The 72,089-nt window shown below is 20.2% G+C and overlaps 3 protein-coding genes across 3 annotated transcripts; all 3 read left to right on the forward strand.

Moving 5' to 3' along the window:
- Positions 1 to 20,145: 20,145 nt before the first annotated feature.
- HO173_003496 (uncharacterized protein) lies at positions 20,146 to 20,749 on the forward strand (the record flags this gene model as incomplete). Its single annotated transcript, XM_037305421.1, has 2 exons — positions 20,146 to 20,439; positions 20,492 to 20,749. The coding sequence occupies 2 exons, from the start codon at positions 20,146 to 20,148 to the stop codon at positions 20,747 to 20,749; spliced, it is 552 nt and encodes a 183-aa protein (XP_037167829.1).
- Positions 20,750 to 27,181: 6,432 nt separating this feature from the next.
- On the forward strand, positions 27,182 to 27,759 carry HO173_003497 (uncharacterized protein; the record flags this gene model as incomplete). Its single annotated transcript, XM_037305422.1, has 2 exons — positions 27,182 to 27,439; positions 27,487 to 27,759. The coding sequence occupies 2 exons, from the start codon at positions 27,182 to 27,184 to the stop codon at positions 27,757 to 27,759; spliced, it is 531 nt and encodes a 176-aa protein (XP_037167830.1).
- A 10-nt stretch (positions 27,760 to 27,769) lies between these two features.
- On the forward strand, positions 27,770 to 28,711 carry HO173_003498 (uncharacterized protein; the record flags this gene model as incomplete). Its single annotated transcript, XM_037305423.1, has 1 exon — positions 27,770 to 28,711. One exon carries the CDS (start codon positions 27,770 to 27,772, stop codon positions 28,709 to 28,711), a length of 942 nt encoding a protein of 313 aa, XP_037167831.1.
- Positions 28,712 to 72,089: the final 43,378 nt, after the last annotated feature.

Genomic DNA, 72,089 nt, shown 5'->3' on the forward strand with positions numbered 1-72,089 from the left:
GAAAACGTAAAAAGACGGATATACGAAGATCTAGAAGCTTTTAACGATTAAGAGATTAGTAAATTTCTATTAATTTAGTAGATTATTAATCGAAAACCCCTCTAGTATTAACTTTCTTTAACTTATTATTACTAATAATCTAAACGAGTATAAGTTTATCTCTATTTAGAAGTTAATAGATAATTTAATAATAATCTCTTAATTCTAGAAGTAACTTAATCTTAAAGCTCTTATTACTTATCTTTAATCGAAATAATTCTAAGACGATATCGACGAAAATTCTATAATACTATCTTATCTAATTTATAGAGTAAATAATATAAGCTTAATTATAAATAATAATAATAATTTATAAGAGATATATAAGTATTAAGAGCGAGTATATATATTCGAATAGCGAATATTCTTATAGCGCGTAATTAAAGGTTTATTAATCTCGCTTCTCTATATTAATAATAAGTATTAATATTAATTCTAGCTTTAATCGAGACGTTAGATATCGAAGCTAGTGTCTTTAAAACTTCGCGAGACTTATTAATATACTTATATTCTTAATCTTAATAGCCCTCTAAGATATTTAAGCGTTTAATTTTTTCTTCTATTAAGCTAAAGTAAATCTTAAAGTTTTTAATCTCTTTTAATCTTTATAATACTCTACCTTAACTTAATTCTATCGAAATTTTACTTTCTCTTTATTCTATTATTACTCGGCCTTTAATTTTATTATCTAATTTACTTAATATCTATAAAGAAAATAAGATAAATTTTCGACTTATTAATATTAGCTCGAATAAGAATAACTCTTAATTATAAATTTATCGCTATTTTTTATAAAAGAAGTCTATTAATAATTTAATAGATAACGTTATTATACTTAAAACTTATAAGAGTAATAACGCGCTCTTATTATAGAAGGGAAAGCGTTTAATAATAAAAGATACTATATTAATAAAGCTCTTAATTAAATAAGATTATACTTTTCGATTAATTAACTCTTATAATATTAAAATTAATAAAATTATAAGTTAAAGAAAGATATAGAATAATATAAAGATTAACGATAGAGATCTAATATTAGAGTATATATTCGAGTATTATTAATTATCTATTCTTTATACTAATTAATATAATAAAAAAATAAAGTTTAATAAAAAAGAGAGGTCTTAGTAGTTTAATATAATTTAATAAATTATAAAATAAGTCTTATAGCTTAATTATAATAATATAAGTATTAATAATACTCGAATATTTAGAGGCTTAGACTATATCTTAGATTCGCGAGAGATATTAATTTCTATTATTTTAAAGGCTTATTAACTCTACGATTTAATATAGCGATATCTTTAAGTAAATATTTATAAAGAAGCTATTAATATAAATAAGCTCGATTTTAATAAGATAAATATACTTAATTCTTTTATTCGACTCGCTAATATAAATATTTCTTTAAACTCTAATACTATTAATAAGTTAGATATTTAAGCAATAACTTACTCTACGATTTAATATTCTTAAAGAATATTAGAATATTACTATTATCGAAGTCTTTAAAAAGTTTTCCTTCGTAAATAAATATCTCGTATTAGAGTTTATTTAAAAGGATCGATAGTTCTAATACTCTTCGATTAAGATATTTAATATTACTTATCTATATAAAGATAAAGCGAACTACGTAGTCTAAATAATATTTAAAATAAAATTCTTTCTTATTATTATTCTAGTAAAGACTTTCGCGAATTAATTTATAAAAATTATTAAGCTTATAGATCTCGACGATCGCGATATTATATAACTTCGTATATTTTATATATATAAATTGGCTCGATATTATAAAGTTAGCGCTAAGCCCTTAATCTTTATAAATATTAAATTACTTAAATATATAGTTAACGATTAAGCTTAATCTAAATAAGAGAGATTCTTAATTCTAATAATTTTTAAGTTATATAAAAATTATATAAAAGCTATAATTAAAAATAAAGAGAAATTCGAATATAACTTCGCTATCGACTAGATTTATATTAACGAGTTTTATAATATAAAGTTAAATACCGTCTTAACCTCTATATTAATTAATATCTATAAAATAAAGTAGTCTAGAATTATAATCGATAACTTTATAAGTACGCGAAAACTATATAAGAAGGGGTAAGTATACTATAATAGACTAGCGAAGAAGTATAAGTACTATCTATTATTCGTATATAAATACTTAATTATATTATAAACTAAATTCTTTATAAATATAATAACGATAATTCTCTTAATGAAGTAGTTATAGTAAGAAATAAATTCTATTATATCGATAATAATAGAGAAAGTATATTATAAGATTAAAAAGCGAATAAAGAATATAAAAGCTCGCTTACGTAGCTTATCGAATAAGAAATTAAAGAGAAATATTAATAAAATATAGATAATTCTAGATAAGCTAATAATTAAATAAATAGCGAAAATAAGAATTATTAATAGCGATACTTTACTTATTAAACTTTTACTATATAAAATAAAAAAGATTATCTATATATTAAGCGAGAACTAGAGAAAGATACTATAGAATATTAATCGAATTATTTAAAATTAGATTAAAGCGAAGTATATTATATAATATAAGAAGACCGTAATCTAAGACTATAATATTTCTAATTCTATTTATAATTTATACTTTAATAGAGTTTATAAGCTTCAAGTAGTAATAGTAATTTCGAATATTCTCGATTTTTTTAATAATATCGACTGAAGCTAACTAATTCTAAGTATTAAAATAATAAGAATTATTACGAGATAAAATAATAATAATCGAACTTTATAAAGCTAGATAATAAGAAAGATAATTAACTTTAATACTTAGAATATAATATTTATAATTACTATCTAGATAAGCTAATATAAAATATCTCTAAGCTTATTATCTTAAAGTAATTAATTAATACTCTTAAAGAGAATATATATAGATATACTAAAAAATTAATTATTTTTATAAATTCCTCTATCGTTAGTCTTATTATTGGTCTAATATATTTTTCTTTTTATCTAATTAATCTTAGATAATACTAATAAACTCGCAGTAACTTAAATAAAAGTATTCGAATTACGAAACTCTCTAGTACTTCTTAGCGATTTCTTTTAAGAATTATAATAATATAATAATACAATCTTTCGAGAATAATAACGAATCTCGCTTTCTAATTTCTATTAAACGTCTTATAAATATAGATATAACCTTAATAAGATTTTTTTACTCTATAAATCTAGATATTAATTAGAAGAAATAATAAAATATTTAAGTAGATAATAGAATAGTATAACTATTATAAAAAAATAAAAAGATCTATAATTATTACTTAGTATTAAATAATCTAAATAGCTTAAATAATAAGATATTAAATCGAAATATATAAAGAGAGATAATTTAATCTTAAGTATATAATAATGTTAAGAATAAAGATAATAATATTAGAAATATAGATAATACAAATATATAGATAGCTTAGATATCGCTTATTTGATTTCGATACTACTATTATATTTAGTATTTAAATTAAATAAGTAATATATTCGAGTTAATTAATAGTAATAATAGATTTAATATTTAACTTCTACTAAATATCTATAATTCTTTTAACTATAATTTTTAATTATTAATATAATCTCTAATCTAACTTCTAAATAATATAAATTATAATTAAATATTTAAGTCGAATAAGCGATCTAAATAATCGATAAACTATCGAATTAAAGTTAAATAGTTAATTATCGCGCTAGTTATTAACGCCCACAATATTATATTCTACTATTTTCCCTTTATAATTTATTATTTAATATTTACTTTATAAACTTTATATTATAGATAATATTTAATAAAATCTCTATTAAAGCTACTCTTAATTTTAATATCGAGTTTTATCTAATATAAATCTTTTATCTTAGTTTCTAAGACTAGCTTTCGATCTAAATAAGTTATTAATAATATATTATATTCTTCTTTTAAACTTTATTTACTACTAAAGTAAATTATTAAATAAATCTCTATCTATAAAGAAGATTAAGTTATCTATTAAAGCACTCTAACTCTAACCCTTAATATCCTTCTTTTTATATCTTTCTTTCACTATACTTCATATAAAACGATTTTTAGAAAATCTCAAAGTTTTTAATCTCTCTTAGACTTACTAATACTCCGCCTTAATCTAAATCTACTAAAACTTCGCTTTCTTCTTATTCTACTATCGCTTCGCCTTCGATCTTACTACTTAACTTACTTAATATCTATAAAAAAAATAAAATAGATTCTTAACTTATTAATATTAGCTTAAATAAGAGTAACTCTTAACTATAAGTTTATCGCTATTTCTTATAAAAGAAGTTTATTAATAATCTAATAGATAACGCCGTTATACTTAAAACTTATAAGAATAATAATATACTTTCGCTATAAGAGAGAAGGTATTTAATAATAGAAGATATTATATTAATAGAGCTCTTAATTAAATAAGATTACGCTCTTTAATTAGCTAACTCTTATAATATTAAAATTAATAAAATTATAAGTTAAAGAAAGATATAGAATAATATAAAGGCCGGCGATAGAGACTTAATATTAGAGTATATATTCGAGTATTATTAATTATTTATTCTTTATATTAATTAATCTAATAGAAAGATTAAATTTAGTAAGAAAGAAAGATTATAGTAATTAGATTAGACTTAGAAAATTATAAAATAAGTTCTATAACTTAATCGTAGTAATAGAAGTATTAAAAATATTTATATCTTTAGAGATTTAGAGTATATCTTAAGTTCGTAAGAGATCTTAATATCTATTATTTTAAAAATTTATCAGCTATATAATTTGATATAAAGACGTTTTTAGATAAATCTCTATAGTGAAGTAATTAATATAGATAAGTTCGATTTCGATAAGATAAATATATTTAATTCTTTTATTTAACTCGCTAATATAAATATTTCTTTAGACTCTAATATTATTAATAAGTTTAATATTTAAATAATAACTTACTCTACGATTTAATATCCTTAAAAAATATTAAAATATTACTATTATCGAAGTCTTTAAGAAATCTTTCTTTATAAGTAAATATCTTATATTAAAGTTTATTCGAAAGGACTAATAGTCTTAATACTCTTCGATTAAGATATTTAATATTATATATCTATATAAAGACGAAGTTAACTATATAGCCTAAATAATATTTAAATTAAAATTCTTCTTAATAATTATTTTAGCTAAAATTTTTGCGAACTAGCTTATTAAAATTATTAAGCTAATAGATTTTAAAGATTATAATATAATATAATTTCGCGTCTTTTATATATATAAATTAATTCGATATTATAATATTAATCTAAAGTCTTTAATCTTTATAAATATTAAATTACTTAGATATATAGTTAACGATAAAGCTTAATCTAAATAAAAGAGATTTTTAATCTTAATAACGCTTAAATTCTATAAGAATTATATTTAAATTAAAATAAAGAGCTTATTTATATATAACTTCACTATCGAATAGATTTATATCGACGAATACTATAATATAAAATTAAATATCTTCTTAATATCTATATTAATTACCGTCTATAAGATAGAGTAATCTAGAATTATTATCGAAGACCTCGCTTATATATAAAACTCGAATAAGAAGAAATAAGTATATTATAATAGAATAGCGAAGGAGTTTAAGTATTATCTATTATTCGTCTATAAATATTTAACTATACTATAAACTATATTCTTTATTAATATAATAATAATAATTCTATTAATTAAGTAATCGTAGTAAAAGATAAATATCGTTTTATCTAAGATAATAAAAAAGAAATATCGTAATATTAAAAAGTATATAGAGAATATAAAGTTCCGTCTACGCGCTCTATTAGATGAGAAGTTAAAGAGAAATATTAACGAAATATAGATGATTTTAAATAAGCTAATAATTAAATAAATAATAAAATCGAGAATTATTAATAGCGACACTTTGCTTATAAAGCTTTTATCTTATAAAATAAGAAAGATTATCTATCTATTAAGCGATAATTAGAGGAAAATTCTTTAAGATATTAATTAGACTATTTAAGATTAAGTTAAAGTTAAGTATCTCGTATAATATAATAAGATCTAGAGCTAAGAGTATAATCTATTTAAATCTATATACGAGTTATACTTTAATAAGACCTATAAACTACGCGCCGTAACTATTATTTCTAATATTCTCGAATTCTTTAAGATATATTAACTAAAGCTAATTAATATTAAGTATTATAATAATAAGAATTATTATAGATCTAGATAATAGTAATTAGTCTTCTAAGCTAGATAATATAAAGAAGAAATAATTATAATATTTATAAGATAGTATATATAATTACTATCTATACGACTTAATAAAAGATATTTTTAAACTTATCGCATTAAAATAGCTAATTAATACTCTCGATAAAGATATCTATAGACGTTCTAAAAAGCTAATAATATTTATAAGTTCTCTTATAATTAATCTAATTATCGCTCTAATATAATTTTCTTCTCTACTTTATTAAATTTAAATAATATTAATAGACTCGTAATAGCTTAAATAAGAGTATTTAAATAACGAAACTCTCTAGTACTCTTTAGCTATTTAACTTAAAAATCGCGATAATCTAATAGTATAATCTTTTAAGAATAATAATAAATCTTATTTTCTTATCTTAATTAAGCGTTTTATAAACATAGGTATAACGCTAATAAGAGTCTTTCGCTCTATTAATTTAGATGCTAATTAAGAGAAGTAATAAAATATTTAAATAGATAAGAGAGTAATACGATTATTATAGAAAAATAAAAAGATATATAATTACTACTTAATATTAAATAATCTAAAGAGTCTCGATAATAAGATTTTAAATAGAAATGTGCGAAGAGAGATAGTTCGTTCTTAAATATATAATAATACTATATCGTCTTTTTAGATACGCTATTTATAAGTATACTCGATTATTCTAAAGCTTCTATACTATTTTAATATATAATTATAATTTAATATTAAATAACTTATAAGGCCTAGATAAGAAGATTCTAAATAAAAAGATTAAATAAAAGATACTTAACTCGAGAGTTAATATTTACAATAAATATAAGAATAATAATACGGGTAAAGAAGTAAAAGATAAGATAATTTAGATATGCGATAGATAGGGGGATTAAGGGAGATACACATTATTCTTAAATAGATATTTTAAATACCTAAATAATATATAGTATGATTCGACTTCGTATCGTATTATTCGACTTCGACTATTCGATTTAATTATTAATTAATCTCTTAAATAGATAGAATAAATAATATAGTAAGATTTATTAAATAAAGGTTAGCTTATAAGACCTATTTCCAAATTAAGATCTCTATTAATTCTATAATATTCTTTCTAATATATCCTCCTCTAAAATTATTTTACTCCTTTTAGAATTCTATAATTTAATTAATCTTAGATATAAAATACGAGTCTTTATAAGTTAGCGTCGCATTATCTTTATTTATTCTATCTAAATTATTCTACGCTAATATTAATTTAAGAACTTAAATAATATTAATTATCTCGCGCGATTTAATAATAGAAGAGTCTAGCTATAAAAAGATTCGCTTCTTTTTAAAATAAGAGATAAGAAAGAGATATCTAATTAAAAGCGCGCTTAACGTTTTCTATAACTAAATAAAACTCGATAAGATCTTTAAATAACTAAAGAATATCTTTTCGAGAGTCTTTATATCTAATATTTTAAGGGAATAATTAAGTAATTACGAACTAGATATAACTATAAAAATTAACTATATATATATATAGACTTATAAATATAGACGATTAAATAAACGATCTATCTCTATTAATAACGTCGATCTTATATTATAATTATATACCTTTAATCGAGCTAGTTTCTATATATATTTAAGAAGAACTATAATCGATATACTAATATTATCTCTTAATATTATTAAGACTTAGATATTAATTCGCGTTATAATAAATAATATCGATTTTAATATATTTATAAATATATTAAAAGAAAATAAAGTATATAATACTATAATAGATCGAATTATATATTATATCGATAATAAAGATATTAAGATTAATTATTTTCGAAAGTTTAAGATAACTATACTATCGATATATAAGCGAGATTAAAATTCTATATTCTTTATAATTAAAGAATATTAGATAGATAAGTATTTATTTTTTATATATATCTACTATTACTAATACGCGAAGAGATTATTTATTTTAAAAAAAGAAAAAGGTGGCGAAGATATTAAGAGAAATATATAAAGCGATATAATAGCCCGAGTCGATTATTCTCGCTATTAATAAAAGAATTCGAAGTCGTAATATATATATATATAAGAAATAATTAGATATTTATACTATAATCGTTATATTCTTTAAAGCTTAATTAGTTTCAAGAAATTCTATAATATAAAGAGTCTATCTTACTAAAATAATCTATAATCTTTATTTTCTCTAAATATCTTCTTATACTTTATATAATATAGGATCTTTATCTTTAATATAGCTAGCGTCTTATATTATTTAATAATATTAAACTTAAATAACTTCTAGAAAATTCGCTAATATAAGTTTTCTTCATAGGCTATATTCTAATAAGCTTCGGTTAAAAGAAATATGCGATCTTTATTAAATAGAGAGAGATAGTATAAAAGATGTTAAAGCTAATATTTAATCTCTATATTCTATTAATAGAGATTATAAAAAGACGATATTAACTATAGTAGAAATATATTATTATATATAAAATAGCTTTAAATCGTTAAAAAGAACTATATATTATTTTTAATAATTATAAAGTCTATAATAATATCGTTATCGATAATTACGTAAATTATAACTTTATATATAACGCTATTTAGAAGATAAAATATATTATTAATATATCGAAATAATTGTTATCGATAAATATTTATACTAGAAAATCTATAATTATATATACTAAAATAGATATTATTTATAGAAAAATACTCGAGAATAAGAAAATAAATAGAGAAGTGTAATTAGAGTAGTAATATTTAATAATAGATAATAATTAACTTAACGTTAATTATTAATAAAAAATTTATCTAATTTAAATAAGAATTATTAATAGAAATGTTATTTAGTTTAAATAGAGTATCTAAATTAAATAGATAGTCGAATTTAAATAAGAATTCAACGCGCTTTAATTTAAATAAGTTAAAAATATATTAATTAATAGCCCCCCTTTTCAAGTTAATAACTTTTCTTTACTCTTTTATTTTTCCACCTATTTAAATATATTTACTTTTATATTTTATTTATTATTATCTTTAGCGTTTAGTATTAATTTTATTCTAATTTCTAATAATAATAAAAGATTTATAATATTTTATATTCTACTAAATAAGTCTACTACGTTCGAATTATAGAGATTATAAAGACTTTAAAATAAAACGCGAAAAAGAGAATAGTGATAAAGAGGGTTAAAAATGCTAGAAGGAAGAAGAAAGCTAAGAAGATAGAAAATGTAAATCGTAATCTACTTATTCGCGAAGATGTTATTAACTATATATTAGCAAAAAGCGAGTAAAATAGAGAAGATTAATAAGAGGAAAAGATATATTAAAGAATATAGATAGATAGATCCTAGGTCGTCTAAACGCTATAGAATATATAAGTTTAAGAAGAGTATATATATAATATCTAATTATGACGGTAATAAATTCTCGAATAACTCTATTAATTTATAAAAGATAAAGAAGTTATTAATAATTATAACTATTATATATAACGAAGCTCCTCTTAATATTAATAACACTCTCTTAATTTTATATACTATTATAGATATTAGAAAAGATTTCTCTTTTAAAGTTAAAGATAAAGGCGAAGGTTATAAACTCGATATATTCTTATTTAATCTATATCTTCTATTAGACTAATACCTTAATAAAAAGCGATAGAAAGACTCTTATTCGAATTTTAATTAAGTATTAGAGTTATTAAATCTAGAATGAAGAGTAGTAATACTAATTACTAGTTAGTTAGTTTTAGAATTAAATAATATTAATATAAACTAGCTAATATAAACTATAGAATTTAGAATAATTCTCATTAGCGATAAAGAATTAGAATTAATAAAGCGAAGTAAGAATATACTATATAATTAAATATCTAGGTTAATAAATATATACTAAATCGAAATAAGAAATAACTTATTAAGAGAAATCGCCTTTATAATAATAAAGCTAGAGTACTTCATATAGAACTTTAATATAAGAATAAGTATATATTCTAAGTATAGTAGAATAATAACTAAATCGCTATAGATAATTCGATATTAAAAAGTATTATGTCAAATAGAGTCGTTAGACGCTATTATATCGAAGTCGTATTATTAGTATATAGCTCGTTTAAGCCCTTTATCGATACGCCTATTAAATAAAATAAGAAAATTTAGAGCTTCGTTAGTATCTCTAATAATATTAGATTATATATTATTAATAGATTAAAATAAAGAAAGATATATAGACTATACTTTATAAGATAACTCGAATAAAGATAATTATTAGATCGCGCTTTAAAATAATTTAATATAATAAAAAGAGCGCGATTATAATATTAAGAAAGAGTATTTTAATATATTCGAGACGATAAAAGTTATCTTATTTATAATAATTATTATTAGCGAAGATCTTAAATATCTAGATTTTTAAGAGCTAAATTTCTAGTTAAAGCATTATATTAACGCGCTTAGTTAAATAATAATTAAAATATAAAGAGATTAAAGACGATAACTCTATAAGAATACTCGATTTATATAAAATATCGATAATTAATCTATATATTTCGAGACGAGAAAGATATTAATATCTCTTACTAATTATTACTATTAATGCTTTAGACTCTTTTTAATAAGAATATAGCTTTTCGACTATATAGGCGATTTTCGTTTAACTCTAATAAAGAAAATTTGAGATGTTATTTAATCTTATCTTAAGGCCTATATAACGTTATCGCTTAAAGATATAAAGGCGATAGTTAGCGACTTATTAGTCGATCTTTAATTTATATATCGAGATATATAAAATAGATAGAATATAATATATTTTATAAAACTTAGATTAATCGACTTCTTTAGCTAATAGTCTCTAGAATAAGAAATACTTCTTATTTTAATTAATAGTTATATTATTATATAAAATTTTCTTCTATAGTAAGAGAGTATTTCTTAGATTTAGGTAAAGAAGTAAGTATCTTTAATTACTCTTATTTAACAATATTATAATTCTTATAATAACCGCCCTTCATTATAGTTTAAAGAATTATAATTTTAGATATTTTTATATTAAAAGATAAGATAGTAAGAAAGTCGAAGGTAAGCTTTTTACTATTATTCCACTACTTATATAATCGTAATACTTCTTAGAAATATATGAGTATATTAAGAAGTTCTAAAGAGATATAGAATAATAGAAAAGACTTATTATATATCATATATTACGATAGCGTATTCTAAAGATATACTCTAAATTAATAAGAAAGGTATAGAAACTCTCTAAATTGAATAATTTATATAAGAATTCGCTAAATAATATTATCGAGGAATTAGACTTCGCAAGCGCCTTAAGAAAAGTTATACTAAGGTTCGCTAATACTAAATTATTTAAGAGGTTAGATTCAAGCCTAATCGAAGATAATAAAGGGGATCTTATAGACTATTAAGAAATAATCGATACGTAAAATAACTAAATAAAAAGAAACTGGTTTAATAAATAATAACTAGAATTTAAATCTCTCTAAGCTCGAAGTATAAATGCTTCGTGTCTCGGTGAGTAGGGAGGATGAGTAAAAAAGGCTAAATTTTAATATACCGTTTGTAGCTCTACTGTAGCGAATAAGGGAAGAGGCGATCTATAAAGAGAATAAGTATCTATAGATTAATGAAGTTATATTGGATAGGGAGAAAAAATATAAAGAATATATAGCGTAGTAAATAGAATAGAAAGAGTTAGTTTCTTTATCTGCTAAGCGAATTAGATAAGAATTAATAAAGAATTAAGCACCGCTATAGCGCTTAAAATTTTAATTATTTAAGAACCTATATTTTAGAGATTATAAATATTATTAATATTACGATAAGATACCGCGATAAATCTTAAATCGATAACTTTTACTAGATATCTAGAGGTGTCGAGTTTAATCTAAATTGAATACTCTAGAGATATTATTATAATCGGCGATATCGTCTAATTCGAATATGTTATAAATACTAACATTACTAGCGAGACTAGCTAATCTAAAATTTTTATAGATATTATTATAACTAATAATACTATCTAACTCGAATAATCTTAAAAATCTTTTTAATATATATTTGATTGGCTAGATTAAATTTTTAATAGATATTATTATTACTAGCAACATTATCTATCTTAAATAATCTAAAAAAATCTATCTTACGTATAGTCCCTCGAATTTTTAGATATATACTATTAAATTAATAGTTTACAGTCGCTCTAAAATCTAGCCAACTTAGATAAATATTATTTTAGCTTGCTAAACGCGAAGTTTATTATATTTAATTACTAAACTAGCGAAAAGAATTAAATATAGATAAAGTCTACTTAATAGGCTAAATCGTACTAAATCGTGCTTATAATACGGACCCGGCGGAAATCGTACGAAAAGGAACTTTTCAGATTTGCAAATATTGTAAGTAAAAAGAGAAATTCGATATCTAAGATTTAGGAATTCTTAATAAAATTCTTATATATAACTTAATACTTATAGAAATATCTAAGAAATTTCGTATTAAACTTATATTTAACTATTAAGAGAATAAGAAATAATTAAAGATTCTTAATACTCTCGTTACTCGAAAGATATAGCTTCTTAAAAAATAAGAATCTATAGAATACGTTAAACTCTCGAATATACAATTTCTACTTTAAGACGAAATTATTTACTATTAAGATGAGTTTAATAAGCGAGAATAACTTTATATTCTAAAGAAGATAAAGTAAAAGATTTTCGAGCTTGCTTATAATAATTATAGCTACGCCGATTTTTATAGATTATATAAGAGAATTATAGAGATCTATAATATAAGATATTTAACTTAGCGCTTAAAGCGCTATATCGTTTATTACTCGAAGTATTAGCTAAATTAAACTATAAGATATACTTTATATAAGAGTCTTAAATCTATTATAACTCCTTCTTTAATTTTTTATACGATTACTATCAATTTTATTCTAGTATTACTATTTCTAAAAAATAGATTTAACGAAATAATAACTATTACTAATAAGTTTTTTAAAAGAAATATATATATATCGAGAAAAGATATATAAAATGCTATCGAATAGATAGAAGTCTTACTTCTTATTCTCGCTAATTAAGAAATCCCTAAAGCTATTATTTTAGATAGAGATTTAAAATTTCTTTTAGACCTTTAGAAAGCTATCTTTAGAACCTTAGAAATAAAGCTTTTTATATTTACTACTTATTACTTATAAACGAATAATTAATCTAAGCGAATAAATTAGATAATAGAGATTACTTTAAGATTTCACATTTTTTATATTCTCGATAATTTTTAAGATAAATTCTCTATATACCTTAGAGGTAATCTTAATAACTCTATAAATATATCGATAGAAAAAGCTCTTAATAAGATTATCTATAATATGAAACTTAATAATAAATCTAATATAATAAATATCTTAGTAAAGAATTAGATAGATATTATAAATAATTATACTTAATATTAATAGAAAACTTTAGATATCTTAGCTTTTATAGTAGTTAATACGAAATTTAGATATAATTTAAAGTATAAAGTTTTAATTATAGAGAAAGGGAATAAAGCTTTTATTAAGCTCTATAAAGGATATTATCTTCTCGAACTTAAGAATATAAAACTTTCGAATTAGAGGGCCGAATCTTTTACTATTCTTAAGCGAGTCGGAAATTTAATTTATAAACTTAATCTCTTAATTATTTAGAAGATTTACTTCGTTATCTTAATTATAATACTTAAGTCTACGCCTAAAAGAGAAGATTCTTATTACTAATCTTATAAGAAAGAATAAGCTTTTATATTTAATTAAGAGGAGCTAGTAATTAAGAATTATTATAAGATTTAGAAATTAATAAATTAATATATTAATCGATTTTTAAATTAAAAAAGTAAAGATAAGAAAGATATTATAGAGTATCTAGTGAAATAAAAAGGCTAAAAAAAGGTTTATAATATATGATATAAGGTAAAAGATTTAAAGAACGCAAAGGATTTAATTTACGATTACGATTTAAAGTATAAGAAATACTCGTAAAGAAAGTATCGAAAGAGGAAATCTTAAAACTCTATATAAGCCCGTAGCGTGAAAATTATTTCTTACGCTACTAGTATACTATTAAGTTAAACGTTAAACGAAGTATAATTCTTAGACTTTATTAAGTCGCTAGATTATGAATATAATTTACTTTATTAACTCGTATTTTCTAATATATCATTATATAGAAGCTCGGAAATTTCGAGAATCTCGAAAATTTCGAGAATTTCGAAAGACTTCGTAACTTGTAATCGCGAAGTGAAGTAACTTAACTAGCCTCTTATTTCTTTTCTTTATCTTATTATATCTTTCTTTTAACACTTTATAATCGAATATAACTCTACTTCTCGAGAGAAGACTTCTTATAATTCTAATAATTTAAAAGTTATTACTAAGAAAGTAAAGCTCTAATAATCTTATTTAAGATTTAAAGAAGTAGAAATAGTAAATTTTAAGATTTTAAAATTAATCCTCTAGAGCTAAATCGAATATATATCTAAATAATTTAAATTCTTTTAATCGAGTATTATAGATCTCGATAAAATAATCGATTATATTTAACTCGAAGTAAAAGAAGATTTACTCTCGAAATAGTAGGATTATAAAAGTCTACTATAATATATTCTTAATTATTCTTTTTAAATTCATCTAAATTACTTTTATAAATTTAAGAATAAACTTAAACGAATAAATACGTTTTACGATTAGAATCTTTATTATCTCTATTTATAACGAGGCTTTTTTATATATCTATCGAATCTTTACTACGAAAATTTAAATAACTTTCTTAATTTCGTAGCTCGTTATTTAAGAATACCTCTTATCTTAAAATCTAAGCTAATCTTACGTTAAACGAAGGGCCTATTTAAGAATAAAGACTATTATTAAAATAAGACTATTTTTATTAAAAAAGTATCTAAAGGTATTAATGCTTTTCTTCGCTATATAAATCTTTTAAATATTTAAATCGCTAAGATAGTAGAAACGCGAAGCTTTATTAAATTTTAGCGATATTAATATTAGCCTTAGATATTCGCGAGTAAATATCTATATTAGAATTATATTATAAAAGATTAATTAGTAAAGATAAATATAAAAGACGATAATGAAACTAAGTAGTATTATAAGATTATATTCGAGATCTAATAATTATATAGAGATAAAGAGAAAGAACGTAATTACTCTCGAGATATTAGCGATTATATTAATATTACGAAGTATAATAATTATAATCTTTATAAAGGATATCTCTATTTTATTTAGAACTCTAAGTATAACTTCGAGAAGATAAAGAAAATCGCTGCGAAGAAGATGGATTTCTTAAAGAAGATTAAGAATATTTTATTAGAGATTAAGAAATAGACGATATCGCCGTCTAACGCTAATATTAAATAACTTAAGAAGAATAAAGCCTCGATTTATAAGACGAGGTTTGAAATAGAGAATACTGCGATTAAAGCTGATTTCTTAAAAAAGATCGTCGAGAAGCCGAACTCTAAGAAGTCGAAGTTTAAGAATTTAAGTGATAAGGTGATAATTAAGAAGAAATCGATTTATTAATCGTTTATCTTTAAGAATTTAGATTTAAAGTTAAAAGTTAAGAAAGTAGATATTTATAATAATTACGTATATATAAAGAAGAAGATTAATTTACTAAAGAATACTCTTTTAAGATTATAAGAAAAGCTAATAATACTATTAACGATAACGAAAAGAATCTATAGAATAATTACTTTATTTTTAGCTTAATATAAGAGCGTAATAAAACTTATTAGAGGCGCTATAAAATCTTTATCTTTTCTAGACTAAGATAATAAGTAAGTTAAAGATAGAAAGGTCGATATCGAGAGTATTATAAAATACTAGAGTATTAATAAGCTATTACTAAATAAGATTCTCGATATCTTAAATAAAGCGTAAGAGATCTTCGCTAAGAAATATCTAGACCTAGCGGCCTTAGTATTCGTTTACGATAACGACGAAAAGTCTTTCGCGAAGTTCGAAGAGTAAAAGAAAGGATTTTTCGTTTCTAATTCTATAACTAAAGAAAGCGCTTAACTAATTATATATCTTCACGTCTAGATCTTTACGAGATAAGAAATGCAGACCTTACCGGAATATCTTCACATCGAATATTTCTACGCTTTTCCTTTTACGACTTTCTAATATCTATCTTAGATTCGACGTAACTATTTTTATAAGAAGTGGAATCCGTATATCTTTCTTTCTATATCTTTATTAGACCTTATCGAAATACTTTCACATCTATTAAGAAAAGTATATACCTTTCTTTCTCCGTCTCGAATCCGGCCAGGCCTACTTTTCCGTTATATCTTTCTTTCTATATCTTTATTAGATCTTATTAAAATACTTTCACGTCTATTAAGAAAAGTATATATCTTTCTTTCTCCGCCTCGAATCCGGCTAGGCTTACTTTTCCGTTCCTGACGCTACGGCTAAGGTATTTAAAGAAAGTATATATCTTTCTTTAAAACCCGTATACCTTTTTTCTACACCTTTACGTCTAAAACTTCACGAGATTTCTCAGTTCCATCTAGGAAAAAACACTTTCTTTTCTATCTTATATACTTTATTATGAGATAAGAAAAAGCTCGAGAATAATATAGCTTTTCACGAGGGAGAGTAACTGTTATGTTCCCGACATAGCGTTATATCGCTTTCTTTTCTTCCTTCGAGAGTGAGAAACCTTACTAGCGTACTTGATATATCGCTTTCTTTTCTTTCTTCGATTTCGTTTATAGCTTTAGCTAAGTTAATCTATCACATTTAGAACTAAGAAACATCTTTCCCTTCTTTATAAAACTCCTTTTTAGAAGTATATATATACTTCTTATATAGTATTTCTAATAATTACTAAAAGATATAATATAATATTAAATAATCTATTAAAAGAATTAACTTAATTAGCTAATTTTTCTATAAACTAAATCTAGATATATAGTAAAAACGCGAGAAAACTAACTATTAATATATTATAACTACTAGTTAAATAACGATATAAATAACTTAAAAGAGAATCTAGATTAGATAAAACTATTAATTATTAAGAGATTAGATAATTAGATTATGAATTTATATATAATATAAAAGATATTAATTATTCTATATATCTATAGAGTAGATATATACGATATTAAGTTACGCTAGTCTTATCTTATTAAATAATCTTAATATATCGTAATAGATATATCGCGTATTTAATCTTTTTCGAAATTGAATTTATATTATAAAGCTATTACTAAAAGACGATAAGTTTAATTAATTTAATTAAGATACGATTAACGTAACTTATAATCCTCCGCGAATATTCTTATCTTAGTTTCTTAAACGTATTAAGATTATTAAGCTTCTTCGAATTAATTTATAAACTTCGTAGTTAAACGATAGTAGTTAGACGAGCTATTAGAATAAGTAATAGTCTTATTAAAAAAGATAACGAGAATATTAAAGGTTAAGTTAATAAGAAAAGAATTTTTAAACTTACTTTTACTTATAGAAGTAGCGAAAGAAACTTAGCGAGACTAAGACATCTTTCTCTCTCTTTCTCTTCTAGTTTTAGAAAGATCTTACGTAGTAAGTCTAAGTAGAAAATTCTATTAAGTCTTATTTTTTTAATAATTTACTTAATATAAGATATTTATCTTTAAGTATATATTAATAAGTAAAGGCCTATAAATTAAATTTATAAAGTTGAATTTTTCTAAGTTAAATCGAATTTTAGCTCTAGTTCTAAGTTAAATCGAACTCTAATCGCTTACTATACGTTTTTAACCTACTTCTATTACTATAAAATTAATTTAATCTATATAATATATAGATATATATATGTCGAGAGAGGCGCGCTAAGGTTTAATTAAAGAGTATATTAAATATAGAGAATTAATTCGTAATAATTATCTATAAGAAATAGAGAAAGACTATATTCTTATAATAAGAAGTATTAAAATACTAGAAAGAAATAAAGATAACGTGTTAATTAGTAGTGTAAATTCTATAATATCTTCTATCGTAGTAAAATCTTTCGAAAAATAAAATAGCTATAAATATCGAACGGTTTCAATTCGTTTAAATATATATCGTTCGATATTTCTTCTATAGAGGCTTAATTAACTAAAATAAAGATAACGTGCTAATTAGTAATATAAATTTTATAATATCTTCTATCGTAGTAAAATCTTTCAAATAATGAAATAGCTATAAACATCGAACGATTTTAATTTATTTAAATATATATCGTTTAATATTTCTTCTATAGAGGTTTAATTAACTATAATCGTTATAGTAGATTCTTCTCTTATAACGTTATTATAATAATATATTATATTAATATAATAGAGATAATAGATTAAATTATAATAATATTCTTCGCTTACTAAGTAATAATTTAATATAGAATTATAGAGAGTATATAACGTAGAATTTTAGAGAGCTAAGCCGTATTTCTAACGATAGTAATCTTATTATCGCTTAATTTCTCTATAGTATTCTCCGCATTTATCTATTATAGTTTTTTCTCTTACTTTTTCTCTTATAAAGTATTAGATTAAGTAATTAGTTAAGTAATTAATTAAGTAGATAACTAATATAACGTAAGATCTTAAAGAGCTAAGCCGTATTCTTAATAACGATAATCTTATTATCGCTTAGTTTCTTCGTAATATTCTTCGCATTTATCTATTATAGTTTCTTCTCTTACTCTTTAATATAGTAGAGATAATAAACTAAGTTATAGTAATATTCTCAGCTTACTAAGTAATAATTTAATAAGTAAAGACCTATAAATTAAATTTATAAAGTTGAATTTTTCTAAGTTAAATCGAATTTTAGTTCTAGCTCTAAGTTAAATCGAACTCTAATCGCTTACTATACGTTTTTAATCTACTTCTATTACTATAAAATTAATTTAATCTATATAATATATAGATATATATATGCGAAGAGAGGCGCGCTAAGATTTAATTAAAGGGTATATTAAGTATAAAAGATTAATTCGTAATAATTATCTATAAAAAATAGAGAAAGACTATATTCTTATAGTAAGAAGTATTAAAATATCGAAAAGAAATAAAGATAATATATTAATTAGTAATGTGAATTCTATAATATCTTCTATTATAGTAAAATCTTTCGAAAAATAAAATAGCTATAGACATCGAACGGTTTTAATTCATTTAAATATATATCGTTCGATATATTACGAGCGTATTCTTAATATATTACTTAGCTCTATAGCTAGCGAGCCTTAGCGAAGATATCTTCTATTATATTATATCTTCTTCCCACCTATATAATTCGATAGCCTTATTATTTTAATTCTATCTCACTTATACTAGTATCGTATCTATACTAATTCTAATATTATAATAAAGCTTCTTCGTATATCTAACGAAGAGAAACATATACGGGCTAATCAATGTATACTTATATCTATTTGGATTAGCGGATGAATAGTTAATAAATAAACGCGCTAATAAGAGCTTTGTTAAGATATTAATTTAAGATTAAGATATTACGATCGGTTAAGGTTAAGATAGGAACTTAAGATATCGTATTCTTAGGTCAGCCCATTAAACGGGTAATTCGTTTCGGTATGACGGAACGGCCTCTGGACAGCAGGAGGGATAAAGCACCGCTGGACCATTCGTAGGATTAGCGAATCGAAAAGAACTCATCAAACCACTCCACCACAGTGAGCCTGCTATAATGGCGACGGGAACAGACCCGACAACACGATTACGATTCGACCTCTTCACTGAGCATGTCGACAACACACACAGTGAGCCTGCTACAATGGCAGCAAACGTACGATCTCTTCACTGAGCATGTCGACAACACACATAGTGAGCCTGCTACCAAATGGCATTCAACACATTCGATTCTTATCACCTACCTCCCTACCACACCTACGAATCGACAAGTACTTGAGTTACGGGAGTCGTCTACATCAGTCAGGTCGTTGGCTGCTGAGTACTCGCTATGGCAGCTTAGGACGGGTACATGGGACTGGCGGCTTAGGACGGGTAGGCCTACGGGGTACTGGCAGTCGAGGCGGGTACGTGGGACTGGCAGTCGAAGCGGTAGGCTTACAAAGCGGATGGATGCAGTGGACGACTACCAAGCAAGATAGCTATGAGTCGAGACAAAGGATGGAATGGATGTACTTGATGGCAAGAGCATGGGAGACACAGGGCAAATCTACAGTGATGCTCCCAGGCCAGGCTGCCAAAAGGTGTTGGAAGGTGAATGCATGCGTTGGATTTTCTTCAATTCTACCGAAGGACTACGGCAAGAGATTGGAGAGAAACTCGGAGAATCTTGCTGGCACGCAGGCAAGATATGGCCAACATCTCCAGGATCTCTGAAGGACAATGTGGGCATGGTAGGCATGGCAGGCATGCTATTGTCAAGACCAGCATGCGATCCGGCAAAACCTCGGACATGGTGTTTTTGAACGAATTGAAACCATCCGATGTTCGACTGCTACCGCCACACCTCGGCAAAATCCTCTCCAGTCAAGGCTTGCAGGGACTATGGATGTTTGGAGATACAAGGCAAGCAATGGGCCTGCATCTCCGGTCTACCAGCCATGGGGGCCATGGCTATTTGGGAGGGGGGAGTACTGTTACGAGCGTACCCTTGACACACCACTCAGCCCTATGGCTAGCGGGCCTTGGCGGAGGCATCCCCTACCATATCATGCCTTCTTCCCACCTACATAGTTCGGTAGCCTTATTATCCTAGTTCTACCTCACCCATACTAGTATCGCACCTATGCTGATTCTGATACGATATTTCTTCTATAGAGGCTTAATTAACTAAAATAAAGATAACGTATTAATTAGTAATATAAATTTTATAATATCTTCTATCGTAGTAAAATCTTTCGAATAATGAAATAGCTATAAATATCGAACGATTTTAATTCATCTAAATATATATCATTCGATATTTCTTCTATAGAGATTTAATTAACTATAATCGTCGTAGTAAATTCTTCTCTTATAACGTTATTATAATAATATATTATATTAATATAATAAGAATAATAGACTAAGTTATAGTAGTATTCTTCGCTTATTAAATAATAATTTAATATAAAATCGTAAAAAGTATATAATATGAGATCTTAGAGAGCTAAGTCGTATTTCTAACGATAATAATCTTATTATCGCTTAGTTTCTCCGTAATATTCTTTATATTTATTTATTATAATTTCTTCTCTTATTTCTTCTTTTATAGAGTATTAGACTAAGTAGCTAGCTAAGTAATTAATTAAATAAATAATTAATATAACGTAGAATCTTAGAGAGCTAAGTCGTATTCTTAACGACGATAATTTTATTACCGCTTAATTTCTCCGTAATATTCTTCGTATTTATCTATTATAGTTTCTTCTCTTACTTCTTAATATAGTAGAAATAATAGATTAAGTTATAGTAGTATTCTTAGCTTATTAAGTAATACTTTATTATAAAACGATTAAGTTATAGTAATATTCTTCGCTTACTAAGTAATAATTTAATGTAAAATTGGAATCTTAGAGAGCTAAGCCGTATTCTTAACGATAATAATCTTATTATCACTTAGTTTCTTCGTAATATTCTTCATATTTACCTATTATAGTTTCTTCTCTTACTTTTTAATATAGTAAGAATAATAAACTAAGTTATAGTAATATTCTTCGCTTACTAAGTAATAATTTAATATAAAATTATAAAGAGTATATAACGTGAAATCTTAGAGAGCTAAGTCGTATTTCTAATAATAATAATTTTATTACCGCTTAGTTTCTTCGTAATATTCTCCGTAGTATTCTTCGTAGTATTCTTTATATTTATCTATTATAATATCTTCTCTTACTTCTTAATATAATAGAAATAATAGATTAAATTATAGTAATATTCTTCGCTTATTAAGTAATAATTTAATATAGAATCGTAGAGAGTATATAACGTGGGATTTTAGAGAGCTAAGCTATATTCTTAATAATAATAATCTTATTACCGCTTAGTTTCTTTATAATATTCTTCACATTTATCTATTATAATTTCTTCTTTTACTTCTTAATATAGTAGAGATAATAGATTAAGTTATAGTAATATTCTTCGCTTATTAAATAATAATTTAATATAAAATTATAGAGAGTATATAATATAAGATCTTAAAGAGTTAAGTCGTATTTTTAATAATAATAATTTTATTATCGCTTAGTTTCTTTATAGTATTCTCTATATTTATCTATTATAATTTCTTCTCTTATTTCTTAATATAATAGAGATAATAGATTAAGTTATAGTAATATTCTTTATTTACTAAATAATAATTTAATATAAAATTATAGAGAGTATATAATATGAGATCTTAAAGAGCTAAGCCGTGTTCTTAATAATAATAATCTTATTATCGCTTAGTTTCTCTATAGTATTCTCCGTAGTATTCTTCGTAGTATTCTTCACATTTACTTATTATAGTTTCTTCTCTTATTTCTTAATATAATAAAGATAATAGACTAAGTTATAATAATATTCTCTACTTATTAAATAATAATTTAATATAAAATTATAGAGAGTATATAATATAAGATCTTGAAGAGCTAAGCGATATTCTTAATACTAAAAACTTTATTATCGCTTAATTTCTTCGTAATATTCTTTATATTCGTCTATTATATTAATTTTTCTTATACTAATTAAATAAATTAATATAAGACTATAAAGAGTAGATCTATTATATTATTACTACTAATAATTATCTTCGTAATATTCTTTATAGTATTCTCTATATTCGTCTATTATAGATCTTTCTCTTATTTAATTAAATATAAGAGTATCGAGAGTAAATATATTTATATTAATGAAATTAATAGATTAATAGAATTAATAGAATAATAAAAGAAGAATAATTATATAAATAGATAAAAGAATTATTATTTAATTTTAAACGCGTTTAATATAACTATAATATTTAAATATTAATTTAATTCATCTATCGCTAACTTAAAAGAAGTATATAAAGAAGAACTATAGAATATATCCGTTTAGACTCTTTTTAAGAGTTTTTTAACGCGTTTATAAGTAGTAGTAGATAGCTATTAAGCTTACTTACGATCTCGATTACTAGTAATAATAATTTTACTAAAAGATAATTTAAGAGCGTTAGTAGGGGATTTAAAAGATAGATAAAAGAAATATATATCTTAGATATTTAGTAATATTTAGGCGAGAGATATTAAGAGCAAATTTATTTATAATTAATAAATTAATAGAATTATAGAAGAAGAATAATTATATAAATAGATAAAAGAATTATTATTTAATCTTAAATATATCTAATATAGTTATTATAACTATTATTCTTAAATATTTATTTAATTTATTAATAGTAGATTAAACTTTATTATTTTTATAGCGTTAGAAAGCGTATATTAAGCTCTATAGTTTACGAAATTATAAAGAGATAATATTTATAGAGAGCTAATTATTTTAGAGTATAAAACTTCTATATATAAATTTTTAATAAGAAAGCTTAAAAGGGCTAACGGGCTAACTTAGTTAGTCTAGTTAAAAAACGTAATAATTCTAAATTTATAATTAGCTATATATATAAATTTAAGATTTTTAAGCTTAGCTCTATCTTATTCTAATATTTATATTAATATAAAACGACTAAGTTATAGTAGTATTCTCCGCTTATTAAGTAATAATTTAATATAAAATTATAAAGAGTATATAACGTAGAATCTTGAAGAGCTAAGTCGTATTTTTAACGATAATAATCTTTTTATCGTTTAATTTCTTCGTAATATTCTTCGTATTTATCTATTATAGTTTCTTCTCTTACTTCTTAATATAATAGAGATAATAAATTAAGTTATAATAATATTCTTCGCTTACTAAGTAATAATTTAATATAAAATTATAAAGAGTATATAATATAAGATCTTAGAGAGCTAAGTCGTATTTCTAATAATAATAGTCTTATTACCGCTTAATTTCTTTATAATATTCTTTATAATATTCTTTATAGTATTCTTCGCATTTATCTATTATAGTTTCTTCTCTTACTTTTTAATATAATAGAAATAATAAACTAAGTTATAGTAGTATTCTTTACTTACTAAGTAATAATTTAATATAAAATCGTAGAGAGTATATAACGTAGAATCTTGAAGAGCTAAGTCGTATTTTTAATAATAATAATTTTATTACCGCTTAATTTCTTTATAGTATTCTTCGTATTTATCTATTATAGTTTCTTCTCTTACTTCTTAATATAGTAGAAATAATAAATTAAGTTATAATAATATTCTTCGCTTACTAAGTAATAATTTAATATAAAATTATAAAGAGTATATAATATAAGATCTTAAAGAGCTAAGTTATATTCTTAACGATAATAATCTTATTACTACTTAGTTTCTCCGTAATATTCTTTATATTTATCTATTATAGTTTCTTCTCTTACTTTTTAATATAATAAAGATAATAAAATAAATTATAGTAGTATTCTTCGCTTACTAAGTAATAATTTAATATGAAATTATAAAGAGTATATAACGTAGAATCTTAGAGAGCTAAGTCGTATTTCTAATAATAATAATCTTATTATCACTTAGTTTCTTCGTAATATTCTTTATAATATTCTTCGTAGTATTCTTTATATTTATTTATTATAGTTTCTTCTCTTACTTCTTAATATAGTAGAGATAATAAACTAAGTTATAATAGTATTCTTCGCTTATTAAATAATAATTTAATATAAAATTATAGAGAGTATATAATATAGAATCTTAAAGAGTTAAGCTATATTTTTAATATTAAAAACTTTATTATCGCTTAATTTCTTCGTAATATTCTTCGTATTCGCTTACTATATTAACTTCTCTTATATTAATTAAATAAATTAATATGAGATCGTAAAGAGTAGATCTATTCTATTATTACTACTAATAATTATCTTTATAATATTCTTTATAATATTCTCTATATTTATCTATTATAGATTTTTCTCTTATTTAATTAAGTATAAGAATATCGAGAGTAAATATATTTATATTAATAGAATTAATAGAATTAATAAAATTAATAAAATAGTAAAAGAAGAATAATTATATAAATAGATAAAAGAATTATTATTCGATTTTAAATATGTTTAATATAACTATAATATTTAAATATTAGTTTAATCTACTTATCGCTAACTTAAAAGAAGTATATAAAGAAGAACTATAGACTATATTCGTTTAGGCTCTTTTTAAGAGTCTTTTAACGCGTTTATAAGTAGTAATAGATAGCTATTAAACTCGCTTATAGCCTCGATTACTAGTAATAACGAATTTATCGAAAAGTAGCTTAAGAGCGTTAATAGAGAATTTAAAAGATAAGTAAAAGAAATATATATCTTAGATATTTAGTAATATTTAGGCGAGAGATATTAAGAGCGAATTTTTTTATAATTAATAAATTAATAGAATTATAGAAGAAAAATAATTATATAAATAGATGAAAGAATTATTATTCGATCTCGAACGCGTCTGATATAACTATTATAACTACTATTCTTAAATATTTATTTAATTTATTAATAGTAAATTAAACTTTATTATTTTTATAGCGTTAGAAAGCGTATATTAAGCTCTATAGTTTACGAAATTATAAAGAAATAATATCTATAGAAAGCTAGTTATTTTAGAGTATAAAACTTCTATATATAAATTTTTAATAAGAAAGCTCGAGAGAGCTAGCGAGCTAACTTAGTTAGTCTAGCTAAAAGGCGTAATAACTCTAAATCTATAATTAACTATATATATAAATTTAAGATTTTTAAGCTTAGCTTTATCTTATTCTATTATATATATTAATATTAATAGATTTCGAGATAATCTTAACTCGAAGCGAGCTATCTCGAAGCTATTTTACTTTAATATATTATTAGTTAATAATTAAATTATTACTTTTTATAAAAATTTATTAAAATATTCTTAATATATATAATATTAATATATTAAATTTTCTAAAGTTAAAGTTCGAAACTTTTAAAGTTATTAAGCTTTCTAATTTTTTTTAAAAAAATCTTAAAATAATATAATAATTATATAAATTAAATAATAATATTAATAAAACTTAAATATTTCTTTACTTATATCTATAAATTATTAATAAATTAATAAATTAATTAAGATAATAATTTAAATAAATAAATTTAAAGTAAATATTTAATAAATATTAATTTATAAAAACTAGTCTAGCTTATTCTATACTAATATTTTTAAATAAATTTATAAATATAACGAATATTTTAAAATTATTTTTAAGATTATCTTAATATATATTAAAGAATAAGATAGAGATTAAAAGTATAATTTTTAAAACTCTAATTTAAATCTTCTAAAAATATTTTATTAAGATATTTTATTAAAAATTGAAAAAAAAATCGAATTCTATAATATTTAAATATTTATTTTATAGATTTTTTTATTATTAGAGTACGTAATAAAAAGTTATATATAAAAGAAATTATTTATTTTCTATTTTAACTAGTTTTAGTAAGAATTCTATATAAAATAACGGTTAATATAGCGATTTTAAGGTTTTCTACTCAGACTTTAGGGGAAGGGTATAACGAAATTTCGACCCGGAAGAAAGGTTTTTCCGACCTACCACCACCAACCCTTCCGAATAGAGTCAGAGTACTGAGACTATTCCTCTCCCACCTTCTTTCTCGCTGCCATCACCATCACTATCACTGTTGTTATCCCTTCGAGCCATTTCAATCACACCTAGGCATGCGTCAAAATGTCGATTGGAGACCAGCTGAGGATAGCTAGCTGGTTGTCCCGACTTCCCAACACCTCACCACCTTGCCCGTCTTCCGCGCCTCCATCACCCCAATCCCCGACTCTTCCAGCTGCTGGCAAGCTTCAGAGCGTGAAGCGCAAGGCATTACAGGATCCTTCATCACCCGTAAGCCATAAAAAGCCACGGTTGACACAACGCCTCACTCGTCAGGCTCTTCGCTCCATCACCGCCAACATGAGCAAGAGCAAGCAAAAGGTTGGTGAGCAACCTCCGTCAGGATAATGGCGACTGATGTATGATAGGTCGCTGAGCTGAGATCCTCCACTCCCGTCAAATCAATGCCTCCTCCCTCTACTCCCTACAAGCCTCAATCCCCCCTACGACCGCCAAGCCCAATCCTCACAAGTCGAGCTCGACGGCCTCGAAGCAGCAACTACAGCCACCTTAGCCAGCACAATCGTCTCCACCGAATCCCGGAAACAGACCAAGAATGCTCGCTCGATCCGAACATCTCTCGAAGCAAATGGCATGTGGTACAATACAACCGGGCGGCTAGAGAGCTACCCGGCTTTTAAAAACTCGATCATGGCAACCATCGATTCGCAGCGTGGCTCGAGTCTACGACCAGAATCCTACAAGGTGATCCAGGAAGAGATGGAAGAGAATGAATTGTCGAACGAGGCTACATACTTCCACTGTCTGGTGGAGCAAGTGATTAAGACCGGGCGATCCGTCGACAGCGGCAGAAAAACCGCCAACGGCACCACTCACTGGAATTGGAAACGCTTCAAAGAAGATGGCATGAGCGAGCCACAGAAAGACCAGAAAATGGCCAGGGGCTTCCTCCCAGGCCAGCTCACCGACACCGCCAATGTCGACATCGGCCTCACAGACCCCAAACCTGACTGGGTGTTCGGCATAACTATGACCACCAAGTTTGCAGCGGGTCAGGCGCCTTCGCCAGAAGTGCGCGATCTGCTCGAGTTGGGCTTCGGCCTCTGGCACGCTTTCTTCGTTATCGAAGGCAAAGGTAACCAACAACCCATTACCGTCGCCCGCAACCAAGCCCTACGCGACGGCTCGGCGCTCGTGAACGGACGCCGAGCGTTCAACAAGCTCGCGCACGATACAGGCGTTCAAGACCCTCTAGGTCCGGATTACGACTCCTTCTGTTTCTCGTGCACATGGGACATCAACATCGCCGAGCTCTGGGTCCATTGGTACGAGCTGGAAAACACGGCCTCACCGGGCGTCTTCCACATGCATCTCCTGGGCCGATATGTCATGATTGGTCGCATGACCGAGGTAGCCAAGTTCCGTCATGATGTACATAATATTCTAGACTGGGGTATCCTTACGAATGCGGCGAAGCGCGTAGAGACTATGGCGAAAATCAAGGCGAAGGAGACTGCACAGGTTTCTATCCTTAATGGCCGGGCTTCACCGCAGAAGCGGCAGGAGAGTCCCAGGAAAGGGCGAGTTCCGCCGACGAAGCGGGAGAGTAGTCCGAGGAAGAGAGTGGAATAGATAACTTCAGAAGGTTGATAATCGTTAATGAGATGATCAATATAATCTCGTAGCGATAGCGAGAGATACGTAGATATATTTTTAGAATTACAAGAGCCTCGTGTATCGCAGTTTCCGAGCAGATATCCGAGATTCTTTACAGTCTACGAATTCCCAACTCCGACCTATCTAAATCTATTCTCTAGATTAATTCACTTGAAAAGATAGAGGCAGTTTAGCTATTTAGCTATTTAGGATTCAATTCTCGTATTCGAGTATTTAAGCTTATATTAAAAAGTATTTTAAATAAAGTAAATAAGTTTTTAATAAGCGAGGAGTAAAGGTTTATAAATTAAATTTAAATTTTTTTTTTAATTAGAACTATTAAGTAAATAGATAAGCGATCTTTAATAAGTAAGCGAACTTTAGTAAGTAATATTTAAATTTTAAACGCTTTAATAATTATAAGACTAAATCTAAGAGTTCTTTTTTTATCTAAAAGCTTATATTTTATTCTATAATTTAAAAAAAGAATCTTAAAATTTTAATAGAAAATAAAAAAGTTATTCTAAAATTAAATAATATATATCTATTTTTTAATTAGAGCTATTCGACTATCGAGCGAACTTTAATAAACGATATTTAATAAGCGATATTTAATAAACGATATTTAAATTTCTTACGCTTTTATAATTATAAGACTAAATTTAAGAATTCTTATATTATCTAAAAGCTTATATTTTATTCTATAAATTAAAGAAAAGATCTTAAAATTTTAATAGAAAGTAAAAAATTTATTTTAAAATTAAATAATATATATTTATATTTATATTAGAGCTATTTAACTATCTTTTAATAATTATAAATATTAATTTATTTATTTACGATAACTTAGTCGATCTAATTAAAAAGCGTAGAGAACTCGAATTTATAATTAACTATATATATAAATTTAAGATTTTTAAGCTTAATTTTATCTTATTCTATTAAATATACTACTATTAAAGTTTCTTATCTTTAAATACTTATAAGATTAAATTTAATAATTCTTTTTTTATTTAAAATCGTAAATTAAGATTTATAATTTAAAAAGAAAATTAAAAGAATATAATAGAATACGAAAGAGTTAAGCTTAAAAATCTTAAATTAATATATATAGTTAATTGTTAATTTATTAGATTTATACTCTTTAATTAAATTAATTAAATTAGCTCGCTAGCTCTCTTAAGTCTTCTTATTAAAAATTTATATATAAAAGTTTTATACTCTAAAATAATTAGCTCTCTATAAATATTATTTCTTTATAATTTCGTAAGTTATAGAGCTTATTATATACTTTCTAATAATATAAAAATAATAAAGTTTAATCTACTATTTATAGATTAAATTAATATTTAAATATTATAATTATATTAAACGCCTCTAAGATCGAATAATAATTCTTTTATTTATTTATAAGTAAAGGCTTATGAATTAAATTTATAGAGTTAAATTTTTCTAAGTTAAATCGAACTCTAATCGCTTACTATACGTTTTTAATCTATATATAAATATATATATACGAAGAGAGGCGCGCTAAGATTTAATTAGAAAGGTATATTAAGTATAGAGAATTAATTCGTAATAATTATCTATAAAAAATAGAGAAAGACTATATTCTTATAATAAGAAGTATTAAAATATCGAAAAGAAATAAAGATAATATATTAATTAGTAGTATAAATTTCATATTATCTTCTATCGTAGTAAAATCTTTCGAATAATAAAATAGCTATTAGAGTAAGATATCGAACGATTTTAATTCATCTAAATATATATTATTCGATATTTCTTCTATAGAGATCTAATTAATCTATAATCGTCGTAATAGATTTTTCTCTTATAATATTATTATAGTAATATATTATATTAATATAATAGAGATAATAAACTAAGTTATAATAATATTCTTCGCTTATTAAATAATAATTTAATATAGAACTATAGAGAGTATATAACGTAGAGTCTTAGAGAGTTAAGTCGTATTCTTAATAATAATAATTTTATTACCGCTTAATTTCTCTATAGTATTCTCTATAGTATTCTTCGTAGTATTCTCCGTATTTATCTATTATAGTTTCTTCTCTTACTTCTTAATATAATAAGAATAATAGATTAAGTTATAATAATATTCTTCGCTTATTAAATAATAATTTAATATAAAATTATAGAGAGTATATAACGTTGAATTTTAAAGAGTTAAGTCGTATTCTTAATAATAATAATTTTATTATCGCTTAGTTTCTCTATAGTATTCTTTATAGTATTCTTCGTAGTATTCTCCGTATTTATCTATTATAGTTTCTTCTCTTACTCTTTAATCTAATAAGAATAATAGATTAAATTATAATAATATTCTTCGCTTATTAAATAATAATTTAATATAGAATTATAAAGAGTATATAACGTGAGATCTTAAAGAGTTAAGTCGTATTCTTAATATTAGAAATTTTATTATCGCTTAGTTTCTTCGTAGTATTCTTCGTATTCGTCTACTATAGTAACTTCTCTTATATTAACTAAGTAAATTAATATAAGATCGTAGAGAGTAGATTTATTATATTATTATTACTAATAATTATCTTTATAATATTCTTCGTATTTATCTACTATAGTAATTTCTTCTCTTACTAAGTATTAAATTAATATAAAATTATAAAGAGTAGACTTATTATATTATTACTACTAATAACTATCTTCGTAATATTCTTCGTAGTATTCTTCGTATTTATCTATTATAGATTCTTCTCTTATTTAATTAAGTACGAGAGTATCGAGAGTAAATATATTTATATTAAATTTAATAGAATTAATAGAATTAATAGAATTTAAATTAATAATTATAATTAATAGAATTAATAGAATTAATAGAATAATAAAAGAAGAATAATTATATAAATAGGTGAAAGGATTATTATTCGATTCTAGACGCGTTTAATATAATTATTATATTTTTAAAAGCTTTTTTTTAACGATATTTAGAATCTAATACGCGTTAAGAAGCTTTAAAATAGAGTAGAGAAGAAAGACGCGTCTTAGAAGATAGTATCGCTAAATTAAAAGGTATTATCGCTAGCTTAAAAGAAGTATATAGAGGAGAATATATTTATTTAGACTTTTTTTAAGAATTTTTTAACGCGTTTATAAGTAGTAGTATATAGCTATTAAGCTCGCTTACGACCTCGATTATTAATAATAATAAATTTATTAAGAGATAGTTTAAGAGCGTTAATAGAGACTCTAAGAGGCGGATTAAGAAATATCGAAAACGATTATATTTATATTAGTAGAATTAATAGAATTAATAGAATAGTAAAAGAAGAATAATTATATAAATAGATAAAAGAATTATTATTTAATCTCGAACGCGTTTAATATAATTATCTACAAATCTAAAAAGTAAATTTTCGTACGATTTTCGTCGAGTTCGCATTATAAGTACGATTTAGTCTATTAAGTAGACTTTATTTATATTTAACTCTTTTTATTAATTCTATTAATTTAGTAACTTTAAAAAAATTTAGTAACTTTAAAAATTTTACGTAATATACTTTAATATACTCTAAGTACTATTCTATATATATATAACATTAATATATATTATTATTAACATACGCATTATTATACGCTATACTAGAGTATTACTTACGCGACTAATTTCATTAAATCGTCTAATTCCGTAGCCAAATTTAAGTTGGCGTTGATACTCGTCGTCGTAGAACCTTATCATCGCAACGTCGATTATTAGAACTTTTCTTTTTTATACGTATTACTACTAAACTAATAGAACTAATAAAAAAGATTAGAATAGTTACTAAACCGACGGAATTTTAGCTGATTTTTGAGATAGTTGCTGAACCGGCGGAATTCTTAATTTCAGCCCTATTCGCAAGATCAGCAATTTGAAATTTAGTAGAAACTTTTTAGATTTGCAGATGACTATTATAACTATTATATTTAAATATCTATTTAATTTACTAATAGTAAGTTAATCTTTATTATTTTTATAGCGTTAGAAAGCGTATACTAAGCTCTATAATTTACGAAATTATAAAATAATAGTATTTTTAGAAAAGTAGTTATTTCACAGTATAAGACTTCTATATATAGATTTTTAATAAGAGAAACGCGAGAGAACTATCGAGCTAACTTAGCCGATCTAATTAAAAAGCGTATAAAACTCGAATTAATAATTAGCTATATATATAAATTTAAGATTTTTAAGCTTAGCTCTATCTTATTCTATTATATATATTAATATAATTTTATTTCGTCTATAATTCTATTAATTTATTAATTATAAATATATTTATTCTCTCTACCCCTCGCTTTTATATTATTAAGTCTATAAGATATATATATTTCTTTATTTATCTCTTAGACCTTTTATTAATACTCTTAAGTTATATTTTAGCGAGTTTATTATTATTAGTAATTAAGGTCGTAAGCGAGCTTAATAACTATTTACTACTACTTATAAAGACGCTAGAAAACTTTTTAAAAGAGCTTAAATTAATATATTCTTCTTTATATACTTCTTTTAAGTTAATAATAACATCTTTTAATTTAGCGATACTATCTTTTAAAATTTATCTTTCTTTTTAACTTTTTTTTTATTACTTTATTTTAAAGCCTCTTAACGCGTATTAGCTTCTAAATATTATTAAAAAAAAGCTTTTATATAAGAAAAAGACGATATAGAAAACTCTCTATTATACGACTTATTAGTAATTTTTTTTATAATAAATTTTTCGATAGTCTACGTTCTTTTAACTTATCTTTTAACTCTTATTTAGATTCTATATAGTTTTTAATAAGACTCGCTAGTTATATCGCGCGTTATCTATATACTATAGAGTCTATATAATATAATTTAAGTTTTATAAATTAGATTTATAATTATTATAATATAACGTTATAGAAAGATAAAATAATTAGATAATATTATAATAGCGAAAATATTAAAGTTAATATATTTAAAATAGATAAGATAAATAATATAGAATAAAGCTATAAGAACGTCGAAATAAGTATAAACGATTTAATTAATTTTAGCGAGTATATTATTAATTTAATTCTTTACTCTTTAACGATAGAGATCTCGAATCTTATTAATAATTATAAAGAATTTTATTATTATAGTATTTAGTATAATAATATAATCTCTATAGTCTTATAATAGATTATTATTAATTATTTAATCGCTTTATATATATATATAATTTAGAAAGTAATTACTACTTATATATCTATCTTAGCGCCTTTAAAAGACGAAAAATTAATTTTTAATTAAATCTATATTATAGATAGTATTTAAGATTAATCTATAATACGATATAATTTTCTCTCGATTACGTTTCTTATATTAACTTTATTAGATATAGCTATTATAAATATATTAATTAAACGCTTTATCGTAAACTAGTTATAGTTTTTAAAAGTATTAATTTATATATTATTACTCTTAAATTAATATTTAAAAAGCTAGAGACTAATTTAGATATATAAGACTATAAGCTATTTTAGAAAAATCTATATTATTATAATCTACGTATTTATAATTATTTTATTTTAAATAAGATCGTTATCGCTTAAAAGAGTAATATAAATAATCTATTAAGTTTATCTAAGACTAAGAATATCTTAATAAAGACTTAAAGTAATAAGAGATTTAGTATTTTATATTAATATTTAGTCTATATACTCTTACGCTATTTTATTATCTTCTTATTTAACGAATAATTATAAAAGAATAATATATTTAATATAGACGTTATATTAAATAAAAGCTTTCTTATCTATTAATATAATAATAATAAAATCGCTTTATAAGTTAGTAGAATTATCGGTCGAGATAGCTCTATATAAATTATTAATCGAGATAGCTTTATATAAATAACGCTTATCTTATATTATAGATTTATATTATTTATTTCTTTTATTCTATTAATCGCTAACTTTCTATAGATATATAATATAAATTTATTTTAATAAATTTAATTATCTTCTTTACTACGATAGATTATTATAATATTTTATTTATAATATTAATATAGCTATTAAAAGTAATAAACTTTATTAACTAAAGATAAATTAGAAGATTATTTATTTAAATTAATATCTATTAAATAATTATTAATATTTATATCGATAAAGTTATTATAAATAATTAGACTAGTAAATAATAGATTATTTTTTCTTTCTTCTATTAAAAAGATTTATAATTTATAAAATAACTTTATTAGAATATTATTATTCTATTTACTAAGTTCGATTAACTTAATCTCTTTACGACTTTTATCTATAATTTAAAATAAATCGAGATTATTAAAAAAAGAATTAATAAATAAGTTATTAATAGATCTAATTTAATTCTTAGAGTATTTAAATTAAAACTAAAAACTCTTATTAATAATATTTTAAAGAGAAAGATACTAGATATACTTTTATTCTTTTTATTTCTTATTAGTATATATAATAGAATAAGATAGAGCTAAGTTTAAAAATCTTGAATTTATATATATAGCTAATTATTAATTTAATAGATCTACGTCTTTTAATTAAATAACGCGAGTAAATAAATTAACGTTTATAATTATTAAAATCTCGCTCGTCTATATCTTTATATTAAAAATTAGATATATATTATTAATATATAAAATAACTTTTTTATTTTTTATTAAAATTTTAAGATTTTTTTTTAAATTATAAAACGAAATATAGACTTTTAAATTAAAAAAAATTTAAATTTAATCTTATAATTATTAAAGCGTAAGAAGTTTAAATATCGCTTATTAAAGTTCGGTCGATAGTCGAATAGCTCTAATTAGATCTACATTATTTAATTTTAGAATAATTCTTTTTATTTTTTTTAATATTAAGATTTTTTTTTAAATTATAGAATAAAATATAGGCTTTTAGATAAAAAAAGAATTATTAAATTTAGTCTTATAAATATTTAAAAGTAAGCAATTCAGATATTACTTACTAGAAATCGCTTATTAAAATTTACTAAATAGCTCTAATTAAAAAAAATGATTATAAATTTATCTTATAGACCTTTACTCGTTATAATATAATAGCTTTTTTTCTTTTTATTTAATAGAGTAATCTCTTAATTATAATATATTAGTTAGATAATTAATATAGATAATAGTTTTTAAAAATACTTCTAATATAATTTAACTCTTTATATATCGTAATTTCTACTAGTTAACTCTACGATATTATCTAAAAAAAAATCTTTACTCTTATAAAAGCGAAATATAGTTAATTAATATATCGATTAGCTTTAATTCTAATTAACTTTATAAATAATAGATCGAGTTCTCATCTATTTCTATACTATAGAATTTTAAAAATAAGATCTATTATATATTAATATTCTTATTATATTATACTCTAAAACTTTAATTCTTTAATATCGCTTAGATAGATATCGCTATTAATATTAAGATCTCTAATTAAAATTAACTTCTTAATCTCTATACGACTATTATTAAATATATACTTTATAAAATTTATAGCTAATATATTACTAATAGAATAGATATTATTCTATTATATTAAGACTTAGATAAAAATATATATAATAAATAATTTTCGAAGAACTTTAATAATTATATCGTCTTTAAATTAGATTTTAAATATCTTATATATTATCGATATAGATCTATTAAGATATTAAATAATAAATTTAAATAGAATTATTAGATAATATTTTAGAGTCTCTATTTATCTATTAGATATAATACTTATATTAATATAAAGATTTACGCTAATTTTAAAGTCTATAAATATATTTATAAATATATTTATAAGAATAGCGATTAGATTAATCTTTAAATAGAGTATAAAAGTAATATAGATTAAAACGATATAGACTTAAATTAGATAAATAAGATTTAAGAGTATTAAGATATATAGTAAATAAGCTTCTTAAAAGTCTATTAAAAAATTTTTATCTTTAAATTATATAATTATAATTCTTCTATTAAATAGTTATTAGTTTATCTTTTAAATTAATATAATACAATATTTAATAATAATAATAATTTATCTTATATAATTAATATAGAATATAAACGCTAGATTAAGCTAATAGCTTTCTTCTAATTAATTAAATAATATCGATTTATTAATATAATATATCTAAAAAAGAAGAAACGAGATATATTTAAATAAAGCTTACGTTAAAGATATAAGAGTATTATTAAAAGAATATACTATATTATCTCGAATATTAAGAAATACTTCTATTTATAATATCTTCTTCTAAATATATTAAACTTTATATTCTTTCTTTCTATTATAATATCTATATAATAAGAGATTTACTTTATAATAACGTTAAATAAAATTAAATATTAAATAAAGTAGCGATCTAAAAAAGAAAATATTACTTATAAGATTTTTTTATAATAATTCTATTATAATATAAGTTTAATAACTCTCTAAATCTATAGAATAATTATAAATTAAGATATATAGATAATTTCTTTTTTATCGAATAGAAATACTTTATATATAATATAAATAGTATATCGTATTAATAATAATATTAAAATATTATAACTTTTTTTAATATAATATTTCTTTTTTTATATATTAAAACTTTTTATATTAGATATATTTTTTCTTAGTAATTTCTTTAATAAGTTAAAGTATATAAATTTATAGAATAAAAAGACCATCGCGCTAATAATAAGTTTAAAATATTACGACTTCGTTTAATATAATATTCTTATTTTAGCTATTAAAACTTTTTATATTAGATATATTTTTTCTTTTTTTACTTATAAATAATTTAATTCTTCTTTTATATATTATATATATTTCTTAATTAATAATTATTATTCCTTATTTAGATTATCTAATAATCTTATTTATATTTTTTAAACTTAGTATTATACTCTTTTTTTATTAAATAATATTTAATATAAATAAATTATTATTAAAGACTTCTATATTTATTTAATTTAAATTCGCTTAAAAGACTTAGCTCTATTAAAAATATTAATTTTATTATTAATTTTAATCTATCTATAATTTAATAAAACTATAAATAATATTATATTAATAATTAAAATTAACTTCTATATAAAGTATATAATTATTAAATTAATATCTAAAATTAAATATAAATAAATTTTAATAATAGTTAAATTACTATAGTTAATACTATTTAAAATATAATCTCTTATTTTAATAGCTAACTTTTCTTTATTAATAGCTATAAAATATTAATAAAATTTTATTTTAGAATATTATATTATAAAGAGAAATTAATAATTCTAAAATAACTATTATTATAACTTTATTTAATATTATCTCTATTCTTCTTTAAAATAATCTTAATACTTATTTTTACTTTAAAATTTCTTTTAATATTATTCTTTAATTTAATTATAATATATAGATAGAGTTTAATTTAGCTAAATTATTAAAAATAATTAATTTTATTTTTTTAAATAAGATCTCTATATAAAATCGCTATAATATTAAGATTATTAATTATATACTTTAAATACTTCTTTTAATAGTATAGTTATATATTTATATAATAATTTTTATTAATTTTTTTTAATAATTAAGAGTATTAAATTAGATTATATCGCTCGCGTTATATTAAAAGCGTTTTATCTTTAAGATTATATTAAATTCTTAAGTTTATAAAAAATATAAAATTTTAAAATTTTAATTTAATTAATTAAAATTAGATTAATATAAAGAAATTCGCTTAAGAATAATTAAATATAAATAATAATATCTTAGTAAGCTTCGAAGAATAAGAAGTTATTAATTTATTTATTAAATAGTTATTATATAACTTTATTATTTAGCTAATTAATATTATTTATAATAATCTTAACTTATATTAAATAGCTAATATCTATATATCTAAAATAATTCTTTATATTTTTAATAAGAATATTATCTAGTTTAATAATTAAATCTTTAATAAATTTTTAAAATTAAGATTTTTTATAATAATAGAAATTAAGTTATTAATAAGAAAGATAGCTTTCTTCTATCTACTAAAATAATAAATATCTTTAAATTAATCTCGCTTTTATCTTATTATTTAGAGTTAAAATAAAATTATATAATAAATTTATTAAGAAATTTAAAATAATATATAATTTTATATAATAGAATACGTTTATAAATTAAATATATTAAATTTAAAATACTTAATTATTATATTCTTAAAGGCGAATATAATAATAAATAGTATTATATATTATATATTTCTCTAGCTCCGTTTAATTTAAATAATTTATATATTCTCTTTTAATATATTTAATTATTAATTCGATTAATCTTTAATATAATAATTAATAGATTTAAAAGCTAGTTATTATAGTATATTAATCTTTATTTATATTTCGAGATCTTTTTTTATAATTAATTATATATAATCTTAAGTTAAATTATTAATAAGATTAATCTATTAATTATAATTTTATATAATCTATTAAAAAGATAATTTACTTAACTAATAAGGTATATTAAAAATAAGATTATTAAATAAATACTTCTTTTTTAAATAAAAATAAAATTAATAAGCGATTTATAGTAATAGAAGTAGATTATTTATTATATAGAAAGTAAATAAAATTCGATTTAACTTAGAACTAGAGCTAAAAAAAATTATTTAACTTAGAGAAGTCTAACTTTATAAATTTAATTTATAGGCCTTTACTTATTATATTAATAAAAAGTTTATAAAGAAATAATTAAATTTAAATTAATTTAAATTTAATTAATAAAAAGTTGATTTTGATTACTATTATAGTTTTATTATATTAATTATTATTATTATTATTTATAAAACTTATAGAGACTTTCTAAATTTTATTAATTTTATAATTTTATATTCTTTTAATAAGAGAGATTTATAAATTCGAATCGAGAACGAAGCGAAATAGTTTCGATTTTATTAAAACTATTATTACTCGAATATTTAAGCTTATATTAAAAAGTATTCTTAATAAGATAAATAAGTTTTAATAAGCGATATTTAAATTTCTTATTTTAAAATATTTATAAGACTTAATTTAAAAATTCATTTTTTATATATAAGTCTAAACTTTATTCGATATTTTAAGAAAGAAATTATAAATATTTAATAGAAAATGAAAAGATTATTTTAAAATTAAATAATATATATCTTTTTTTTATTTAGAGCTTTCGACTATCGAGTAAATTTAATAAGCGATATTTAAATTCTTTATCTTAAATTAATTATAAGATTAAATTTAATAAATTTTTATAATTAAAAGTTTAATTATTTTCTATAATTTAAAAAATTAATTTTAAAATTCTAATAGAAATTAAAAAAGTTACTTTAAAATTAAATAATATATATTTATTTTTTATTTAGAGCTATTATCTATCGAGTAAATTTAATAAGCGATATTTAAATTCTTTATCTTTAAATATTTATAAAACTAAATTTAATAATTCTTTTTCTAATTAATTATCTAAATTACATTTTATAATTTAAAAAACGAATTCTAAAATTTTAATAAAAAATAAAAAAGTTATTTTAAAATTAAATAATATATATCTATTTTTTAATTAAATCTAATGACTATCGAGTAAATTTAATAAGCGAACTTTAATATATAATATTTATATTCTATATTTTAAAATAATATAAGATTAAATTTTTATTATTTTTTTATTATTAAAAAATGGAAATCGAGAGTTATAATTTAAAAAAAAAATTAAAATTTTAATAGAAAATAATAAAGTTATTAAAGAATTAAAAGTAGAGTAAGAGATTTTAATAGTTATAAATATTTATTTATTTACTCGCGATATTTGATTTAAATATAATAATAATATAGATCTATTAGATTTATTTAACTATATATATAAGTTTAAGTTTTTCTAACTATAAATTAGTATTCGTAATTATTAAAAAAATAGATATACGTTATTAACGTATAGTATAACCTTTTTATTTTCTATTAAACTTTTAAGATTTTTTTTTAATTATAAAACGAAATATAGACTTTTAGAATTTTTTCTTTTCTAAATTTAATCTTATAATTATTAAAGCGTAAGGAATTTAAATATCGCTTATTAAAGTTCGCTTATAAAAGTTCGCTCGATATTCTTAATTGAAAAATAAGTCTATATTATTTAATATATAGAATATCTTTTTTCTTTCTATTAAAATTTGAAGATTTTTTTTTAAATTATAGAATAAAATATAGGCTTTTAGATAAAAGGAGAGATTTTAAATTTAGTCTTATAATTATTAAAGCGTAAGAAAATCTAAATATCGCTTATTAAAATTCGCTCGACAGCTCTAATTAAAAAATAGATATATATTATTTATTTTTAGAATAATCTTCTTATTTTCTAATAAAATTTTAAAACTTTTCTTTTAATTTATAGAATATAATATAAGGTTTTATATAAAAAAAGAATTATTAAATTTAGTTATTTGAATATTTAACGATAAGCAATTCAGATATTACTTATTAAAGATCGCTTATTAAAATTTACTCGAGAGCTCTAATTAAAAAAAGATTATAAATTTAATTTATAGATCTTTACTCGTATATACTAATAAAATTTATTACTAATTAATAAGTAATTTTAATTTAAATTATATAATTTCTTTTAATATAATAAAAGATAAGATTTTTTTTATATTAGAGCTAGTTCGATAATTATATATTTTTAAAATAACCTCTACTTATTTTTAACTTAGCGTTATATATATATAGAGTATCGTTCGATTACTATATTTTTAGAATATATTTTTAAAATATTTAAAAATAAGTCTCTAGTCTTATTTTTTAGTAAAATAGACTAAGTACGCTAAAATAATAAATATTTATAATTAATATATATATAGATATTAGAGTTACTCTAACTTTAATCTTATTAATAAAGATATTAATAGAGATATTAATAGAGATATTAATAGAAATATTAATAGAGATATTTATAATAATAACGAGAGTAATAGAAGTATTAATAATAGTTAAAGTTTATATAATAGTAGTAGTAGATATCTTCGTTATAATAACGTGAAATTATAGAAATTTAATAATTACTAATAAAGAAGATAATTTTCTTAATTTTTTACGACGTTTCTAACTCAGCCTTAGAAATAGAGTTATCGAACGGAATCGTATATATATTCTACATATTTTAAATATAAATTAATATTATTTTTTAGTTATATTTTCATTTACTAAGAGATAACGTTATTTAATAAAAATAAGTAGAAGTTATTTTTAAAATATATAATTATTTAATTAGCTCTTAGATTTCTATAATTATAATAATAATAAAATTTTAATAGCGAAGAATCTCGCTATCTTATCAGATCTAAAATCGAAACTCTCTATCTTATAGATTATTTTAAAAAAAAAGTCTTCTTCTTAATTCGTATATAACGATAACTTAAATATTATTATTAATTTAGATATCTTTAATAAATTAATTAATAAGAAGAGATCTATATTAACTTCTAGAGATATAAAAGAAAAGTAAAATATAGTGTTATAGTTTATTAATATCGCTGAAATTAATATTATATTAAATTACAAGTAAAGGCCTATGAATTAAATTTATAAAGTTGAATTTTTCTAAGTTAAATCGAATTTTAGCTTTAGTCTTAAGTTAAATTAAACTCTAATCGCTTACTATACGTTTTTAATCTATATATAAATATATATATACGAAGAGAGGCGCGCTAAGGTTTAATTAGAAAGGTATATCGAGTATAAAGAATTAATCTATAATAATTATTTATAAAAAATAGAGAAAGATTATATTCTTATAATAAGAAGTATTAAAATATCGAAAAGAAATAAAGATAATATATTAATTAGTAATATAAATTCCATAATATCTTATATCGTAATAAAATCTTTCGAATAATAAAATAGCTATAGATATCGAATAGTTTTAATTAATATATATCGTTCGATATTTCTTCTATAGAGACTTAATTAACTATAATTATCGTAGTAGATTCTTCTCTTATAAGCGAAATATCGGAAAAAAATAAAGATAATATATTAATTAGTGGTATAAATTTTATAATATCTTCTATCGTAGTAAAAGCTTTCGAATAATAAAATAGCTATAGATATTAAATAGTTTTAATTCGTCTAAATATATATTATTCGATATTTCTTCTATAGAGATTTAATTAGCTATTATTATCGTAATAGATTTTTATCTTATAACGTTATTATAGTAATATATTATATTAATATAATAGAGTTAATAAACTAAGTTATAGTAGTATTTTTCGCTTACTAAGTAATAATTAAATATAAAATTATAAAGAGTATATAACGTAGAATCTTAAAGAGCTAAGTCGTATTCTTAACGATAATAATTTTATTACTACTTAATTTCTTTATAATATTCTCCGTAGTATTCTCCGTAATATTCTTCGTATTTATTTATTATAGTTTCTTCTTTTACTTTTTAATATAGTAGAGATAATAAATTAAGTTATAATAATATTCTCCGCTTACTAAATAATAATTTAATATGAAATTATAGAGAGTATATAACGTGAGATCTTAAAGAGTTAAGTTATATTCTTAATAATAATAGTCTTATTATCGCTTAATTTCTTCGTAGTATTCTTCATAATATTCTTCGTAGTATTCTCCGCATTTATCTATTATAGTTTCTTCTCTTACTTCTTCTCTTATAGAGTATTAGATTAAGTAACTAGTTAAGTAGTTAACTAAGTAGATAATTAAGTAACTAATTAACGATTTAATTAATTAACGATTTAACTAAGTAAATTACTAAGCTAATAGAATAAGTAATATTAATTAAACGATTAATCGAGTATCGCTAACTTAAAAAAGATATATAGAGAAAGATAATAGCTATAAATCCATTCGAGCTCTTTTTAAGAGTCTTTTAATATATTTTTAAGTAGTAGTAGATAGCTATTAAATTTTCTTATAATCTTAATTACTAGTAGTAATAAATTTATTAAAAAATAATCTAACGACGTTAATAAGAGGTTTAAAAGACGAGTGAAAGAAATATATATCTAAAGTATTTAGTAATATTTCCGCGAGGGATATTAAGAACGATTATATTTATATTAATAAATTAATTAGTATATATAAAAGAATAAGATAGAATTAAGCTAGAAAATCTTAAATTTATATATATAGCTAATTATAAATTTAGAATTACTACGCTCTTCGATTAGATCGACTAAGTTACTACGAGTAAATAAATTAATATTCGTAATTATTAAAATCTCTTATTCTACTTTCCACCCTTTAATAACTTTACTATTTTCTATTAAAATTTTAAGATTAGTTTTTTCAATTATAGAGCGTAGATTGCGCTTTTAAATGCTTTAAAAATTCCGAATTTTAATCTTATAATTATTAAAAGGCAAGGCATTCAAATATCGCTCACCAAAGATCGCTCACCAAAGACCGCTTACCAAATTTACTCGACAGCCCTGATCAAAAAAAAGGGTTATGATTTTTATTCATAGGTCTTTACTCGTAGAATAGTAAAAGAAGAATAGTTATATAAATAGATGAAAGGATTATTATTCGATCTCGAACGCGTCTAGTATAACTATTATAACTATTATATTTAAATATTTATTTAATTTATTAATAGTAGATTAAACTTTATAATTTTTATAGCGTTAGAAAGCGTAAAGCGAGTTTTATAATTTAAGAAATTATAAAGTAACTATATATATCGCAAGCTGAGTACTTTAAAGTATAAAACTTCTATATATTAATTTTTAATAAGAAAAGCGTAAGAGAGTTATTAGGCTAATTTAGTCGATTTAATTAAAAAGTATATAGAACTCGAATTAATAATTAACTATATATATAAATTCAAGATTTTTAAGCTTAGCTCTATCTTATTCTATTATTAATATATATAAAAGAATAAGATAGAACTAAGCTTGAAAATCTTGAATTTATATATATAGTTAATTATTAATTCGAGTTCGCTACGCTCTTTAATTAGATCGACTAAGTTATTATCGAGTAAATAAATTAGCGTTCGCAACCATCAAATCTCGCCCTTCCGCGCCTCTCTTATTAAAAAAATAGATATATATTATTAACACATAGAATAACTTTATTATTTTCTATTTAAATTTTAAGATTTTCTTTTTAAATTTTAAAGCGCTGTTTGTGCTTTTCGAATTTTTAAGAATTATGAAATTTAGTCTTATAATTATTAAAGCGCAAGGGATTCAAATATCGCTTACTAAAGATCGCTCACCTACTTACTCGATAGCCCTTAAAAAAAAAAAATATATGAATTTAATTCATAGGCCTTTTCTTATATATACTAAATAATTAGCGCTTAATAAGAGAAATCGATTATTTATTCTTATTATAAATAAGATCTATAACTCGCTAGTAAAGAAGTTATCTTCTTAAAAAGAATTATATAATTCTTATATATCGATTAATAAGTTATATTCTTATAATTTAGAAAAAGAATATAAGAAGTATTATAAATCGAATTATTCTATTTAAATTAGCGCTATTAAAATTATTAGCTATAAAAATATTAAATAAAAATACTTTATCGAATATTATAACTATTTAAATATCTTTAATATATATCCCTATTAAAAGTTATTAGTTATCGAGATTTACTCGACTACTATTAACTTTCTATTAAAATACTACTATAGATACTTTTAAATGATTATGAAATAAAGGATAATATATTCTCTAATATATCTATATATAGTTCTCGTCGTCGCGAGACTACTACGCGTAAGAAAGCTAAGTTCTTTAAAGTTATTTAATAGAAAGTTAGCGATAGTCGAGTAAACCTCGATAATTAATAACTTTTAACGAGAACGTAATAGAGAGAAAGTAAATAAACTATTATTATATTATTCTTATAATTATAAATTAAAATTTATAGACGTAAATATCGTCGAACTATTAAAGAGTTAAATTTATTATATATCGAGATATAAGTTAATATAGATTAAGAGATATTTAAATAAGTATTTTAAAAAGAACTTTATAACATCTAATTATACTTTCTTTATATCCTCTATTTTATTTACTAAAAAATTAAGCGAGAGTCTACGCTTTTATATAAATTATTAAAGATTAAAAATTATTATTAAGAGAAATCGATATCTAATTCTATTAATAGATAAGATTCTTATAAGAATTAAGAGCTATAAATATCTTATTCGATTAAGTATTATAATCGCATTTAATAAATTACGTATATACTTTAATAATAAGAATTTTATTATATTTATTATTGCTCTCGACGTATATAAGTATTAAATACTTCTCTTCGATCTAATTAATAGCTTAGTTATCTATAAATAATATATAAATACTATTCTATTCGAGTATCTAAACGACTTCTACTAAGTCTATTTTAACGATATCTTTATTTATAATTAATCGAGAAAGAAATATATTATATATATTTAAAAGATTCTTTAAAAATTATAAAAAGCTAAGTTATAGATAGATATCTTTAAATATAAATTTTATATTTAAGAGATAAGGTTTTTAAATTTTTTTATCTCGATTAACGATCTTTAAATAAACTCTATTAGATTTTAAGCTATTATTAAATAATCTACTTCTATTAATTTAAAAAAGATATAACTCTTTATTAACTTTTTTAACTTCTATCGTTAATTAATAAGAGATTTCTCGAAGATTCTAAGATTAATAATAAAACTTATAGCTAAGAAAGTAATATTTAATTAATTATTAATCTATTAGAAAGCCTTTTATTTATTAAAAATAGCTATTACGAAGATTTCGATTCTATATTATTTCGATAAATCGAAAAATATTATACTCGAAATAAATTTCTCTAATTATATTAACGATAGTATTTGATTCTAAAATAAAGACTTATATCAAATAGCTTTCTATAAAAAGAATCTTACTCTAATTAAATATAACTATTAGATCTATAATAAAAAATTACTAGCTATTATTTACTATCTAAAATACTAATATTCTAAATTAAAAAAGATCGATATCTCTATTATAATCTTTACTACTAGTCGAAAAGATATAGTATATTCTATAAGATATTTTATATTAAGTAATATTATATCGTATTCGAATATAATATAAATAGAATTAAATATTATATTATTTTTCTAATATAAGTTTAAGATTTTAGCGATATATATTATAGTATAGTATATCTATAATAATATATTATATTATAATATATATACGAGTAAAGATTTATAAATTAAATTTATAAACTTTTTTTTTAAATAGAGCTATCGAGTAAATTTAATAAGTAAACTATAATAGTAAAAGTACTCGAAGCGAACTAATAGGCTCGTCTACGTCGCTTATTAGACTATAAGCTATATAGCTAGAGTAAGTATCTAATATACTTAATAAAGTCTTAAATACTTATAAGTTTTCTTTTCTCTCTTTTTTTTTAGTTATTAGTTTATCTAGTAATTAATCTATTTATTCTATTAACTATATATCTAAATCTTATAATTATATAATTACTACGTAGTTTTATTAAAAGAGATCTTATTATCTTATAATTCTAATAACTTTATTTATATAAAATTATCTAGTTTAGTTATAATAAATAACTCGCGAGTTAATTCTATTAACTTATAAAGTAGAAACGTTCTATTATAATTAACTAATAACGTTTTTAATCTAATAAATAACTTTTATTAAAATATATCTATTACGTAATTAAGCGATTATAATATTAATTCTAATATCTATAAAAATTCTAATAATACTATTAGCGAAAATAATAATCGTCGAAATATTATATCTAATAACTTTTTATTTATAGACGAAGATTCTTATCTTATAAACTTAATTTAAGTTTAACGCTATCGACTTTTAAAGCTTAATATTAAAAAGTAATTAATTATTAAAAAATTTAAGCTAATTAAAATTTAGAATATATAAGAATATCGTTATAAATATAGCGATAATTACTATTATAATTCGAGCTAAAAGAAAATAAGTATTATTAAGATATCTAATATATAGTATCTTAATAACTATAACTTAATAGTTATATTTCTTTAAAACTATAATAATTTTATCGTCTTAATATCTTATATTAATTTTTATATAAATAAAGAAAAGACTCGCTAGACTTTAGCTCTCTTAATAGATATTAAAAAGTAGATATAAAGAAATATTAGAGATACGATACTATATAATATCGAGGAATTTATTTAAAAGAAATATAAGAAATAATATTTAAATTAAGTTTATAATTTAGTCGTTAAATCTTATAATATAGAACGCTAATTAGTTAAAATAATTATAAAAAATATATAATTAATAGCTAGCTTTAATAATTATCTTATTATACTTTAATTATAGCGAGAATATTATATAATCGATTTAGAATATATAAAAGGTCTATAAGATAGAGTAATAGAGAAAAATTCTTTAGAAACTATAAAGAAGAGTACTTAATCTATTATCTATACTATAATATTATAATAATATTAAAATATAAAATAAAGATTATAAAAAATAAAAGAGTTTTTTATTTTAAATAAGACTCGCTTTAGTAATAAGATAAGTAATTAGAGAAGTAATAGTTAATAGTATATTAAGCCTAAGAGATAGTATATAAAAAATTAATAAAATTAAAAGAAGAGTTCGTTCTTATTAACGTTATAAGGCCGAAAGTTTAAGCGAATTAAACTCGAAGATAGCGACTCTTATATTAAATCTAAGATATTTCTTATTAAGATATAATACTATAATTATAAATAGCTAGAATATTATAAGAATTTATTTAAATATTTAAATTATAATATAAATAATAAAGTATATAATTATAGATTAGATAAGAGAAAAGATAAAGTCTAATACTTATCGCTATAGTATTAAATACGTTATTAACTAAGCGACGATCTTACTCTCTATTATTAAAAGATAAAATTATTACGCTAAATAAAAAGAGTAAGATAACTACTCTAATAGATATTAATAGCGAGAAAATCTTTATATCGTAATCTTTTATTAAAAAGACGTAGATTTCTAAATCTAAATACGCGTTAATAATAATATATATTATCGATAACTATTAAATATTCTTATATAGAAAGTATAATCTAATCTTTAGTCTCGCGAATAATCGAGAAAAAAAGTAAGAGTAAATCTTAAAGGCGTATACTATAAATATGCGAGAATATAATCTTATTCTTAATTTCTCTTAAATCTATAATATTGATTTAAATATTTATTAACGCGAGTAATTTTAGACTTATCGCGATTTTTCTATAAGCGATAAAAAGTAAATAAATATTATAATAATAAATATAAAGTAATTTATATTATTAATTAATATAGCAATTACGTATAATCTAAAATAAGCGTTTATTATATTTTTATATTAGATTTTATTTAAAAGTAATAAAGATAATTATAATAAAGTTATATAATATAATATTATATAGTTAGATAACTCTAGCGTATCTAAATAACTTAAGAATCTATTAGAAGTCTTTTTAAAAGAGCTATTTAATAATCTCAACACGTATAATTAAGTCGAATACTCTATCGATATATAATCTAGAAAGCTATTTAAAAATAATTCGATTTATAATATATCGTATAATAAATTTATAGCGATTAGAGATTACTTAAATATTACGCTTAAAAGAAAATAAATTTAACTCTTAACTAGTTAGATTAGCTCGCTAATACTATTTATTAAGAAACTAAATAACTCGTTATAATTATATATTAACTATTAAAAATTTAATAAAATAATTATTAAGAATAATTATTTATTATTACTACTCTTAAAGATCTTAGAAAGATTTATATATATAAAGTACTTTATTAAGATTAATATTTATAATATATATTATAAAATATAAGTATAAAAGAGAGATAAGTAGAAAATCGTTTTTTAAACTCGTTATAACTAGTTTAAATATTAAGTAACATCTTTTAACCTCGCAAATACCTCTATAATCTTTTAAGCTTATATAAATAAAGTATTTAAATTATATATTAATATCTTCTATATAATATACTTAAATAATATATTAATCTATTTCGAAATGAAAAAGTTATATTAAGAGTATATATATAAAGTATTACGCGTATTATTAAAGTATTAACTCTATATAAAATTATTGAAATATACTTTTAATTATAATAAAATTATCTTTCTAGAGTTCTTAATAAATTAGCGTAATATCTAAATAAAGCTATCGCGTATTAAGATTATTACTAAGTAGCTAAAATTAGAGTCTACTAAGAATATCTTAATCTTTCTAAGATTTATAGACTTCTATCGACGATTTATATAAAACTTTTTATAGATAACTATATCTTTAATAAACTTAATCTAAAAAGTAAAGAAAGATAAAATTAAATTATTCTTTATATTTAATAAAAAAAAAAAAAGACTTTTAAGATATTTAAGCGAGTATTTATTATTATATTTATACTAAAATACTATAATTAGAAAGTATCGCTTATTATAGAGATTAATACTTTTAAAATAAATATAAATAATATATTTAGCTAATTAAGCGAAAATAAATAATAATACTCTATTACTTTTTTTAGCTATAAATTTAAAGATATTAAGTCTCGCTAAAATATTTATAATAAAAAGCTTTATACGATTATACTAGATTTTAAAAATTAAAGATATTATTTATAAGATAATAAGTATTCTATTTATATAATCTTAGATTATAATAATTTATATTATTTTATAATAATAAAAGAGCTTAATATAAAGTAGATTCGCTAGATTAAGAAATTAGCTATATTTAACTTTATTATTAAATATCGTAAAGAAAAACTTAATTCTATAAATATATTATTAAAAAGACTTAAGATTATTAAATCGAATAATAGTAAGAATAATAATAACAATTTCTTTTTTATCTTACGAAATAAGCTTTATAATTAAGAATATTAATTTAATCTATAAGAATATAATAATATATCTATTATAATTAAACTTATAGCGTTAATAAAATAATAAAATATTATTATTATTATAGATATTTAAATTATTAATTTAAATAAAAGAGTATTTAATAGATAAATATATATTCTAGATATTACGATATTATCTTAACTTCTAATTTACTAAATTTTAAAATTAAAGAGATCTTATTTAAAATTTTAAGAATCGATAATAATATAGCTACTTAAATTATAATATAAGAATATTTTTATTATAAATAAAAAATAATATTAAAGATACGCTATTAAATAGAATAAGTTTTTAAAATAAAAAATTAATAAAGATAGATTACTACGTTATGATCTTATAGTCTATATTTCTAATAATTCTACTATAAAGAAAGAGATTCTTTATATAAATTATAATAACTCTAATACTAGATATATCGCCTATAAGCGTATTAAAAAGAGTATTAGATTTAAGTATTATTAGATAGATATAATAAGCGATATAATAGAGTATATTCGTACTTACTTTAATTACTAAAAAGTATAAACTTATTATTATAAGTTATATAGCGAGCTAGTATCGATTTCTCTAAATAATATAGATTTATTTTACACTATAATATTAGATTTTATTACGAATCTATTATTTATAAGAAATTCGTATATTAATAAGATTTATAATATTATTTTAATCTTAATAAATAAGTTAATTAAGTATATAATATATATAATAATTATTAAGAATCTAAAGACTAATAGTCTTATTAATATCTTATAATAGAAATTTATATTATTACGCGATATAATATATAACTTAATTTTAAATTAAGACTCTCTATTTATAAGTAAGTTTTAGATAATACTATATTAATATCTAGATATAAAATATAGACTAAGTATAGACTAAGTATTATATTTTATTCTTAAATCGATAATTAGATTAAGAGATAAAATTAGATATTAGAATATTATCTATAAATATATTATAATTATAAATAAAATAACTAATTTAAAATCTTATTAATAATTATATTTATATATAATAATAGCGTATATATAAGTATTAATAAGACTTTATAAGATCTATTAATAGAATATATAGTAGATTTAGAAAATACTTCTAAGAGTAAAATCTTAAGAGAGAAAGTATTACTTACTATAGAGCGAGTAGAATAATTATAAGAAATAAGATTATATTTAAAAGAATTATAAAAATAAATATTAAAGTAGTAAGTAAAGTATTATAATAGTAATTATAAAGTTATAATCTTTAAAAAAAAAGATAAAATACTATTATAAAGCTTAAATCTATATATTTTATAATTAAAGAAGAAACTTAATTAAAAATAATTTAGATCTTTTAAAGTATTAGAGAAAATAAATATATAGACTTATAAGCTAGATCTCTTTACTAAATATAAAAAAATCCATTTAATTTTTTATATATTATTACTAAAGTTATAATATTTATATAATAATAATTTAAAGTTATAAGTAATCTTAAAAAAGAGTAAAAGATTAATAAGATATTAGATAAAAGAGTTTATAAAGATAAGATTAAGTATCTTATTAATTAAAAAGACTCTCTATCTTATAAAGCTTTATAGAAATTAATAAAATATCTCGAAAATATTAAAGGCGTAATTAAGGACTTTAAATAAATAAAAAAAATATATAAATTAGTATTTAAGATAAAGCTAAGAATATAATCGTTTAGAGAGATTAAAAAGTAAAAAAGATTATAAAAATAATAGTAATATAAAAGTCTTAAAGAGTAAATAGATTATAGCTAAAAGGTCTAGCGAAAATAGCTAAAATATTTATAAGTCGATTTTAAAGCGCCGAGACGCTATATATAGTAAGAAAAATAATTATTAAAGTTATATATAAGATTAATACTACTTAATATTAATTTATCTATTATCTTATATTAGAAAGTAATTATTTATTTAGAAGACTTACTAGATAATAGAAAGATTTAATATAAAAAGTAATAAAAGAAGTAGTTAAAGAAAGAGTAAAGATAGCGATATTATATCGAAGTTTTTTAATATAATAAGTCGCTATATATATTAGCTATATACTCTAGTATATATTAATAAAATTTATATTAATTTAGCGATAAAAGATAATATAAATATCTCTATTAATATAGATCGCAGCGAAGATATTACTTTAATAAATAAGAATCGAGTTTACGATATATATATAACTCTTATAAGAGTATTATCTATATTTACGCTAACGTAAGCTAATAGAAAACGCGATATAAATTATATAAGAGTTATATATAAGAGTATATATATAATAATAATAAAAGGAGATTAGTATACGTTAGCGTAATCTCTTAGTTATCTAATATCTCTTTTATTTATAATCGATATTTAAAGTATAAATAAGAGAAGTAGCGATAAGAGTAGCGATAGATATAGTAATAGAAGTAGCGATAAGAGAGGCTAATAGCCTTTTTAGCTAAGTATATCTTTAAAATAAATATAAATATCTATTAATAATAGCGCGAGACGTAGAGACTATAATGATTATAAGTACTTAATAATCTATAAAGCTATAAGAGCGAAGATTTAATACTACTATCGATATATTAATATACTCTTTATACTATCTATAAATTATCGTAAAGTATTCTTTAAGATATTTATTATATATAAAGTTAATTTAAATAATTATAATCTTATTTAACTATTATCTTAATTAATATATATATTATTAATATATATAAAAGAATAAGATAGAGCTAAGCTTGAAAATCTTAAATTTATATATATAGTTAATTATTAATTTAAGTTCGCTACGCTTTTTAACTAGATCGGCTAACTTATTATAGATAAATAAATTAGCGTTTATAACTATTAAAATCTCGTCCTTCTATATCTTCCTTATTAAAAAAATAGATATATATTATTAACACATAGAATTACTTTTTTGTTTTCTATTAAAATTTTAAGATTTTTTTTTAAATTTTGAAGCGCTATTTGTGCTTTCCAAATTTTTAAGAATTTTGAAATTTAGTCTTATAATTATTAAAGCGCAAGGAATTCAAATATCGCTCACCAAAGTTCGCTCACTAAAGATCGCTCACCCACTTACAGAGGTCTGCACCGAAAGTCCTACACCCGCCAAGACTCTTGCGCTCAGACTTCGGATAACGCCTCACCTAAAGGGCTACCTGGACAATGCGTCTGGAGTTCTTCGGAATCGCACCTAGCCCTAGCCAGGTTTCGGGGCTTAATGCCCCTATCAAGCCAAAAGAAGTAGGTACCTAAAGTCCCATCCATGCGCCGTAAGAAGATATTTCTAGGCTTCCCCTCTACAGGGCCGCTTTCCGAAAGTAGAGTTAGGGCTGCACTAGTGCGGGTATAGAACTTTCGATATAGACCTCTATACTCGATAGCCTTAATTAAAAAAATAATTATGAATTTAATTTATAGATCTTTACTCGTACTATTATAATAATATATAGCTCGCTATCGCGATATTATAATAAGAATAAATAAAGATAAAATAGTAAATATAAAAAAGAATTAGATACTTACTTATAATAGCGTTAATATTAATATTATTACTAAAAAGAATAAAAGTTAAATTAAAAGTAAGTCTTTTATACTTACTAGCGCGACTTTTAATAATTATTATAATAGAACTATTATAATTATAAAGTAATAATATAATAATAGCGTATAGTAATAGCGATAATAGTATATCGTAATAAGATAATACTACGTCTATATTCTATTAACTAAAATAATAATATATATAATAATATTATCGCGATTTAGTATATAAATATAATAATATATTTAAGAAGATCTTAGAGTATATAATATAGATACGCTATTATAGTATATATTAATTTAGATTATATTTAAATTAATAAGAGATAGCGTAGATAATATTAATAAATTTATATATATTTAATTATAAGATATAATAATAATAAGATTTAGAGATTAAATCTTCTAAAAGAGAATATAATTATAAAAATAAAAGTACTTAAAGCGAATTAATAGACTCGCTTATCTCGCTTATTAGACTATAAGCTATATAGCTAAAACGAGTATTTAATATACTTAATAAAGTCTTAAATACTTATAAGTTCTCTTTTCTTTTCTTCTTTTTTTAGTTATTAGTTTATCTAGTAACTAATCTATCTATTCTATTAATTACGTATCTAGACCTTATAATTATATAGCTATTATATAGTTTTATTAAAAGAGATCTTATTATCTTATATAAACATTTAATAGACGATATTTAAATTCGTTACTTTTAAATATCTATAAGACTAAATTTAATAGCTCTTTTTTTATCTAAAAGCCTATATTTTATTTTATAATTTAAGAAAAAAATCTTAAAATCTTAATATAAAATAAAAAGGTTATTTTAGAATTAAATAATATATATCTAATTAGAGCTATTCGACTATTCATCGAACTTTAGTAAGCGATATTTAAATTTCTTACGCTTTAATAATTATAAGACTAAATTTAGAAATTCTTTTAAAATCTTAGAGTTCACGTTTCGTTTTATAATTTAAAAAAAAATCTTAAAATGTTAATAGAAAATAAAAAAGTTATTTTATATATTAATAACGTATATTTAATTTTTAATAAGAAGGCGATAATTTAGCCGCTCTAGCTAAAAAGCGTAGAGAACTTAAATTTATAATTAATTATATATATAAATTTAAGATTTTCTAATTTAGCTCTATCTTATTCTTTTATATATACTAATAAAATATTTATTTAATATTATTCTATTTTAAAATTATATAATTTATAATATAAAAAAAATCTTATTACGCTAGTCGCTAATATTAATATATATAATAACTTTTTAAATCTTAATATAGTTTATAATATAATAATTAGAATAATAAAAAGAATATTATATTTTTATTAAGGTTCTTAATAGATTTATTAGATTTATTTAAACTTATTTCTTATCTTCTTTATTATCTTAGCTTCTCTAAAAAAAAAATTTATTAAATTTTTTTTAATATTATTTAGAAGTTCTTTTAAAATTAGTTAAATATTATATATTATATAAAGAATATATTATAAATAATTTAGAGACTTAAATCTTTTAATATTAAGCGAGTTATTTATTATAATAATAAAAAGATAAATTATTAAATTATTAAAGAGTATATTATTATTACTAATAATATTAATTATAAATTTAAATATATAAATTTAAATCTTATATTCTAGAAGAATTAAATTAATAATATTTATAAGTTTCTAACTAGTATATTTATCTTCGATATATTTAAAATTTATAAGAATCTTATACTATTACTAATTAATATTAATAAAAAAAACTAGAATTATTATAAATAATTAATAATTATAAAGTAATTAATAATTTAGAATTAAAGAAACTTTAATATTATTAATTAATAATCTTATCTCTAGCTTTATATCTTTTCTTATTAATTAATTCTTTATAATAAATACTAATTTTAATTATATATTAAAAATAAAGTAATATAAAAATTATAATATCTTAGAATTATAAATAATTATAAATAAAATATTAATATTTATAATTTAGCGATAAAATTATTTTAAGAAATCTTCGTATATAAGTTTTTAATCTTCTAATACTATAAAAGAATTTTAATTTTTTTTTCTAAAGTAAATAATAAATTAAACTTTCTATTTATTTTTTTATTTATTAAAAATTTATATTATTTAATTTAGAAATATATTTAATCTTTAAAATTATTAATTAAATTCGTTTATTAATATATATAAAAGAATAAGATAGAATTAAGCTTAAAAATCTTAAATTTATATATGTAGTCAATTATTAATTTAGAGTTACTACGCTCTTTAATTAAACTAGCTAAGTTATCGCGAGTAAATAAATTAATATTCGTAATTATTAAAATCTCGCTCTTCCACGCCTCTCTTATTAAAAAATAGATATACGTTATTTACAATAGTAATAACTTTTTTGTTTTCTATTAAAATTTTGAGATTTTTTGATTTAGATTTTAAACCGCTATTTACGCTTTTCGAATTTTTAAGAATTCTGAAAATTTGTCCTATAACTATTAAAGCGCAAGGAATTCAAATATCGCTCACCAAAGTTCGCTTATTAAAGATCGCTTACCTATTTACTCGATAGCCCTAATTAAAAAAATAATTATAAATTTAATTCATAGGCCTTTACTCGTTATAAACTACTTAAATCAAATTTCTTAATATATATTTTAAATTTAATATATACTATTATATTACTTATTTCGTAATCTATAAATAGATAAATTAAAATCTTATTATAATAATAATAAATAATATATAACTTCTTAAAATTAACGAGTATATATTTATTAAATTACATCTATTTCTAAGATTTTCTAATTTCTAAACTCTAATAAAGAAGTTAATAATTATTATTAAATTTAAACTAATTCTATATAATCTATACTCTCTTTATCTATTACTATATTTTTTATTTTTTATTATTAATATTAAAAAAATATAAAATTTATTACTATTTTTATATTAAAATATATTTATTAATATCTTATATTAAGTATTATTAATTAAAAAAGCTAGATTTATATTAGATAAAGATCTAGATAATATCTTAAAATTAAGATATTTAAAGAGAAATTAAAAGAGATATATAAATAAATAAAATATTAGAAATAAAATAGAATTAATATTAAATATATAAATTCTATCTCTTACTATAATAGAAATTTATATTACTTTAATAATATATCGCTATATTATTCTTAATATTTTAAATTAAAAATTAATTCTTTCTAATTAATATTATAATTAATATCTAAAGTATATTTAAAATATAAAAAAAAGCGCTTATATATAGCTTTATAATATATATTAATAAAAAAAAGATAATTTCTTTTTCTAATTAGCTTTCTAATTAATATTTAAACTTAATTTATTTTAAAATAATATTTTATTTTAATAAAACTTTAATTATATAATATTAATTATCTTAATAATAAATATTTAATATTATTCTTTTCTAATTTACTCTTTTTTTTAAAAAATTCTTTTTATTATTATAATTCTTATATTATAATATACTTATTTATTATAATATTATCTATATTTAAAAAAATAAATTTATTTTTCTTATACTCTATAATTAAATTAAATTAGCGATATTATTTTTATAAAGTAAATATATATTTAATAGCGCTATATTTCTTAATATAATAATTAATTATATTATTAACTATAATTTATTAATATATAATATTATTATTTATTAAAGTTATTAATTTAAAAATTATAAAAGATTAGAAAATTCTTAATAATTTATTAAGTATTATCTAGATTTATCTAAATTATCGAAATAAAGTAAAAATAAAATTAAGCGAAGATAAAAATTAGAAGATTATATGCGAAGTTTAAAAAGTATAATTATAAATAAGAAAGGTGCGTAGTTATATCGATTATATATATCTAAATTAAATAGTAAATTAATTATACGCGTTAATTATATTATTATTAATTAGACTTTATAGCTTATATATTAAAGAAAATTCGCGAATTATAGAGATTAATAGATTTAATTATTTTTTAAATTATATTTATTTAAGTAATAAAGAAGATTTTAATTTATATAGCTTTGAATTTAATTAATTCGCTTAAAATTTAAATCTTTATATTAATTATACTTTAAGAAGTTATAAAAATAAAATTAATAAATTAATATATATAAAAGAATAATATAGAACTAAGCTTAAAAATCTTGAATTTATATATATAATCAATTATTAATTCGAATTCGCTACGCTTTTTAATTAGATCGACTAAATTATTATAAGTAAATAAATTAGCGTTCGTAATTATTAAAATCTCGCCCTCCTATCTCTTTCTTATTAAAGAAATAAATATATATTATTAATATATAGAATTACTTTTTTGTTTTCTATTAAAATTATTAGATCTTTTTTTAGATTTTGAAGCGCTATTTATACTTTCCGAATTTTTAAGAATTTTGAAATTTAGTCTTATAATTATTAAAGCGCAAGGAATTCAAATATCGCTTACCAAAGTTCGCTTACCAAAGATCGCTTATCAAAGATCGCTTATCTACTTACTCGATAGCTCTAATTAAAAAAAAAAATTATAAATTTAATTTATAGATCTTTACTCGTAATTTTAATAATATAACTTACTCTTTAATAATTAAAAATAAAGAAAATTATTAACTAATATCTAGCGACTTAATTATATATATTTTATATAAAAAGAATTACTTTATAATTAAAAGATATATAGCTTCTTAGATAATTATAATAAGATATAAATTTATAAATAATAATATAGTATTATTAAAGTCTAAATATAGTTTTTATAAAAAGAAAATATATAATAAATAAAATAAAAACCATTTTAAGTTAAGAATTAGATATTCTTATTATTATTCTACTTATTATTTTAATTATATATTTAACTATTATATTTAATCTAATAACTTTATATATATTATATTTATAGAATAAAACTTTTTAAATTAATTTAAATATAAATATATATTTATAAAAATACTATTACTTTAATAAAAGAGATTTCTTATTCTAAAATCTATATTAAATTAAAGATTATATCCCTATATTCGATACCTTTAATTTCTAAAGCTATTATTAATATTATAATTAAATTTATATAGTAATAATATATCTTTCTTATTAATAAATGTCTTTATATTTAATACTTTTAATTTCTATAATTATTATTAATATCGCGACTAAATTAATATAGTAATAATACGTCTTTCTTATTAATAGATATTTCTATATTTAATAGCTTTAATTTCTATAATTACTATTAATATCGCGATTAAATTCGTATAGTAATAATACGCCTTTCTTATTTACGAATATCTTTATATTTAATAGCTTTAATTCTTATAGTTACTATTAACATCGAAATTAAATTTATATAATAATAGTATATCTTTCTTATTAGCGAGTATATTAATAATTATAAATAGCTAAAATAAAGTAGAAAATAGTAAGCGACTCTTAATAATATTTGATTCTAAACTTATAACTTCTTTATCTTATTTAAAAGTAAAAATATTTATATCTAGAATTTAAAGTAAGTAAATTTTAATATATAATTATTAAAGATCTAGATATAAATCTTCTAATACTTCTTACTAAGCGTTTAACGCTATTAAAAAGAATATTAATCTTTAATTATATTTATATTAATCTTTTAAATAAGATTATATATTAATAGAAAGTCTTAATTTATATTAATTATAATTATAAAGATAATTATAATTATAACTTTAGATATAATTAAATATTTAAGTTATAAAACTTATTACTAACTAATAAATAAGAGATTAAATTATATTAATTATTCTATTTAATATCTTATTTATTATAAAAATATAAAGTTATCTTTTAAAAGTAAATCTTTAACGATAATAGTTAAATAATATAATATATATATATATAATATAATATCTTACGAATTATATATTAAAAGAATAGCTTTAAAATTATAAGATTAATTAAAATTTAATAGCGATAAATCTCGCGTAAAGCTTAAGCTATAACTCGCGTTAGTTATATATAATAAAGATTATAATAATTAAAAGAATATACTATTTAATTTCTATTAATACTTTAATATTACTAAATTAAAGATAATATTTATTAAAATAATAAGAATATTTATTAAAGTAGCGGCGATATCTAGTAAACGTATTATTATAATACTTTTAAATAGATTATTATTAGACGTAATTTAAAATAATATTAGCTTTTTTAAAGAGCTATTAATAATAAATTAAATATATATATATTAAGCTCTTTACGTAATCTATCTATATATTAATTTAAAATTATTAAAAAATAAAGAATAAATATATAGCTTAAAGTCTATATTATATTTAAATATATTACGAATTTAGTATACTTTAGAGAATTCTTATCGTTTAGATAAGAGTTTACGCTCTTTTAATGCTTTAACGTAACGATTAGCAATAAGATACGCTTTTTTATAATAAATAATAGTAATATCAGTTTAATTTCTAATGTAATTCGAATAGTCTAAATAGATTATTTAGTCTATATAGTATATTAATAGCATATTAGACTTATAATCTAGAGAAGAAGTATTTAAATTCTCTATAGAGTATTAGATTATAAGTAGCTTACGGGATTATACTCGAAGAGTTTCTAAATATAATATACGTATAGGCTAACGCATAGAAATATACGCTATTTTTCGAAGTGTGTAATTATTACGGATTTAGTATACTTTAGAGAATTCTTATCGTTTAGATAGAGGTTTACGCTCTTTTAGCGCTTTAACGTAACGATTAGCGATAGAATACGCTTTTTCGTAATAAAATATTACTATAATAATATTAAATTATTAAAATAGAAATTTAATATATAAAGAAGATAGTCTTATAATAAGAAGAATTAATATAAAAAGAAAGTTTTAGAGAAAAGAGAAAGCTTAGATATCTATTATTTATATTAAATATTTAGATTACTTTATATCGTCTAATTTAATTTAAATATTAATAAATAATATACTTTCTCTTTAATTATAAAGATTTAAGCTTAAGCGAATTATATTTATTAAATACTATTATCTAATATAATCTTATTTACTTTTATTATTACGAGCGTATTCTTAATATACTACTTAGCTCTATAGTCTAGCGAGCCTTAACGAAGATATCTTCTATTATATTATATCTTCTTCTCATCTATATAATTCGATAGTCTTATTATTCTTAATCTATCTTATCTATACTAGTATTATATCTATATAAATTCTAATATTATAATAAGACTTCTTTATATACTCGATAAAGAGAAATGTAATCGAACTTACTTTATTCGAATTAGCGGACGAATTTAAAGAAATACGCTGATAGAGACTTTAATAAGATATTAAGTTAAGTTATCGTATTTCTAAATAAGTCTATTAAACGAGTAACTCGATTTTAAAGAGCCTTATAGAATAGCGAAACGATCTTACTAGAATAGTAGGCGAGGGATAAATAAGATATAGAAATTATTCGTACGACTAGCGAATTAATAGTAGAAAGAAATCGTTATAAACTCTATATAATAAGTCTACTATAAAGATAATAAACGTATAATCTCTTTATTAAGTATATCGATAATATATATAATAAGTCTACTATAATGGCGACGGGAATAGACTTAATAATACGATTACGATTCGATCTCTTTATTAAGTATATTAATAACACATATAGTAAGTCTACTATTAAATGACATTTATTATATTTAATTCTTTCTCTATCTTTCTACTAAATCTACGAATCGATAAATAAAACTAAGATAAAGAATAAAGTAGAGAATAGATTTTTAATAATAAGAGTATAGAAGACATAGGGTAAATCTATAGTAAAGCTCTCAGGTTAGACTATTAACTGGTATTAAGAAAGTTTTATAATATATATATATATTAGATTTTCTTTAATTCTATCGAACTATAGTAACTTTGATAAGACGACTAGATAAGGAGAAGGACTCGAGGAATCTTGCTGGTACGCAGGCAAGATGTGGCTATATCTCTAGGATCTCTGAAGGACGATGTGGGTATGGCAGGTATGGTATAGTTAAGACCAGTATACGGCTCGGTAATACTACTACACCTCGGCAAATCTTCTCCGATCGAGGCCTATACGGACTATGGATGTTTGAAGACACAGGGCAAGTAATGGGCGTGTATCTCCGGTCTACCAGCTATGGGGGCCATGGCTATTGAGAGAAGAGGGGTAGTGTTACGAGCGTACCCTTGATATATCACTTAGCTCTATAATCTAGCGAGCCTTAGCGGAGGCATCTTCTACTATATTATGCCTTCTTCCCACCTACATAGTTCGATAGCCTTATTATTCTTAATCTACCTCACTTATACTAGTATCGCATCTATACTAGTTCTAATATTTATAATATTTATAATTATTATTATAATTCGTATAGATTAAAAAATAAGATATTTAAAAGAGCGAGTTAGTAAATAATTATCTTTATCTAATTTAATTTAATTAAAATTATTATAATTTATTAAGATTTTCGCGTATTTCGTTTTAATTTTCTTTTTTATATATAAATAATTATTTTTTAATTTAAACTCTATAATTAAAATAGTATATAATATATATTCTCTTTATTTCTAACTTCGATACTTATTAGAATTAATATACTTTTTAATAAAATAAGTATTAATTAAAATTAAGTATAGCTTAATATCTATAGATATTTATATAAACTCTTTAATTTCTTTATATATATCTATTAATTTATCTTTTTATAGCGATTAAAGTAGAAGATATTAAGTATAATAGTTTATTATAATAAATATTAAATATTAATAATATTAATAATATTAATAAAATTAAAGAGTCTCGATATAAGTTAATTAGATAACGATTAAACTCTTAATTAAAATAAAAAATAAAGAATAAACTTAATAAAAATAAAAATATTAAGAAATTATAATAGCGAATAAATATATTTATATTTAAGAAGAAATTAACTAAGAAAGTAAAGAAAGTTAAGATCTTAATTATTAACTACGCTATATTTTATAATATATATAAAGTTAGATATATTAATATATTATAATAAAAATAAAAATAAGCTTTTAAGTAAATTAGATAAAATATAATAAATAAGCGATAAATAGTTTTTAATTCTAGTTATTATTTTAATGAATTTATATTTTAATAGTATTATATAAAAGAAATACGCGAGTATAATTTAGAGAAAGTTTAAAGTTTCGCTTTTTACGTAAATTATTATATGTATAAATAAAGATAAAAGTTTAAATTATAAGAATATAGATAATATCGAAGTTAAATAAAATATAAATATTAAAAATAATCTTATTATACGCGCTAATAATTAAATAAACTTTATTTTTAAATTATTTAAAAATATAATATAGAATTTAATAATAAACTCTATTATAGCTTAAATATAAAAATATTAACGCGTTAATTAATAAGTATTAAGCTATTTTAAAAATCTTAAAATATTAAATATAATTATATTTAAAATATAAAATTATAAATATTTATTAATATATAATAATAAAAAGTTTATTATAAAAACTATACTATCTAGATTAATATTTTAATTTTAATTATTACTCTTACTATTATATAAATAATATAAAATTATCTTTTAATTAATTATATCTAATTCTTAATTCTAATTCTTATTATAAATTCTATTAATCTATTTTAAAGTTATTAAATATACTTTTATATATTTTTTATATCTTATCTTTTTTTAATTAAATAGCGATTAAACTCTAAATTAATATAAATACTTAAAAGAGAAAGATTTATAAAGATTTAATTATATAATTTTATTTCTTTTATACTTCTTATAATTATTAAAGTAATTAATAATATATAATTATATCTTATAATTAATTTAATAATTAAATTATATAAAGATAAATATATTTTTCTTCTTAATTTAAATAACTTAATTAAAGAAATTATAAGATTTAAATTCTTTTTCTATAATATAACTGGCTTTTTATATATTATATAAAAGTAAGTATTTATTTAAATAGAAATTATTAGAGCTAATTATAAAGCGTAGTAATAAAAAACTTACTCTTAAATTAATAAATTAGAAAAACTTCTATTATCTTATATAATATTTTAAAAGTAAAATTTTAAATATAATAGCGCTTTAATAGATCTTAATTAAGTATAATTTAATAAACTAAATATTAAAAGAGAAGCTTCGAGATTATAAGATTAATTATTTTCTAATAATAATAAATCTCGCGTAAAGCTTAAATTATAACTCGCGTTAGTTATATAAAATAAATATAATAATAATTTAAAAAAAAATCTAGTTTCTATTAACGCTTTAATATTATTAAAATAGAGATATTATCTATTAAACTAATAGTAATAGTAATTAAAGTAGCGATAATATTTAATAAAGTCTTTACTTTAATATTATACTTAATACTTTAAAATAGTATTAACGTTTTTAAAGAATTATTAATAATAGATTAAGTATATATAAATTAAGCTCTTTACTTAATTTATCTATATATTAATTTAAAGTTATTAAAAAATAAAAAATAAATATATAATTTAATAATTATATTATATTTTAGATATTATTATAATAGTATTAGATTATTTAAATAGAAGTTTAATATATAAAGAAGATAATCTTATAATAAGAAGAATTAATATAAAAAAGAAAGTTTTAAAAAGAAAGAAAAGCTTAGATATCTATCGCGCGTATTAAATTTTTAGATTATTTTATATTATCTAATTTAAATTAGATATTAATAAAACGCTTTCTTTTTAATTTTAAAGATTTAAGTTTAAATAAATTACATTTATTAAATATTATTATTTAATATAATCTCAATTACTTTTATAATAATTATAATTATTATTATAGTTTATATAGATTAAAAGATAAGTTATCTAAGAAAGCGAGTTAATAAGCGATTATTTTTATCTAATTTAACTAATATTAAATTACTATTACTTATTAAATTTTTTATTTATTTTATTCTTACTTTCTTTTCTTTAATTCTTATTATCTTTATAAAAATAATTATTTTTTAAATTAGACTTTATAATAATATATTTAAAATATTATATAATATAAATTCTTATTATTTCTAATATCGATACTTATTAAAATTAACGTACTTTTTAATAAAATAAACTTTAATTAGAATTAAGAATAGTTTAATATTTATAAATATTTATATAAACTCTTTAATTTCTTTATATATATTTATTAATTTATTAATTTATAGCGATTAAAATAGAATAGATTAAATTTAATAATTTATTATAATAAATAATAAATATTAATAATTATAGCGATATTAAAGAGTCTCGATATAAATTAATTAAAAAAGAATTAAATTCTAAATTAAAATAAAAGATAAAGGATAAGTTTAATTAAAATAAAAATATTAAGAGATCGCGATAATAAATAGATATATTTATATCTAAGAAGAAATTAATTAAGAAAATAAAGAAAATTAATATCTTAATTATTAACTATATTATAATTATTAAAAAGTATAAAGCTAAATATATTAATATATTATTATTAAAATAGAAATAAACTTTTAAGTAAATTAAATAAGATATAATAAATAAATAAGTAAAGGTCTATGAATTAAATTTATAAGATTAAATTCTTCTAAGTTAAATCGAATTTTAGCTCTAGCCCTAAGTTAAATCGAACTCTAATCGCTTACTATACGTTTTTAACTTACTTTTATTATTATAAAATTAATTTAATCTATATAGTATATAGATATATATATAGAGAGAGAGACTCGCTAAGATTTAATTAGAAAGGTATATTAAGTATAAAGAATTAATTTATAATAATTATCTATAAAAAATAGAGAAAGACTATATTCTTATAATAAGAAGTATTAAAATATTAAAGAGAAATAAAGATAATATATTTATTAGTAGTATAAATCTTATATTATCTTCTATTATAATAAAATCTTTTTAATAATAAAATAGTTATTAGAGTAAGATATCGAACGATTTTAATTTATTTAAATATATATTATTCGATATTTCTTCTATAGAGACTTAATTAACTATAATTATCGTAATAGATTCTTCTCTTATAACGTTATTATAGTAATATATTATATGAATATAATAATAATAATAAACTAAATTATAGTAATATTCTTCGTTTACTAAGTAATAATTTAATATAGAATCGTAGAGAGTATATAACGTGGGATCTTAAAGAGTTAAATCGTATTATTAATAATAATAGTCTTATTACCGCTTAATTTCTCCGTAATATTCTTCGTAATATTCTTCGTATTTATCTATTATAGTTTCTTCTCTTATTTCTTTTTTTATAAAGTCTTATATTAAGTAGCTAGCTAAGTAACTAATTAAGTAAATAATTAATATAATATAGAATCTTAGAGATCTAAGCCGTATTCTTAATAATAATAACTTTATTACCGCTTAATTTCTTTATAGTATTCTCTATAATATTCTTCGCAGTATTCTCCATATTTATTTATTATAGTTTCTTCTCTTATTTCTTAATATAGTAAGAATAATAGTTTAAGTTATATTAGTATTCTTCGCTTATTAAATAATAATTTAATATAAAATAATAAAGAGTATATAACGTAGAATTCTAAAGAGCTAAGTCGTATTCTTAATACTAAGAGCTTTATTATTACTAAATTTCTTTATAATATTCTTCGCATTTATCTATTATACTTTCTTCTTTTACTTCTTTTTTTATAAAGTATTAGATTAAGTAGCTAGCTAAATAGCTAGCTAAATAGCTAGCTAAATAGCTAGCTAAATAGCTAATTAAATAAATAAATAATATAATATAGAATTTTAAAGAGCTAAGTCGTATTCTTAATATTAGAAATTTTATTACCGCTTAATTTCTTTATAATATTCTTTATATTTATTTATTATAGTTTCTTCTCTTACTTCTTCTCTTATAAAGTATTAAATTAAGTAATTAGCTAAGTAGTTAATTAAGTAAATAACTAATATAATATAAAATCTTAAAAAGTTAAGCCGTATTCTTAATAATAATAATCTTATTACTACTTAATTTCTTTATAATATTCTCCGTATTTATCTATTATAATTTCTTCTCTTATTTCTTCTCTTATAGAATATTAGATTAAGTAATTATCTAAGTAGCTAATTAAGTAAATAATTAAGTAACTAGCTAATAATTTAATTAAGTAAATTATTAAGCTAATAAAGTAGATAGTATTAATTAAGCGACTAGTCGAGTATCGTTAACTTAAAAAAAGTATATAGAGAAAGATAATAACTATAAATTCGTTCGAGTTCTTTTTAATTTTTTAACGCGTTTATAATAGATAGTTATTAAGTATCGTTACGATCTCGAGTATTAGTAATAGCGAATTCGCTAAGAGATAATTTAGAGGCGTTAGTAGAGACTTTAAGAGATAAATAAAAGAAGTATATATATCTAAAACGTTTAGTAACGTTTTCGCGAGAGATATTAAGAATAAATATATTTATATTAGTAAATTAATAGAATAGTAAAAGAAGAAGAATTATATAAATTAATGAAAGGATTATTATTTAATCTCGAACGCGTCTAATATAATTATTATATTTGAATATTTATTTAATTTATTAATAGTAGATTAAAGTTTATTATTTTTATAGCGTTAGAAAGCGTATATTAAGCTCTATAATTTCTTGAATTATAAAGAAATAGTATTCGAAGATATTACGAGCGTATTCTTAATATATCTCTTAGCTCTATAGCTAGCGAGCCTTAACGAACATATTCTTTATTATATTATATCTTCTTTTTATCTATATAATTCGATATCTTAGTTATCTTATTTAATATATCTATATTAATATTATATCTATATTAATTCTAATATTATAATTAAGATTAATTTACTTATTTTATTTATATTAGTAAATAAATTTGAAGAAATACGCTAATAGAGACTTTAATAAGAAACTAAGTTAAGCTATTATATTTCTAGATAAATCTATTAAATAAATAAATCGATTTTAAAGAGTTTAAATAAAATAGCGAAACGATTTTAATAGATAGTAATTAAGGGATAAAGTAGATATTGAATTATTTATACGACTAGCGAATCGAAAGAAATAGTTAATATTATCTTATATTTCTATATTTAAAATATATATTAATAGTATTACTTATACTTTTATATATAATAATATCTAAAGTTTTAATAAGATCTTAATTAAATAAGAAACGATTAAGTTATAGCTAATTTAAGATATTATTCTTCGAAATCTTTTTATATATAACTTCTCTATAAGATAAGAGTCTTTCTAAGCGAAGTAAGTATATTTAAAAGACTACTATTTAAAGTATTTATAGCCTTCTTAATATCTTAAATAATTAAGAAATAAGTATATTAAATCTTTATAAAGAAATAATCTTATCTTAAGCTTTATAGTAAAAAAAATTATTCTTAATATCGAATAATTTCGACGCGCTTTCGAGAAATTTCGCTATTCTCTAGTATATCTAGTATTTCTAATATCTATTTTTTCGAAATATTTAAACTCCACTTCACTTTATTTTAAATCTTCTTTTCTTCTTTTTTATAATAAAGTTTAATATCGAAAAAATAAATTAAATTAAGACTCTATTTAAGTAAATTAAATTTTAATAAATTTTAATTCTATTAGATAATATAGCCGACGAGTTTAATTCGATAAAAATATTTTAGAATATCGCTAATATTCTATAACTATAGTATTAAGCTAAATATTAATTTCATAAATTTATAATTATATTAAATAAGATTTATTAGAAGCGAGATACTTTTTAAAAGATTATTACTAATTATTATATCGTTATAATAAAAAAGAATTTAATTATAAATAATTTATTTTAGATTTATAGAATAATTAAGAAGATAAATTAATTAATTTAAGATTTTTAGAAGAATATAACTTCTCTATAGCGAAAAGTTAATAATCTTAATTTATAGTCTATAAAAGATTTATAACTATTTTTAATTAAGAAGAAGTATATATCTAAATAATTAAAAGAAAAATTAATTAAGATCTTAAATTTATCTCTATTTATTAATAATATTAACTCTATTTAGAATAACTAATTCTTTAGAATAAAATAAAAATTTAAGACTAATAGCGATTATTATTTTATTAAGAATTTTAAAATAGTCTATATAGTTTAATAACTTAATGATAAACCTATATAATATCTAATATATAGAAAACTTTAAAACTTTATTAATTTATATTAATCTTTTATTAAGATTATAAATAAATTAATTAATATTTAAATCGACGTAATAATATATAATATAATATATATACTCTATAATAAGAGACTCGATTTTTTATCGATTTCTATTTAAATTCTATTTAATTAGATACTATTCTTAATATTAAGAAAACTCTTATACTAAAAAATTATCTTTCTAAGAAACTAAGAAAAAAACTAAGAAAGTTATAATAGATTATAAGAGGTTTTACTACCTTAAAAATTATAAAAGAATATCTTCGAAAGTTAAATAACTTATAACGTATTAAGTATAAGAATTTTAAATTTATAAAGATTATTATTAAGTTAATTATAATATAAATATCGATAATAATACCCGCGATTAATATATACCTTATATTTATTATCGAATTTAGTTTAAATATAATTATTACGCCTCTAAATATTATAATTAATTTAAAATTAAGAGAGTTAATATACTATAATTACGATAAAAAAGATTACTATTAAAAGAACTATATAATAATTATCTAAATCGAGATTAATAAAAAGACCTTCGAGGAAGTACGACTTTACGCGATGAAAATAAATAAAGAATTCGAAATCGATAACGTTGATATTACGGATAGCGACGGTTTTTTTTCGAATTCGAGAAACGAATAGTCTCTTTTAAAGTTATAAAAAGAGATACTTATAAAGTATATCTAATAGATACTTTTAATAACATCTTAGCACGTTATTCTTTTTATATAGAAATTACGCTATCTTTATAAGAGAGAGATTATTTATTTAAAAACTTTCTAATAGATAATAGATATATCGATACTTATATAGTTATAAACGAGTTTCTAATTTCAGCAATATATAAAGTTTTATATCTAGAGTTACTTCTACTATTAAGATCTAAATTATTAAGAGATTATAACGACTAGATTATAAAATAACTAATTATATACTATTTACTTTCTATTATAATAGTAAAAAACTATCGAGAAGAAATATATCTAATATTAATTATATTATTAAAATATGATATAAAAGTAGAAAAATCTTAGATAAATAAGTATAGAGTAATTCTTAATATTTTATAGAATAAGATACTCTTTCTATTCGATCGATGTAATTATAATAATAATAGAATATTAATAATAAACGAACTCCCTTTTCTATCTACTCTAGAGCTTCGATTACTTATATTATCTATCTCTCTATCTATTATATTAAAATAATAAAGCTCTTCTCTATCTACTTACGATAAGGAATATAATTTAAATATCTCTTTATTAAGTAAGATTAAGATTATTAATATCGCTGAGATTAATATAGCGACTTACTATTAATTAATCTATAAAAAAGATAATAAACTATTTATATTAATAATAAATAAGATCTATAATACGTCGTCTATATTATATACGCCTTCCCCTACTCGAATATCTCGCGAAACTTATATATCGATTAATAAACTATATCTCTATAACTTAGAAAAGAAATATAAGAGATATTATAATTCTAATTACTTTATTTAGATTAATAGAGTTAACGTAATTAGTTCTAAGAAGATAAAACGTAAGTTATCTTCGAAGTATTATAACTATTTAGATATTTTCGATAGAACTAAGATAAATATACTTTTCTTATATCGTCTTTATAATTATAAACTAAAATTTAATAATAGCTTCAATAAAACGAAACTTTTAAAAAGTAGAATCTATTCGATATTAGAATATAAATTAAAATAGATAAAGAAGTATCTAAACGAATATCTAAAGAAGGGATTCATAATATTAAATTATATATTATTCGTCTTATTTATTCTATTCGCGGAAAAGTCGAATAGAGGATTTCGTTTTTATATAGACTATCGAAATGTGAGATAGTAAGATCTCTTTTAATGAAACTGCGTATTAGTTATATAATTACGAGGTCTAGATACGTAGTAAATAGAATAGATAGATTAATTACTAGATAAATTAATAACTAAAAAAAGAAGAAGAGAAAAGAAAATTTATAAGTATTTAAGACTTTATTAAGTATATTAAATACTCGTTTTAACTATATAGTTTATAGTCTAATAAGTAATATAAGCGAGTCTATTAGTTTACTTTAAGTATTTCTATTTTTATAATTATATTCTCTCTTAGAAGATTTTATCTCTAAATCTTATTATTATTACGCTTTATAATTAAATATATATAAATTTATTAATATTATCTACGCTATCTATTATTAGTTTAAATATAATTTAAACTAATATATACTATAATAGCGTATTTATATTATATATTCTAAGATCTTCTTAAATATATTATTATATTTATATATTAAATCGCGATAATATCGCTATATATATTATTATTTTAATTAATAGAATATAGATATAGTACTATTCTATTACGATATACTATTATCGCTATTATTATATATTATTATTATATTATTACTTTATAATCGTAGTAATTCTATTATAATAATTATTAAAAGTTACGTTAGTAAGTATAGAAGATTTATTTTTAATTTAATTTTTATTCTTTTTAGTAATAATATTAATATCGACGTTATTATAAATAAGTATCTAATTCTTCTT

This window comes from Letharia columbiana, assembly GCF_014066305.1.
Source record: "Letharia columbiana isolate WasteWater2 chromosome Unknown Sc0000008_s0, whole genome shotgun sequence".
Classification (NCBI taxonomy): Eukaryota; Fungi; Ascomycota; class Lecanoromycetes; order Lecanorales; family Parmeliaceae; genus Letharia; species Letharia columbiana.